The following is a 72,089-nucleotide window of genomic DNA, read 5'->3' as shown; positions in this document are numbered from 1 at the left end:
AACATTTAGTAAAAAATGAGATAAATGCGAGGCTAGAAACGCATGAACCACCATGACTATTCTAACAACTACGAATTTTATCATTTAAGACGTTCAAAATTTTCAAAAACTCAAAGTAGAGAGTTGAAATATTTATGATGAAGGTTCAATTAAAAAGTCATTTTAATAATAAAAGTTGCATTAATTAATGGAAAATTTTTAATTTAAAAATAGAAATTAAATTTAGAGAATACATAATTTATTTTAGTAAAAATAAAGTTTATAATAATTGAATCTTAATAATTAAGATTTACAAAGTGGAAAATAAGTTGTGAAAATCATCATAATATTGAGAAAAACAAGTGGTAATAAATATTTATAATTTTAAAGTTGAGGATAAGGATTTAAATGTACTTAGAAATTCATAGTTTGAGGATATGAATATAGTTAAGAAAATATAATTTAAATAATATTTTAATGGATATGAGTTAGTATAAGATTTCTTGTTCGGTGTATTTTAGTTTTGTCGAGGTTGACGGTCGTTCGGATCGGTTAATGGCATACAGTAGCAACTCCTTGTTGATTCTAGTAGTCGAACGGCGATCGTGAGAAGCAAGTGAACGGCGTTGATTACGATAATTTCCTAGGGAAGACATTCTACGAGAACCAAGGATGAAATTTTAATGAAATGATGGGTAAGTTGTGTGAATAAGTTGATATGAGATAATGGGGATGCGTATGTATGTGTATTAGTATTAGTGAAGACTCGAGGACGAATCAAGAATTAAAATAATATGTATAAGTTTGAAGCATTTAAGTAAATAATGTTTTATAAAATTTTCCAAACATTAAAATAACCAAGCATATCAAACGAGTTGACCTCCCATGAGCTTTCCATGGCAATTTGAATGGTCCAACTAAATAAACAACATAAGTTTGTGAATTGGCCTCCCATGAGCGTTCCATGGCAATTTGTTTGCCCAATTCAAATAATAAGTAATAAACAATTGAGTTGGTCAGCCCATGAGCGTGTACATGGCATTTAACTGACCCAACTAATTAACGAATTATCGAATCAATGGAGTTGTTCGGACCATGAGCGTTACATGGCATTTAACCGACTCAACTAAATATCGAATCAACAAATCAAATATAAATAGTTGGTATATCTCGGGAACCACCCCTGACGATACGTTCCAACCCAAAATCAAATCGAAAATGATTTAAGAAATGAATAGTTGGAGTGCCCATGGATTTCCATGGATTTTTCACCCAACTAAGCATTTAAAATAATTTAAAAACATAATTTGGAAGTATAACCGTTTAGCCGGTTATCTTTACCACGTAACCGTTTAGCCGATTACGGGTACCACTTGAAGTTATGTGGTTGTACGAGATTTGCCATACCCCCATGCTTCAAGGTGAAGGAGCAAAACACGGGAATTCTTAAGGAATTTCCCACAATAAAATATAATCTACCAAAAATTAAGAGGATTTAAAAATATTTTGAAAATTGAGGCATAACCTCAGAATTTGGGTGTGTGCAACAAATAAACAAGATAAATACAATTTAAATAATTAATCTAAGCAAGTTGTAAACAATTTATTAAATAGCACATAAGGCGGTTCAGATAAGCACGTATAGGGTTCCTAACATATGTCTAGGACAATTTCTAACGACCTATCTTATAACTTTCGGCTCTGATACCAATCTGTCACACCCCAACCTAAGGCGGAAATGTTGGGGCGTTATCCGATTGCTCACAGCTCGAAGATACTATCATATATGAAATGTGACACTATCTAATTAATTATTTTATTCAAATGTGCGCACAATAATCAATATAATGAGAAACAGAAGTCAAAGATCCTAAAGCAAGCAAAGTGAACGAACAAGTCTTGAATCTTTAACGATCATGTAAAAACCGAAGGGTTTACCAGCTGAGCAGAAGGTAGGACGGATGGAGGATGTTCTTTAGGGTTTGATTAAAGTTTACAGCAGATGAATGGGACTTGTTTACATAAGAATAGCTAAAACGAACCAAATATGGGCTTTTTGACCCGTTTAAGCAAGTATATGTGATTTAAGGAAAGAATCAACGATTTATACATAAAGATCTGGTCTTGGTTAGTACAAACGATTTGGGATTCATATTTTAGTTATAGGATGTTTACTTGGCCCTTAATTCTCTCTAATATGCCTAAAATAAGCGATTTAATACCTTAAACGAACTAGAAAACGATCTAAAGTTAAACGATCTGTGCAGGGGTCTCCATGCGCCGCGCGACGGGTATGATGGTGGTGGCCACGCGGCGCTCCGGCCTTCATTGGGTGGACTTTTCATTTTTGGCAACATAGGTCCTTGTAGTTTGAGAATTGGACAATTAACGAATCTTTTATGATTAAATTAAGAAATGAAGTACATATGAAACCTAAAGGGTATAAAATGAATATTAGAGACTTAATTACTTATAAATATTGGTTTTTGATTAATATTAAAGATCTAAAATGTTTTCGGCTCGGGTTATACGCAAACGAATACGGTTTAGAAAATCCGAAATGTTACAAATACTTTATAAATAAACAATTCAATGAATAAGAAATAACATAACATAAATGAACCATTAGACCTGAAAAAAAAAATAAAAAACACATATTAGTAAAAGATTTTGTAATATTATTACAAACTAAATTTACAAATACATACCAGCTTTAAACTGTATCACATTAAGTTTCCGAAAATCTCTTTGTAAACAGCTTAATTTTTTTTAAATGTTCCTAATTGTTCTAAAGAACGTTTTTTTTCTTTTATCTTTTAGAGTGTTTTTTATAAATAATTTTCAGATATATCTATATTTTTATAGCATTTTTCATTTCATTTCTTAATAAATAAATAAATAAAACTTAAAGAACATTCGGTTTGATCATCATTCAACGACTCTTCTTCTTTCCTTAAGAGTAAATTAAATCATTGACAAGGTGGTTATTAATTGAAATAAATAGATTTAATCATGGAATTAATTGCATTAATTTGAATAAATAGATTTAAATTAAACAGAAACTTAAAAAGAATTTGACAAGGTGGTTATTAATTGGAATAAATAGACTTAATCATGGAGTTAATAATTGCATTAATTTGAATAAACAGATTTAATTGAATTAAATTGGAATGCTGATTTTAATTTAGTGGATTAAAAATAATTGTGAACATGTGGAAATTATTGATATGGAAATGTGATTACATGGAATCCTATGTGGATAGGCTAGAATAATGACATGTGAAGAAAATCATCTTGCTTTAACATATTAGTAAGATATATAAACGAAACCCCTAAAATCCTACGTGTCGCAATGTGGTCGCTCTCTCTTTTTATGGAAGCCACCAGATTGTTTGATTTTTAAATGGAGACCTCTCATTGATTTAACCCAAATTAATGGGTATGGGTCTTACCAAAACCAGATAACTCTTAAACCGGTTGTAACATCTTATTAAATTAAAAATTAATCTTGCCAATTATTTGATATGAAAATCCTATAAAATAGGGATATACTAAAATTTAATATCTAATTTAAAAAGAAAAAGATATTATTTATAATTAATAAACAATTTTATAGTAAAAAACATAAGCGGGTCATGGGTCATCAAATCTAGATAGCTTTTAAACGGGTTATAACATATCCTTTATTTATGAAACCCTTTCATCATCAAGCCCTAAGTATATTATTAACTTTCTTACAATAAAGAAAATTAAAATTCAAAAAATAAATATTAAAAAACGAACAATGTAAAACAACCATTCTCTCAAGCCATCAGATTGCTTTATATGTAAATGAAGGCTTCTCAAGCATTTGACCCGAATTCACAGGTAAAGGTCTCACCAAACCCAGATAGCTCTTAAATGGGTTATAATATCTCATTATAATAAAAATTAATCTCATCAAATATTTGATATGAAAATCCTATAAAATAGGAATATACTAAAAATCAATATCCTATTTTATTTAAAAAAAAGATATTATTTATAATTAAGAAACAATTTTATAATAAAGAAAATTTTAGTTTAGGTGGAGAATAAATAAAGATAAAGTAGAAAAATGATTTATGCAATCAATAGTGTATTGAATCCATATATAATAAGTCGAATAACGAACTTCGATTCCTTGTTTCTTACATTGTATTAGAGTTCGAATGAAAACTGCAGGTAATGTCAGAATTTTCTATATTTGTAAGGATCCACCAAATAAGGTTTACTTAGAAAAAGATTCTATAAAAGCAATGATAAATAGATACGAAGACTTTTTATGAATGTCAACTAAGTCTCGTAAGTAAATTGCTCCTGGTTGTTCAATCATTTGATAACCAGAGTCATTCTTTGATAAATGATCACTATGAGTCAGACTCAATAAAAGGGTAATGGGTATCACCAAACCCAGATAGCTTTTAAACCGGATTATAACATATCATTATTTGCGAAACCATTTCATCATCAAACCTCAAGTATATTAATTATTAACTTTCTTATAATAAATAAAATTAAAATCCAAATATACATATATAAATATTAAAAACAAATAATGTAAAACAACCCCCGTAATACGAGAGATAAAATCTAGTATATTAATATACTAGACGGGCGCTCACGTGAAGCGGCGGCGGAACAAAAATCTTAGTAATCATGTAACAATTATGGATGCTTAAAGTTCGTTTGAAACATTGAAAACATTTAAACCAATCATCACTTTTGGTCACCTAGTTTCTGAATATTCAAGCTATAGCAAACGATATGGTTTACGGTTTATACAAAAAATCAGCCATATAAAATCGGATCGGACGGTAAACTTATTATTGAATTTCAATGCGTGAAACCAAACTATTAGTAATGATTCAGTTTAAATTTTAAACGGCTCAGTTTCAATGACAAAAAATTGAACCAACGTTTAGCTCATGACTTAACTTAGAAATCGTTACAACCAAATTGTGAACACCCTGCGTAACATGCTAATTTTTTTAATTGAAAAAAGCTATTGTAATACCATACTCAAACTAAAGACAATAAAATGCTCATTTTATGGTGCAACTTTTTTTTAAGAAAAATATTAACATATGAAAAAATTACAGTCGTTGAAAAATCATTGATGAGAAGTTGGTTTACAATTAAAACTAAAATGAATATATGGGTAAAGATGAATATCCAAAGTTGTAACTATTTTTAAAATTTACAAGAGTTGAGGGGCAATGTTACAATAACTATTTCTAGGCATATTTTCTAATGAACAAATTTGCCCCTATTTTACATGTTATATAAGGTGTGACTTATGTATTACAAGTTGTAAATTATTTAAAAAGTAGGTGTTTTAATTTGTTTATCAATGGTGTATTATATATATAACCAGCTTTTATCCCCCGTATTATGAAGGTTTTTTTACATTCTTTGTTTCTTATATTTATATATTTTTTTGGGTTTTAATTTTATTTATTGTAAGGAACAGTTAATAATATATTTAAGGTTTGATGATGAAAGAGTTTCACAAATAAATGAGATGTTATAACCCTTTTTAAAGCTATCTGGGTTTGGTGAAACCCATGACACACTTATTTTCTTTTACTATAATATTTTTTCTTAGTTATAAATAATATATTTTAAAAAAAAATCATATACTAATTTTTAGTATATCTCTGTTTTATAGGATTTTCATATAAAATATTTGATAAGATTAATTTTTAATTTAATGAGATGTTATGACTCGTTTAAGTGTTATATGGGTTTGATGAGACCCATGCCCGTGAACTTGTGTCAAATACATAAGAATGATCAATTTACAAATAAAGCAATCTGATAGTTTAAGAGGAGGTGAGGAGCAACCAGCGAGCTTTTAAAGGTTTCGTTTATATATATTTGAGATAAGATTAAGATAATAGATATATTTTTTAAAACCCTTTTATAAATTTCTTTGAGTTACACTTGCCACTCTTGCTAAGACACGTCAAGTAAAAAGCTATTTGTATTTTCCGACCAAAAAGGATATTCCATATATGAATTGACATCAATTATTAACTATATTATTATACAAATAATAAAAACATCAGTTCAATCTTAAAATAAATATATAACCTTTCATTTTAGTCTGTCACGACAATGCCTACTTCCAAACTAACATCTTACACTTTCTTAGTGTTTCTTTTGTAATCGATCACTAAATTACATACATAGTAAAATTAATCTTTTTTACTACTTAAATATTCATCCACTGCACAATTTTAATCATGTGTCTTTTAGCCAGTAAACACTTTTTTTTAGATGTAAAAGTAACTTATAAGAAATTTACATTACAAACTCACAAATTAAAATCATTCTAAGAAGAAAGTGCCAAGGCATACCCAACCCAACTATAGGAACACAAATAGAACCCCAATGTTACACCAATTATTTCCGAATTGATTTGACGATAATATGTACTACTTGTTTTATTCTAAAATACTATATTGAGCACGACGCATAAAACATGTCACATCAGTGATAACTCATTAACTAAATTTCTTTGCTCTTTTGGCATCACATGACCCCTCATTTTCATTTTAGTTTGAGTTTTAAAAATACTTATTGGTTTATTGGTGTTTTTCAAAAATCCAATAAATTAAAATATGTTTGACAATCACAAAAATCTTTTTTGTTTTAGTTTTTTGAAAGGGTTAAAAAACAGTTTTCCAAAAACCTCAAATCCTAGTTTTTTCAAAAAAAATGGCTTTTTGAAAAAACCAATAAACTAATAAGCATTTTTCAAACTCAATCCTAAACATACTCTATCTAAGATTTTTCTAGCATGTTTATAAAAGATATATCTTTGATTTGTGTGATGCATATAGCAGGCAAGTATGAGAAGGAATTTATGATCATCAACCTTTGAATTTTCATTTTATCAAGTTATATTATTCTTGTTGTTCAAAAAGAAATTTCTACTTTGGTTTTAATTGCACAAGATAGCCACAAATCTATTACTATGTGTATACTTTCATTTTATAATCGTCATAAATATCATATTTTCATGCAATCAAGGGTGTAAACGAGTCAAGCTAATCCCGAGTTCTGCTCATTTCAAGCTCTATTTTTAAAGCCTCAGCTTAGAGACGTTGTTGCACGTATTTAAATGACTGGTTGCGCGTCAGTGTTGCGTTACTCGCGCACCGACATCGGTTACGTGTGTGACGCCTGTAACGAAACTAGTTGCATGTGTACCCGCACGACCGCATTGGTTGCACGTCCAATGCCACGTTGCGCGTGCACTAACACTAATTATGCACCTGTTGCTGCATTTGGCGTGTACTAGCGTCTGGTGGGGCATATCAGTAAAAGAATAAGCGTTAATATCCTATTAGTGGGACCTCAAGCCCATAATGATATGAACTGCATAAAAGAGAGAAAACTTGGGTTATGATCTCCCTTTTTTGGTTACGCATAATAGTATTTCTTATTATTAACCCGTTTTGACCCATACACATTCTGCTCTAAACCAAAATAACATTTTTTAAGCTGGCGTGTGCTGACCTGACCCGCTCCCATTCTAACTCACACCCGTTCTTACCCAATATACCTTTCGAACTTTTCAGTTTTCACTAGTTGACCTCAAATTGACTTGTTTACGACCAAAAAGATATGAACATTTACGACCAAAAAGATATGAACTTGGAGTAGGGATGAGCGTTTTCGGTATCGGTACCGAATTCAATACCAAGTTTTGAGTTTTCGGTAGCGGTACGGTTTGATACGGTACCGGTATTTTTCGAATTTTGTATGAATGCCGGCACTATATGATATCAAACCGAATATTTCGGTACCGATAACAAATATTTTTAATTTTCGGAATCGGTACCAGTACTATCCCGAGCTGATTCCAAAGTTGGAGGACCCATTTAGAAACAAAAGAGAAAAGAAAAAAAAGGGCAAAATGGTAAAAATGTGGGAGGATGGAGGAACGAAGATGCGTGGTGGAGGACCACTCTTTTTATATAAATACCACTTACTACTACTAATATTATTATTATTATTATTATAATTATAATTATTATTCATTCCGCACCCCATCACCATCTTTTCATTTCATTTGATTTCTTTGTAACAATAACAATGGCCGATCAACTCACAGACGATCAGATCTCCGAATTCAAGGAGGCTTTCAGCCTGTTTGATAAGGATGGAGATGGTTAGCTTAGCTTAGCTTCCCCTATTTTGCCTTTTTTATTTCATTTTCACGCGTTATAAATTGTTAGATCCATGTATTGCATATGATCATGTTATTATTCTTACTATTATTTCAGATCTGCTTTCTGATTGTTTGATTTTTTATGTTGACTTTTCAATTTGTTGACCTAATTTTCATTGGTGATTAGATTATCCCTAATTTTTGTGTTTGTTGGGGATAATAATAATATTGTATTGTAGATTTGAAGGAGAAAACCCTAGGTTATTATCGGTTTATTGTCAGATCTGTTTGCTTTGCAATTGTTTTAGGGCTTGTGTAGCTTGTAGAAGATTAGTTTAACAAGTAGTTGCTCGCCAGCTGCTCGAGATTGGATCGATTAAAACGAGCCCTAGCTCGAGTCTTGTATGTGTTGCTTGTTCAGGCTTCTCGAGCGTTAACAAGCCTTATGTATTTTCTAGCTTTGGCTTGTTTACGGTTTTCTTCAAAGTTTATAAACGTAATTAAATATGTAAAATTATTAATTAATAAATTATAAACGAGCCGGGCTTTAGCTTGAAAAAATGACTCACAGCCCGAGCTTGAGCTTTAAGAAAAGAGTACGAAACGAGCCGAGTTCAAGCCTAGTCGAGCGCAGGCTCGGCTTTTTTGCACTCCTAAGTGTACCCTAGTTGCTTATTATGGTTTGAATGATTGTATTAGGGCTTTTTGTAGGCGATTAAAGATCGGTTTAATCTAGTTGCTTGTTGCGATTTGGATGATTGTCTTGGGTCTTGTTTAAGATAAAAAACAATTCATTTGTATGCAGGCTGTATTACCACCAAGGAACTTGGAACAGTGATGAGATCTCTTGGACAAAATCCAACAGAAGCTGAGCTTCAAGACATGATCAACGAGGTTGATGCTGATGGCAACGGGACCATTGATTTCCCGGAGTTTCTTAATCTGATGGCTCGCAAGATGAAGGACACTGATTCTGAGGAAGAACTGAAGGAAGCTTTTAGGGTTTTCGACAAGGACCAAAATGGTTTCATTTCTGCAGCTGAGTTGCGCCATGTGATGACTAATCTTGGCGAGAAGCTGACTGATGAAGAAGTCGACGAGATGATTCGTGAGGCTGATGTGGACGGCGATGGCCAGATCAACTACGAGGAGTTTGTGAAAGTCATGATGGCCAAGTAAGAATCTTGAAAAAGTTGGAAGATAAATATGTTCGCGGTTATGATTCGTTTTCTGGTGTTTTAGTGTTTGTTGGGTGTTTTCAGTTGAAGTATTTATTATTAACTACTTGTTTTCGCTGTATTTTGTTGGGTAGCTTGCATTAGTTTCTTGTTATTTGTTATAAACCTAGAACAATTTGGAGTCTTTTTGTTTCTACTCTTCTATCAATCTGAGTTGTCTTTCATTATTGTTCTTAATTTGTTAATATTATGGATGCATATTATTGGTTGTGACCCTACTTGGCATGTTGTGATAGTCTGGCTTAGTTTGCTGGAAGTGAGCCAAATTGAACTGGCGAGGCTCGAGCATAACCCGAGGACTTTATGTTAAGGTTTCATTCAACTTGGTAACCCAAGAAATGTTGATGATTTATGCTTGAATTTGGTTTAAGAGGCTTGATAGATGCGATGAGTCAAATATTCATGGATTGGGTATACTTGGAGATGCGTTTAGATCCATGAGTTTGTGATCACTACTGGGGGCGGTTTAACAGTTTTGAGGGACTAAAGTGAAGTAAAAAAAAGGCTCTTTTCCAAATGTCATTGTTATAAACAGTGACGGATCTAAGATATTTTGAGAGGCCAAATTGGTTCGTTAAAACAGTTCAAAATGGGGTCGGTTAAACGAGTCGTTGAAAACAGGTTGATAATAGCACAATCCTACTTTTTGTAAAACTTAACCATAAATAAGAATAAAATTCTTGATCTTTGAAGAAAACTCACACAGACCAAGTATACATGGTGAAGAAACACTAAGTGACCCGGTACAGATTATGGATAATCTGGGGGTTAAGTAATGTTTCCCACGGATGAGATCTAGCTGAGAAGGCTGTTCTTCAGGAGACCTGCAAAACAAACACCGTAAGCTCGTCACTGAGAAGGGGGGGGGTTCCTCCTTGTGACCACCCTCCGGCTTGAGAATCAGACTAGGTTGCTCTGAATATAAGTGTATATTAAGAGATTGCTAGATAACTGGATAGCAGATGATCTTACCATTCCAAGATGTTGGAGTATTTATAGCCGAAGGTAGGTTTCCTAGAAGGTACAGCCGGCTGAATAGTATTCCTGTTCTACCAACAGTGGACTATGCACAGGCCATACTGGTTGGTGGGTAGGTTACGGCCAACAGTAACAAAGTCGGCTGCACTATTCCACCAACTGTAGATTATGCACGTCCCACCTACTGTGGATTGTACGCAGGCCATGCTGGTTGGTGAATAGGTTACGGCCAACAGTAACACTATTCCACCAACTGTAGGCTGCGCATGCCCCACAGTAAGGGTTGGTGAGTAGGCAGCGGCTAATAGTGACAAACAGTACTAGAGGGTGCTCCTCCTCGCACTGTTGTCGGTGAGCTGTCACCCTGTGATTGGCTCATGGGCTGTTCTGGTCAGATCGTCTGTCCTATCCATACCTTGGTAGGTATAGTACAAAAGATCTTTCAGAATCATACAGACTGGCTCAGTTAGGCGGGATTGTTCCCGCCTTGCTCATTCCTTCATGTGACTACTGAAGTAGCTAGTGTCTTGTGCGTGTAGGCCTGATGTCTGCGGGTTGCCTTCCCTGATGGCTTGTATCCGCAACTGCGGGAACAGGCGGGGTACTTCACCATTGGGAGGCTTTCCCTGCGTGTACAACTTGCGTACCGCGCGTAAGATTCTCTGAGCATGGTGGATCCTGCGGGAGCAGATGGCCTTTGCGCAGACGTCCCTGTTCTAGGTGAGTCCTGCGGGACCAACTGGGCTCTGCTGGGACCTACCTCTTCAAGTCCCCCCAGTCCAATGTTCTTCTCATGAATGTTTAATAAAGTGAGGTGAACATTTTGACTTTAAGCAAGGGGTTTTGAAAAGGGGTTTTTAGTTTTAAGGTTCTCCGTGGGGATTCTTCCCGCGTGTTTCCTAATGTCACTTGCAAAAATTCCCGATTTTTTTGCTTGATCTTTGGGTATGATGCGGGTAGGTATGTAACCTTCTCGCAAGTCAGGAGCGTTGAGTCTCACTTGTGTGGATTCTCCTTGAGGTTTTAGTGGTTTTGAACATAGTGATCAATTATGTTTAAACCACCAATTCCATCCTGGAGCCTCAAACAATGTAGTTCTCGACGTTCCCGCTATGCGGGGATGTTATTTCCGTTTCCGCAAGCATTGCCCAGAAGATCCTTCTTGGTTTCAATTCCCTGCGGAGCGCTAGGTATGTGAAGGGTTTTGCCTTAACACTGTACCCGCGCTCGTCTTACGGTTACTTTACTTTCAAGGTACCCCTGGCGTCGATTCCCTGCGGGTGCTAGGTATGTGAAGGGTTTTGCTTTAACACTGTACCCGCACCCGTCTTATAGTTACTTTGTTGCCGGGGTATTCTTGGCTTCAATTCCCTGCGGGTGCTAGGTATGTGAAGGGTTTTGCCTTAACACTGTACCCGCATCCGTCTTATGGTTACTTGGTTGCCAAGGTAAGGGGTATTTTCTCGCTTACTTTTGAATCTTTTTGAATTTTGAATTTTGAAATTCGAAAGGTTGGTAAGGATAAGAACAGTCCAAACATCTGAAACGTCGTGCGACGGTTTCTTCTGACTGTGTCAGGACGTGCTGGAAGTTATGGTGACGTGACAGTACATGGTCATTCCAGACGCTTTTTCAGGCGCGTGGGCGCGATTTTTCGGGCGCGTGGCCGCGAAATTACTGGCACGCGTCCTTTTGACAGCTGTTGCCAGGTTGCTTTTTGCCACGCGTCATAGTTTCATTGCACCTTCAATTTCTCTCTCCTCCGCATTAAATTCACCGCATTAATTGCGATTAGTATATAAAGGGGGTGGAGGATCCTTTCCAATTCATACTTTCACATTTTCTCTTCATCTTTACAGCGATTTCCGGTGAATACTCTAATTAGTCGAGCATTCCCCTGAAATCGTTTTCTTCTTCCCTTTGCAAGATGTCTTCACATGATTTCGAGCCTACGACCGATGATAGGAGTACTGCTGGCGAGTGCCAGTGTGCTCTGCCCGGCGATCAGTACCGGTATGTTGTTAGGAAGTTCATGCTCGATCCTCTCGAGCCTGAGTTTCCTGAATCCCACCAGACCGTGTACGATGCCCCCAGAGGCAAGATCGGGGTTTATGCAGCATTCTTTGTCTATGGGAATCTTAGGTTCCCATTGACAAAGTTTGTTTACCGTGTCCTTGAGAGGCACGGTGTTCATTTGACCGAGCTGCACCCTATGGCGGTCGCCAAGATTCGCCACTTCGAGTGGGTGTGCCGGATTCTGGGCATCGAGCCCCATGTGGACCGCCTGATGACCTTCTATACTTGGAGGTGCATCCAGGGGTGGTACACCCTGACAACCCGTATTAAGGGTTTAAAGATTTGTGCGACCGAGCGCAGTCTCCGATCGTGGAAGCGGGAGTTCTTCTACATATCCGCCCGCGCCGTCCCCCTTGCCATGAAGTTTAAAAATGGCCAAGCAATTCCGAGCCTTCACGCCCCCAACTACCAGGAGGCGGAATGGTTCTCGAAGATATCCCTGGTCCAATCTCCGGTTTACCGGTTTGCGGAGTCCGGGATGGTGATGTTGGGGATGAGCCGGGTGTGGAAGGAGGCGTCTCAGGTTCCCATCCTTCTCGAATACGGTTTGAACTCTATTCCTTATGGTATGTCTTGTCTTTTTTACTGATACGAGTTTGTCTTCTAACTGTTTCTTTTCTTTCAGAGGGGAACGATTTGGAGTCGCTCCTGTACCCGCGGGAAGCTGACGGTCCCGCGCGGATGGGTACTCGTGCTCTAGACGAGGGCGAGTTGCCCATCCTGGAACAGACGACGGATCGGTTTGTGGAGGTCTATCCGCTGGGCCACGAGATCCTGAGCCACCGGCGGCCAGGTAAGGCGTTATTCTCTCCTCCACCCCTCAGTGCTGTACCCGCTGCTGGAATTCCTTATATCCTGTCTTCTTCTGAGGAATCCGCAGATGGTCCTCCGTTAGTGCGGAAGAAGAGGGTTGCCGGCGGGAAAGGGAAGGAAAAGGCGGCCTCCACAGCCGATCCAGTGCTCCTATCTGACACTGAGTCAGATAGTGAAGAGGTGGCGGGGAACCTCGGTGGTGAGAAGACCACTGTTCCGGAGGCTACGACTGTTACCTCCGGAGAACCAATGACGACGACGGTGACCGGCATCAAGAGACCGGCTCCATCGGGTTCGTCCCCGCCCGTCCGTACGTTCAAGCTCAAGAAAACCCGTAAGTACAACTCTCTTGGCTTTTATCTTCGTAGTTTAATCTTCAAGTCTTTTAACACTTTTCTTCTTTACGCAGGTGTGGATGTTGGCGCATTCCAGGGTGAGGGGCCGAGTACTACCTCTCCGCCAATGACGGTAGGCTTGGTCAGCCTACCTGAGGCGTCGACCCAGGCGCCTGCGCCTGCTTCCGCTGGTTCAGTTGCTCATTCTGAGCCGACTGTTCCAGCCGAGATGACGTCACCGCCGGCTGTGAGTGCGATTTTTACAGCATCCTTCACAGAGCCGGCGGTTACTTTTGCCGCGGATTCTGCGGCAGCGACCGCGGCGGCGACTACGGCGGCTGCTACCATGCCCCCGTCATCGGCAACGACGGCCGGTCCTTCAGGTACGCGTGGGGCTTCTCGCATCTTTCCGCCACCTTCCCATCTGCCTGACCTCTTGGATGGATTTCCATTGGGTTCAGGTGATGGGTTCGGCGGCTATCGGCCTGTAATTGACCCTACAGGTGCGTAGGGTTCCTTTGGCCCTTTTTTACTTATATATTTTATCATTTTTTCCTAACTGCTTTTTGTTTTCTGCAGTTTCGGATTCCAATGAAGTGTATGTTCCTCGATGGAACATACGCCGAGGAACAACCCTTCGTACCCCTGTGGAGTGCGTGGAATGGGCTCGCCACGCTGCTCCCCATGGTGCGTTGGGGGAAGCCATGGCTAGCTACCAGGAGGGTAGGCTAACCAACGAGCTTCGAGTTCTCCAAGCCCGGATGCAGCCGCGCGTCGAGCTGCTTTGTCGTGAAAATGACAAGTTGAAAGCAGCTCGCGCCAAGGAAGTATCCCAAGCGCGGGCTCTTCGGGAGGAGAACCAAAAGCTGTCCGCAGCTGCTGCGGAGAAGGAGAAGGCCTTCAAGGCCCTCGAGGTTGAGGTTCAAGCGCGACTCGAGGCCCGCTCCAAGGCTGCCCAAGCTGTTAACGAACAGCTTCGGCTAGCTAAGGAGACTGCGAGGAACGCGACCGAGAGGGCCACCAAGTCTGAAGCCGTTGCTGAGCCTTTACGCGTGGAGAACGAGGAGCTCAAGGCCAAATTAGAGGCTCTCCAACGCGCTCATGATGCCTTGGCGATGGAAGATGCCAAGAAGCTCCAGGGCTACCTATCCTTAAGGCTTATCTTGAACAGCCACGCTCTACTGACGGCGCTGGTCCAAGTGGAAGTGGCCCTGAAGCCTGATCCTGAAGATCCCTTCCCGCTACTAGGATAGATTTAGTTTGTATAGATTTACTTTCTTGTAGGCGGGTAGTTACCCGGCCATTCTTGTAACGAATATTTATGAAATGTAAATCTTTGCGCGGCTACGACCGCTTGATTCATTGGATTCCTTGCTTTATAAACGTTATATGACTTACATAAGTTTAAATTAGCAATTTTCCAAGTGTTTAGAATAAGTTAACCTTTGAACGTGGTAGATAGGTGTGAAGTTTTGCTTCCTTTTCCGTGATTGTGCGGGTAGGACCGTCACTTGCACGTAGTAGGATGGCTAAACTTTACCATCTGACCTGTGTGTAGGTTTACCTTATTTGAGGATAAGTTAACCTTTGAACGTGGTAGATAATAGGTGTGAAGTTTTGCTTCCTCTTTCGTGATTGTGCGGGTATGACCGTCACTTGCACTTGGTAGGATGGCTAAACTTTACCCATATCTGACCTGTGTGTAGGTTTACCTTATTTGAGGATAAGTTAACCTTTGAACGTGGTAGATAATAGGTGTGAAGTTTTGCTTCCTCTTTCGTGATTGTGCGGGTATGACCGTCACTTGCACTTGGTAGGATGGCTAAACTTTACCCATATCTGACCTGCGTGTAGGTTTTCCTCATCTTTTTTTTTTTTTTTTTTTTTTTTTTTTTTTTTTTTTTTAGGATAACCTTTGAACGTGGTAGATGATAGGTTGAAGTTTTGCTTCTTTGTTCGTGATTGTGCGGGTAGGACCGTCACTTGCACTTACAAGGATGGCTAAACTTCACTTACATCATACCTGCGTGTAGGTTTCCCTTATTAACGTTGTGTTTACGCGGGTTTTCTCCGCCTTCCACACGTAACGACTTACTTCTTCCCGTTTATGCGGTGAATAGCGGTATCAGTGGGAAGTTCATAAGTATAAAGGTAAACACATTATGAAAGGAGAATCATTTCCATTAGAAGTGGCTCTAGGCCTTTTCTTTACAAGTTTTGGAATTGATCTACATATAACATTTGCGTAATTGAGCTCCATTCCATGTTCTTGGTATGGGAGTGCCATCGAGCCTTTCGAGCCGGTATGCGCCCTTTCCCAGGACTTCTTTGATAATGTATGGCCCTTCCCAAACCGGGGCCAGCTTTCCCGGGCGCTCTTGGTTTGAAGCCTCGTTGTTACGCAGTATGTAGTCTCCTTCCTTGAAGTTGCAGAGTTTTACCCGCGTGTTGTAGTACTTTTGCATTTGTCGTTTGTAATTCTCTTCACGCACTGCGGCTAAGTCTCTGCGTTCCTCGGCTAGCATAAGGTCTAACCGTCTTTCCGCATCATTGTCTTCTGGCTGGATCAAGACCCTTGGTGAGGGTAAACCAATTTCGACTGGGACCATGGCTTCAGTGCCATAAGTGAGACTGAACGGGGTTTATCCCGTACTGGCCTTCTTCAGCTTTCTGTTTGCCCAAAGGACGTGCGGAAGCTCGTCCACCCAGCCGGATCTGTGTTTCAAGAGTCTTTTCTTTATGCCATCGACGATGCCCTTGTTTGCTCTTTCCACCTCACCATTACCTTGCGGGTGTGCCACTGAGGTAAAGGTGTGGGTGATTTGAAGTTCTTTTAGCCACTGTTGTAGCTTCTTGTCAGCAAAGTTGGTGCCGTTATCGCTCACCAAATTCTGTGGAAGTCCAAAACGACAAATAATAAATTCCCAAATAAATTTTTTGATATGTTTTGCGGTTGTTTGGGCTAAAGGTTTTGCTTCTATCCACTTGGTGAAGTAGTCGATGGCTACCACTAGGAACTGAACATTTCCTGCTGCCGTGGGAAATGGGCCTGTCACATCGATGGCCCATTTCTGAAATGGCCATGAAGAAGTGACTGGAACAAGTTCATTCTTCGGGCGGTGCGTGTTGGGTGCGTAAAGCTGGCAAGACCTGCATTTTCTGATGTATGCCAGTGCATCCGTATGCATCCCCGGCCAAAAGTATCCTGCGTTGTTTAGCTTGGCTACAACAGCGTGGGGACCTGCGTGTACCCCACAGATGCCTTCGTGTACTTCCCTTAGGAGGTAATCAGCATCTTGGTTGTCCACGCATCTTAAGAGTAGGCCAAGAAAGTTACGTCTATAAAGGATGTCATTGACAAGTTGATAATTTAGTGCTTTACAGCGTAGTTTTCTTGCCTGTGTTTTTGACTCTGGTAGTGTTCCTGCTGCAAGGGAATTTATTATCGGTGTCATCCACGTTTCTGTACCGGTTTGGATGACACAAATTTCCTTGTGCAGGACTGATGGTGCTTCGAGGAGTTCAATGCGGATGTCCTTTCCCAAGTGGGTGAAGGCTAGTGACGCAAGCTTGCTTAACGCATCCGCAGATTTGTTTTCGCTGCGCTTGACGTGTATGACTTTACAATCATTAAAATCACGCATGAGGGTTTTTGCCTGGGCGAGGTACAGGGCCATTGTGTCGTTCACAGCCGTGTACATCCCATTTATTTGGTTGGCCACCAGCATGGAATCCACGTGGGCTTCCAAGTTTTTCACTCCCATCTTACGCGCAATTCTCAAACCGGCAAAAAATGCTTCGTATTCGGCTTCGTTATTCGTACTTGGAAAATCCAACCGAATAGCGTAAGTATATTCTTGGCCTGCTAGGTTGGTTAATTTTAACCCTGCGCCTGAACCCTCGTTATTGACTGCTCCATCAGTGTAGAGTCGCCAGACATCATTGATGTCCTGTGCTGGGGAGGGTTGAGCCTCCTCCTGGCACTCTTTTTCCCGCGAAGCGGGGACTTCTGCAATAAAATCGGCCAGGACCTGGCCTTTTATGGCTGGTCTTGGCTTGTACTTAATTGCATATTCTCCCAATTCAATTGCCCATTTGGCTAGACGTCCCGATAATTCGGGTTTGCCTAGAACGTTTGAGAGTTTGAAGTTGGTGAGAATGGTGATTGGGTGGCCCTGGAAATATCGTCTTAACCTGCGTGAAGCGTGTATAAGTGCTAAGACCAATTTTTCGAGGGTAGAGTACCGGGTTTCTACGTCTGTTAGTACACGGCTAACATAATAGATTGGCATCTGGATGCCCTTTCGTTCTACTAGCAGGACTGCCCCGGTTGCTCTATCTGTTGCGGAAAGGTATAGGATTAACTCCTCTCCTGCTTGTGGTGCTGTAAGTTTTGGAAGTTCGATCAAGCGTGACCGAATCTCCTGAAAAGCTGCTTCCGCTTCTGGTGTCCAGCGGAAGTGCGTTTTCTTCAAGCAGTTTCTCAAATTTGACACGAAAGGAAACGACTTATCCGCATGGTTTGCCAAGAAGCGATTAAGTGCGACTAGTCGTCCATTCAGTGTCTGAGCCTGTTTGATGGTGGTAGGTGATTCCATTTTAACAATGGCTTCGACCTTTTCAGGGTTCGCTCTGAAGCCATCTTTAGTAACAATGACTCCCAAGAACTTCCCTTCTTCCATCCCAAATGAACACTTGCTCGGGTTGAGCTTCATGTTTATCTTTCGGAGCGTGTTGAAAGTTTCTTCAATGTCTTTCAACATCGCTTCTGGCTCGAGGCTTTTGATGACCAAATCATCCATATAGACTTCCAAGTTTCTCCCGATTTGGGCATGAAACTCTTTGTCCATTAGTCGTTGGTACGTGGACCCTGCATTCTTAAGTCCGAATGGCATCATTTTATAACAAAATGTACCATCGGGCGTCCGAAATGCGGTTTTGTCCTGGTCATCTATGGCCATGTGGATTTGGTGGTACCTCTTATACGCATCCAAGAAGCATTTAAGGCTAAATGGTGCCAACGAATCCACCTTGAGATCAATTTCTGGTAACGGATAACAATCTTTGGGGCATGCTTTGTTCAAATCTTTGAAATCTATGCACATGCGCCATTGTTTGTCATTCTTCGGTACCATTACGGGATTTGCAACCCATGTTTGATATCTACTAACGCGTACGATGCCTGCGTCAAGGAGTTCCTTGACTTGGGTTCTACACGCGTTAGTTTGTTCAGGCCCCATTACTCTGCGCTTTTGTACGACTGGCGTAACAGCCGGATCGCACTTGAGCTTATGCTCCGCCTTACTTCGGGGTACACCAGTCATGTCAGCTGGTGCCCACGCAAAGATGTCAGCGTTTTTCTGCAGTAAGCGTTTGAGTAATGTGCGGGTGGGATCAACGATTGTTGGTCCAATGGTAACGGCCTGGTCGGGGTATTTGCCATTGAAGGCCCATTTTTCCGGTTCAGTGATGGTTGGTTTAGCCTTTTTCGGTTTGGGTTTAGATGAGACAGATGCGATGCATACCTGGGGAATGCCAGAGATCATCGCTACACCCTCAGCTGTTGGCCATCCCATCATGCCGTGGACTGAAGATACCACGGCGTTGAATCTTGCCATCCCTTCTCTTCCGAATAGGATGTCGTATGTGTGGTGTGGCTTTTTCATCACGACAAAATCCACGTCTTCTGTGCGTGAATGATTCCCATCAGTAAGAGTAACGGGGAAAGATAGGATACCCAGGGGGGTTTCTGTACTGCCGTCAAACCCTTCCATTGAAGCGTAGACCGTTTCCAAGCGTTCTTTATCTTCATCATCCAGCTTATCAAAGAACTGCCTGTACATCACTGTCGACGAAGCGCCGTTGTCAGCAAGAGTGCGGGAAGTGATGTAATGCCCCAGCTGGCTTCTGATGACGATGGGGCCTTCTTTGCTGGGGCCTCCTGGCACTCACGGGAAGCGCACCTCAGCTTCCTTCCACGCGCATGGTTCTGTCACTTGCCTTTTTCTTCCTCTGACCTTGCCATGAACCATGTTGATGCTGATGTCGACGGGCTTTCGTCCGTTACCTCTGTACCGGTTGTCATTCCTTCCTCCCTTCCTGATTGATGCCACGAGATGTGCAAGTTTTCCATCCTTGACAAATGTCTCAATAATATCCTTCAAGGATGTGCACTCTTCAGTACCATGACCCTTTGTCCCGTGGAAATCACAGGATTTGCTTTGATCCGCATTAGGTTTCTGCCGGATCAATGGGGCTTTTGGCCATGGCAATTTTTCCGTGGCAAATATCTCCGTGACGCTCTTCGTGAGTGGCGTCCACCGGTGTTTTCGGTTTGAAGGGTGTGTGTTATCCCTTCCGCCAACAAGAGGGCGAGAGCTGGATGAGGTGTCAAAGTTTACCCTTGACTGCCAAATACCTAGCCTCCTCTTTTTGTTCTGCCGGGCGATCCGGACATTATTCTCTCTTGTCCTCTGCGTGTAGAGGTGTGTACTCTGGGGAAGATCCCTTCCCAGTTGCTTTTCCGTCTCGGCAAAGCGCTTTGCCGCCGTCATGATGGCATCCCAAGTTGATGGCATGCCATCCTTACCCGTCAATGTGCGGATAAGTTTTGGGTATTCGGCGCCTTGGATGAAGGCGGCGCGAACCAGATCCTCACTTATGTTGCCGAGACTAAGCTTTTTGGAGTTGAAGCGAGTGATGAAGTCCAGTAAAGATTCATCCTCCTCTCTCACGCAGTTGAGGATCGTCCACTGCTCTTCAGTGTACTTCCTCTGTTGGCTGAAGTGCTGGCTGAACTTGTTCTGAAAGTCCGCCCAGTCATATATGTGGTGGATCGGTAAACGATCGAACCATGCCCTGGCCGCTCCGACCAGAGTCATCTGGAACATGTAGCACCACGTGGGTTCCGTCCAGTTGCTGACGGTAGCCCCCGCAATGAACCTGTTCAAATGGTCGTCTGGGTCGGATAGACCATCATAAGTGCCAATGTTGGACATTTGTTTGGCACTTCTCGGGGCGATTGCTTCTGCAATGTCCCTTGCGAATTTTGACTTTCCTGCATTTGTAGCAGTTGGTCTAAAGGTTTTGGAGAAGTCACGCGGGTTTCTCTCCGCGATTGGTTTAAAAGCTTCCCCAAAATTCCTTTTTGGTTGGACGTCCGTTTCCTTACGCTTCCCTTTCGCCTTATGGCGAGGGTTCGCGTCGGTATCGGACTCCAACTCGTCGTCTGAGTACTCGCAGTCACTGCTCATATTGAGGTGTTGGCGAGTACTGCCGAATTCGTCGGCCTGTTGAGCTGAACGCAAGCGTTCATCCAATTCGGCTTGGAATTCTCTTTGCCGTGCTTCGGCCCACGCCTTCACTTGATCTAGTGTTTGGCGAGGGACCCTCGTTCGTTTTTCCAGCTGGGTATCGGTGAACCCCAGTGGAATATTTACTGCACTTGCCCCGGCTTGGGTAGTCGGGGTAGTGTTCGTAAGGATTGTATAACCGCCGGTGTTCCCCCCAGTTGCTGGGGTTGTTATCGGGGTTTCTTGGTCGGTTACAGGCCTTTGGACCGGAGTAACGTTAACCATTTCTTCAGAAATTGTGAAAAAACTAAAATAGTTCTAGCTTTTATGCACGGATGGCGCCAATGAAGAAACACTAAGTGACCCGGTACAGATTATGGATAATCTGGGGGTTAAGTAATGTTTCCCACGGATGAGATCTAGCTGAGAAGGCTGTTCTTCAGGAGACCTGCAAAACAAACACCGTAAGCTCGTCACTGAGAAGGGGGGGGGTTCCTCCTTGTGACCACCCTCCGGCGTGAGAATCAGACTAGGTTGCTCTGAATATAAGTGTATATTAAGAGATTGCTAGATAACTGGATAGCAGATGATCTTACCATTCCAAGATGTTGGAGTATTTATAGCCGAAGGTAGGTTTCCTAGAAGGTACAGCCGGCTGAATAGTATTCCTGTTCTACCAACAGTGGACTATGCACAGGCCATACTGGTTGGTGGGTAGGTTACGGCCAACAGTAACAAAGTCGGCTGCACTATTCCACCAACTGTAGATTATGCACGTCCCACCTACTGTGGATTGTACGCAGGCCATGCTGGTTGGTGAATAGGTTACGGCCAACAGTAACACTATTCCACCAACTGTAGGCTGCGCATGCCCCACAGTAAGGGTTGGTGAGTAGGCAGCGGCTAATAGTGACAAACAGTACTAGAGGGTGCTCCTCCTCGCACTGTTGTCGGTGAGCTGTCACCCTGTGATTGGCTCATGGGCTGTTCTGGTCAGATCGTCTGTCCTATCCATACCTTGGTAGGTATAGTACAAAAGATCTTTCAGAATCATACAGACTGGCTCACTTAGGCGGGATTGTTCCCGCCTTGCTCATTCCTTCATGTGACTACTGAAGTAGCTAGTGTCTTGTGCGTGTAGCCCTGCTGTCTGCGGGTAGCCTTCCCTGATGGCTTGTATCCGCAACTGCGGGAACAGGCGGGGTACTTCACCATTGGGAGGCTTTCCCTGCGTGTACAGCTTGCGTACTGCGCGTAAGATTCTCTGAGCATGGTGGATCCTGCGGGAGCAGATGGCCTTTGCGCAGACGTCCCTGTTCTAGGTGAGTCCTGCGGGACCAACTGGGCTCTGCTGGGACCTACCTCTTCACATGGGGAGTAGAATTGTTTGACAAATAAAAATGGGGCTTTTGTGTATATGCACATCAAGTGGACACAATATGATATAGTCAGTAAGCCAGAAATAAGAAGTGCAAATTTAAGAACTTATATTTGAGAAGTGTGTAAACAACTAACGAAAAGCCTAAAGTTTCCTTAAAGTGGTGACTACTACTTATCTCTGGGAAGGGTGTTAGCAATTAATGAAAAGCGTATATAAGAAGTGCTTGCATTTCTCGGCATCGTATTGGGTGGACTTCGAGCCCATTCTCCAGTTAAGTCCAGCAAAAATGGGATATGCATTTGAAATGGGTGTACGAGTTATTATATATATATCATGAGCGATACGGAAATAGATCGAAGGCAATACAAAACTAGTGAGCTTCAAATATATAACCGAAACAAATAGATGGTCCTTGTGGATTCAAGGACGTTGCATGACGTTCATAACTCAAGTCCGTAACAAGTGACATCAAAGAAATTTTGACCCTTGGTTTGGGAATGCTATGTGGGTTGACACGATGTTGTGGGAATCGCCTGACTCATAATAATTCGAGACATATTCCACAACTAGCATACTATAAAGTTAAAAATGAGTTAAGCCCTTAAGCGTTCGCGATCGGCACATTATGCTGTTGCCTATAATAAATGAGTTCTTGAGTCCACATGTTCCCATCTTACTTTAAATTTGGATGTCATCAAACAAGCCACAACAACATTGTTTCCAGTTTTTACTTAAGTTAATCACTACATCAGAAACCTTACCCAACTCACCTACATAACAAGTGTGAATGGGTAAATATTATACACAGCTTCATTATTAAAATCATAACTAAAACCTGCATATCACCACCACCTTTGCCGCCTTCGTTTTACCGTATAACAGAACCATTTCAACAAACTAAAAGAAAACAATCAAGTTCTCTGTCTTACCCTCCTGCTACTATTTGCATCTCCGCCATCTGAAAGCTGAGCACAAACGCTCATTGTTTTACTACCACTGCTATAGCCGTCTTCACAACCAGCCACTGTCTTCAGAATCTCTGATTGCAATGCTGGATGGTTGCTTTCAGATACTCGAACCCATCTGATCGCATAACACCTGCCATTTGTACCAGAAATAAGAAAGTAGCAACATAGATGATTATCAAATGTATATCAATAAGATCATATGCACGTGTCATAGAAATATCAATGGATGCATTGCTGATAACGTCATGCAATGAGTATGCAGCTTATGGTTGTCCTTGCCAGTCTGGTCATGCAAAGTCAACTCAAACGAGGTCCTGACATCGGAAGCCTCACTCGTAAGGGCGATAAACAAGGAGACATAGGTGGAGTTATCTTCCCGTCCAGGCAAAAGTAGACCGCCCATTGGTACCCTCCAACAATAATAATGTTGGGGTTATGATATCATTGAGTGCAAATACTTTCTAGTTGCTTTAATGCATGAGATTGGGTACAAATAATTACGAAAATAAAAGAAATTGATAATGCTATATTTACAATTTAGGTACTAAGGTTGTATTAATGTATTATAATTTATAGAACTTTTATAAAATTGACAAGAAATAAAGTCATTGTCCAACAACTCAACTGCGCAAAGCTTGACGCGTCTCGACCTGAATGAGAAAATGGCCCATACTCTTTTTACCAAATTCGATTACATACGGATCGTGATTTTATCAAATAAATCCTTATCCCAGTGAACAAACACATCAACATGAAGACCCAATGGAATTTGATACAAACAAAATTCCTATTGTCTGCATTATGTAGGTACAATCTTAACAAATTGTTCAATTTGAACAAACATGTTTCATCCGGACTGGCCTGTAACAACCCAATAGCAATGTAAGCTGTCATAGATTGCTCTCACTCAAGCATACTTAACAGTGTAATTCTCTTCTAGCCCACAATCAAGGTGTCCAAAACATGCTAGTGATACTTGAGACGGGACATTCCTTGTGAATTGAGTCTCTCATGTGAACTGAACGAAGCGATGTAAGATTCGAGTAATGCAACTTCTTTGACTAAAATTTTCCATTCACCCTCACAAATTCCCAAATTAGCAAAATTAGAATAACTAAAACTAAACAAAAGAAACAACACAAGCATATTCATATAGTGAGAATTCTGCAAAACTAGTCACTAGATAGTCTTAGAAAAAGATTCAGTTTTCCTAAATCCTCAATTCGTATAATTTTATAGAATATCAGTAACACCTTAGTCGAATCACATATCGATTGTAGACTGGACAGATGTTAGGTTTATAAGAAACGTCTTGTCTGAAATACCATATTTGGTGTGGTGGGAGCATGACATGACCGCATACGAAGTCTCCACTACGAAGAACTCTCAGAGTGCATAATATTAATCGACATGAGAGGTCAGGTGTTACAAAATCAATTAATACCAGAACACCAAATTATACAGCTCCCATATCATGTGCAACATGCAAACTTGTTAAACCATCATCGGTCCCAATCCAACTTGAACCGGTTTCTTTCAACACGTCTCTCGCCTTCATAACTTCCCTTATATCAACAACCCGATCCCATCTCCCGGCATCCGCTAAAGTATTTGATAATGCAACATACGCACCGGGCCTACTATCACCACTCAACTTAAACAACTCAATAGCAGCAATACTTGCCATCTCCACATCACCATGCAGCCTACATGCACTAAGCAATGCTGCCCAAACATCCGAATTGGGCTTTTCGGGCATCGACATTACAAACCCTAATGCTTGATTCAACCGTCCTGCTCGGCCTAATAAATCAACCATACACGCATAATGTTCCATGTGCGGTTTCATGGAGTAATCTTTCTCCATAATACTAAAGATTTCAAGTCCTTTCGACACGAGCCCGGCATGCCCGCAAGCCGAAAGCGCACCAAGAAACGTGATGTGATTTGGTTTGACCCGATACACGGTTTGCATTTGACCAAACAGATCGAGTGCTTCACTCGGATCACCATTCTTTCCATACCCATCAATCATTGAAGTCCAAGAAAACACATTCTTCACAGGCATTTCATTAAACACTTTCCGCGCATCTTCAATCCTCCCACATTTCGAATACATGTCAATAACCGCACTCCCCGTTTTGACATCAGTTGCAAACTCGGTCTTCGTGAGTTGACCGTGCACCTGTTGACCAACCTCAAAAGCCGATAATAACGAGCAAGCTCCGATTATACTAGCGAATGTAGACATGTTAGGCTTAAAATCCAACCTTTGCATGGTTATGTAAACCTCAACCGCCTTCTTAGCTGTCTCAACCGATTTACTATAACCTTCAATCATCGCGTTAAACACCACCACATCTTTTAAATTTAAACCCGTCTTGTCGAATATCCGTTGGGCATCTTCCACAAGGCCTTGTTTCATATATCCAGAAATCAATGATGTTGAACAAATCACATTTTTTTCCATCATGAAATCGAACACATTTCTCGCATAATCAATCCTGCCACTTTTCACATATGAATCCACCAAAGCAGTAGAAAGCACATCATCCACGGCAACATAAGATTTCATAATCTGGGCATGAACCTGTCTGCCAATCCGACTTCCGGTTCGCAACATATTCTCACTAACAGAGGCCTTCAATATCATGGACAACGTATACCCGTCGGGCTTGTCATGTAAAACAAGCCTCCTGGCCAAGTTCAGACTCTCGCCCGCGTCCTCGCCTTGTTTGATATACCCGGATATCATGTAATTGTAGGCGGTGAGAGTTGGTTGAGGCATTTCGTCGAACAACTGGCGTGCGTACAGCAAACAAGAGGATTTTAAATGCAGGATCAGTAGCTTAATGAGTATGTTGGTGTTGGGTTTGAATCCGGTTTTGATAATACGGGTGTGGACCTTTTGGCCGTGGCAAGGGGTGTCTGAATTGATGTAGGATTGGAGGGTTAACGAGAGGGAGGTTGAGGTCAACGGAGAGAGTTGACCATGGCTGGGATTCTGGGTTGGAACTCTCAGTTGATATAGTTTGTTCATTTGTACCATCTTTATTATTCGTGTTCAACATGTTTTTGATTCCTAAAGTTGGGACCTCTGTTGTTATCTTCGTGAAGCTAACATATTGAGTAATGAATATGAATGTGTAGCTAGCATATTCAGGAGAATCAACCTGCAGTGTTCAAGGACATATCAAAGTAGTCAGCAAAGCCGTTGCAAACTTGCAATAACCTAAAAATTCATTCCAAAATTTTTTTTCCCCCAGTTTTAGGGGTGGTTATGATAGGGATGAGACCGGTCCCGGTTTTGAAAATTTCGGTCCCGAAAATTGTAAATTTTTGGTACCGATACCAAAGGCAAAATTCGGAAAATACCAGAAACTAAAAACTTTGGCACCGATTTGGTACTGACGGCCGGTACCAAATCGGTCCCAATTTCCGTACCGGTACCGTACCGACTTTGCTCATCCCTAGTTTAGGATTCCTTATTGACTCAAACACCCCCTTAGACCAAACGTAGTGAATGAAGCCCCTTAGACCAAACGTAGTGAATGAAGCCTCTATGAGGGTGTTAAGTGTCATGCGATGCCATATCACCATAGAGGCTATATGGCTAAAATGGGTGTAGTGGATGAAGCTCTTTCAAATCATTTCATCATTATTATTTTATTGTTACTTTTTATAATAAAACGGAAAAAAAACATAAAGCAGCCAATCAGATTCCTCTTCTCCTCTCCCTTCCGACGCTGGTATCAGAGCCTTGTGTGCATTTCTGGTATCAGAGCCTTGTGCTCAGCTTTTTAAAAATTAATGTCAGAGCCTTGTGCTCAGCTATAATTAAACACTAAGCCTTAGGCTCAGTTAAAATGGAAAATAAAAATTTTCTAATTGAAGATGATTCTAAAGAATCATACAAACAAAATACTGAAGTTATCAACTTTAGTGAAAATGAAAGAGGTTTTCAGTCAGATTACATGATTAATTTTGACCAATTAACAAAAATAAGCAAGCTTAAGTTCAAGCTTGATAATAGACAGGTTTTTAATCAACCTAATAGTTTGCAAAGCCTAGTTTCAAAGGCTTTTTCAAGAAAAAATAAAATCCTTTACTGCTTTAATACTGAAGAATTTCAGTAGACATAAATGATACATCGGGAAAAGTATTTTTGCTACTCTTAACTAAAGGAGAAATAGCAAAAAGACTTTTGACTATTAAACCTGAATTAAGAAAAACAATGAACATGGTGCATATAGGAGCGGTAAAAATCTTACTAAAAGCACAGTTCAGAGATGGAATTAATTTTCCTATAAAAATGGTTGTTGTTGATAATAGAATCATTAACAGACAAGATGCTCTCTTAGGGGCAGTACAAGGAAATTTAGCTTATGGTAAATTTATGTTTACCGTATACCCTAAATTTGCTTTACATCGAGATTCAAGAGATTTCGACAAAACTCTTAGTTTCATACATCAGTGCGAAAGAACTGATCTAATGGAACCAGGAAATAAAGTATTTACGATTAATTATCTAATATCGTATCTATTACCAACAGTACTCATTCAATAGAGTATAAAGAAAAAGAGAGTATAACAATTGAAGATATATTCTCAGATATAGGAACAGTAGAAGAAAGTAAATTCACTGAACATTCACAACTTCAAGAAAACTGGGCAATAAACATAGCTCGAGATAAACAAATTTCAGAGTCTAGACCTAGACACAGCTTTTCTGGACACACTCTAAGAACTAGAGAACCAACTTCCACCTCTACAGAAATACAATTAATACGATCTATGTCAGAAAGAATAGATAAGTATGGAGAAATTCTTAAAGAGGTTATAGGAATATAATGCCTTTAACGCCAATCATAGAAGCAGTTAAAGCTCTAGATGATGCAATTAACTTTGAAAAAAGTGAAATTCTGAGATACGAAGGCCAAATAAACCAAACTAGATATAACTTTATGTTACAGGAGAACATAAAAGCTTAGAATATAAGATTCTTCAAACAAAAATTAGCTGTTGCTAAAAAGAAACTCTCTAAGCTTAAAGCGAGAAGAACTCTAATAACCACAACATGAGTTCTCTTCTAAAGTTAGAAGAATTAATTAGAGATTTAATTAATAAAGTAGAAAAATTATCTACCAATGAAAATCTAGAGACTATAGCTGCAAAGATCATTAAGGATGTCTCAGAAAAGATTGATAAAATAGAGGAAGCTAAACCTCAAAAGATAGAACAACACACAAAAATCTTCAACGAACAAGGAAGATTTCAAAAATACTCTTTTCCTAACTTTAATGTAGGAAATCCGTCATTAGGAAGTTCTAAATGTCCAAATGCATTAAAATGGCCTTTTGGTACGAAAGAGTCATAGAATATTAAAAAATACAATTTTTTAAAAAACTGACATGAAAGGACAACGCCCATGTGATAATCTTTTAAAAGAACGTTCATGTGATAACCTTTTAAAAGAGAAAAGAAGCCCATGTGAGATGTCTAAATTATTAAAGATTGAGCTACAAAAGTGTCACATAATTCAAAAATTCAGCATAATTCAGGATGACTGGAGTATGCACCCAGGTGACAAATTAGAAACTCTATCCGAGTTATTAAAGCAAAAGTTAAAACTTGAAAGAGAAATTCAAGAGCTTAACAAAACAAAAAAATGAGTTCTATCTCTCAAAAGCTAGAACAAATATTTGACAATTAGCTAGAGACAGGCTCAGCTGAACAAATACATGAACTAGTTCAACTAATGTCACTAAGTGATAAAGAATGCGAACAAAAATTTGCGGAAAATAAAAGCCTTAGAGACAAATATTTTCCAGAAAAGGTTTTTATATTAAAAGAACCTAAAATTGAAAAAGATATAACACCAGAACCTATAACTGAAGATGAAAGTTCTTCTGAAGAATACACTCCTATGTACAATAGTAGAACAAATAGGGCCAGTACTAGCTATACTAGCCACAAAAAGAAAAATGTAGAATTTTCTATGCCTTATAACAAAGGTATACCAAACTCTAATAATGGAAGTTCAACCACAATTGACACTATTAAAATAGACTGTATCTTCGATCTTGAAAAAAGAAAAGAAGTTATAGACAAATGGAATACTGAGATTAGTCTCATTATCCAATCTAATCCAGAAGAGTTCTCTAATGCTAAAGCAGTTTTATTATTAATAGAACATAAATCTTCCGGAATTATTCAAGATTTCATTAAAGGTACAACCTGGAATGAAAATATGAATGGTATAGACCTCTTTGACGAACTAATAAACGCCATGTATAGGATGTTTTTAGGTCTTGATTTTCTTACAAATAAAGATCAAGAAAATCAAAAATTGTTGGAAAAAGCAAGACAGAATCTTACGAAAGCACAATTATGTGATATATGTCTTTTAGACGATTTCACTAGCTTATTTGAGCAAAACTTGTACAAATTAAGTACGAGTGAATATCATTCCTGGATAGAAGCCTACTTAATGAAAATCCCCATAGTAGGAGAAAAAGCCAAAGAAAGATGGAATAAAGAAAAGAATTCTTTTACTATGCATTCCCTCGGATTTGCTACAAGAATTGTTAAAGAAGAAATAACAGTCTATTGTGATTTCTCCAATAAACAAAAACAGTTAAAAAGATTTAACAAAAAATGTTGCAGTACTTTAATTGAAATACCTCAATTATCCTTTGGATGCGACTCACCCAAAGATAAAAAATACTTCAAAAAGAAATATAAAAGAAAATATACAAAAAGAAGGTTCTGGAAAACCAAGAAGAAAAAATTTACGCCAGGAAAATATTTTTCAAAAGAAAAACCAAAAATCTGTCCGCAAGGAAAGAAAAAATGCAGATGTTGGATATGTTATGAAGAAGGACATTATGCCAACGAATGTCCTAACCGACAAAAATTCCCAGAAAAAACAAAGCTCATTTTAGAAGCTGAAGAAGAAGGATATTTTCCTTCTGAAAACATTTACGATGGGTATACTCAGGTATATTCATTAACAGTCAAATACGACTCTTCTGACGATTCTACTGACTCAGAATGACTACAACGCATAAGCGGGAAGAAAATGAATTAGGCAAATTACATTTTTGTCAAAATATTTTAAAACAAGAAGAATTGGTTTATGCTAATATAACCAATCCCAACTCTATTTATATCAAAGGAAAATTTTTTCTAAAAGTATATAAAACGATAACTTTACATTGCTATGTTGATACCGGAGCAAGCCTCTGTCTAGCAAGTAAGCACGTTATCCCTGAAGAACTTTGGGAAAACACACCCAAGGACATTAAAGTAACTATAGCTAATGAAGAAACAATCAAACTAAATAAGGTTTGTAGAAATCTTATAGTTTACTTTTCAGGAGAACCTTTTCCTATTCCTACCATTTATCAGCAGGAATCAGGAATAGATTTACTCATTGGAAATAATTTTTGTCAGCTTTATGGACCCTTTACACAATGGTTAGACAGAATATCTTTTCACCTTAATCAAGAAATGATTCTGATTAAGAAAATAACCAAAGCACTTCGCGTTGGGAACCCCGATTTTCTTGAGTCAATGAAAAAAGATTCAAAAACAAAGCAAATACCTGGTACTAATATAACTCAAGAAGTTATAAAACCAGAAGAAAAATATTTCATAGAAATACAAAAATATCAAAAAATAGAAACGCTACTTGAAAAAGTATGCTCAGAAAATCCCATTGACCCAGAAAAATCCAAAAACTGGATGAAAGCGTCAATAAAATTAATAGATCCTAAGACTGTAATCAGGGTAAAACCAATGAAATACAGTCCACGAGATAGAGAAGAGTTTAGCAAACAAATTAAAGAGTTACTTTAGCTAAAATTAATTGTTCCAAGTAAGTCACCTCATATGTCACCAGCGTTTCTAGTTGAAAATGAAGCTGAAAAAAGAAGAGGAAAAAAGCGAATGGTAGTAAATTATAAAGCGGTTAATTCAGCAACAATAGGAGATAGTCATAATCTTCCGTGTATGCAAGAATTACTAACCCTCTTAAGAGGAAAAACCATATTTTCTAGTTTCGACTGCAAAAGTGGTTTCTGGCAGGTACTATTAGATGAAGAATCTCAGTTACTAACTGCATTGACATGTCCTGATGGTCATTATCAATGGAAGGTAGTTCCTTTCGGATTAAAACAAGCACCTAGTATATTTCAAAGACATGCAGAATGCTTTAAGAGGATTAGAAGATTATTGTACCGTCTATGTAGACGATATCATAATATTTTCTAACTCTGAGGAACAGCACTATTTTCATGTTTTATCTGTTTTAAAAACAATTGAAAAATATGGAATCATTTTGTCAAAAAAGAAAGCAAATCTTTTTAAAACAAATATAAACTTTTTAGGTCTTGAAATAGATCAAGGAACTCATTGTCCACAAAAACATATTTTGGAAAATTTACATAAATTTCCAAATACTTTAGAAGACAAAAAACATCTGCAAAGATTTCTTGGTGTTTTAACTTATGCCGAAAGCTACATCCCGAAGCTTGCAGAGCTCAGAAAGCCGCTACAGGTAAAATTAAAAAAGGAATATGTATGGGATTGGAAGGAAGCCGATACAGATTATATTAAAAAGATAAAGAAAAACTTAAAAAGTTTTCCTAGACTTTATCTTCCAAAAGAAGAAGATTTTCTTATAATTGAAACCGATGCCTCAAATGATTTTTGGGGTGGGGTCTTAAAGGCAAAAACAGCTGACAGAGAGGAAATTTGTAAATACACATCTGGAAGTTTTAAACCAGCTGAAAGAAACTACCACAGTAATGAAAAAGAATTACTGGCGGTAAAAAACACCATTTCAAAGTTTTCTATTTATCTAACCCCTGTAAAATTCCTAGTCAGGACAGATAATAAAAACTTCACTTATTTCCTAAAAACAAAAATTTCAGGAGATATAATCATAATCTTCCCTGTATGCAAGAATTACTAACTCTCTTAAGAGGAAAAACCATATTTTTAAACATATTTTTGGCATGGTTTTTCCTCTTAAGAGAGTTAGTAATTCTTACATCTAATAGTACCTGCCAAAAATATGATTTTTGAAAATAATTTCAAAGATTATAGTTTTTTGATTTAAGGGAAAACGAGTAAAATCATTGAAGTATAACAGTTATGAGACAGATATACCTTAGATCTCCATTGTCTCTGAACCTTTGTGATGAGTGATCAATCCAATCATTATCTTCCTATGGCCTTCTGCCTTGACGGAAATAAAAATGACTCCAGGACTCCAGATTTCATAACAAAATTCAGAGATGTTGATAAAAAGGAATATTTTATTTCATAACTGTTTTTCCCGGAGGAAAAACTTCTAGATATTTACATCATTTTCCCCTAAAGGGGAGCTTACTCACACATAGCTAAGATTACAAGGAAATTAAATTTTTCGGGAGAGTATTCGATGCCTCTATCCCTTACAATTCTTACATTATATAGGAAAAACAATGAACTTAAAGTTCTTTTTGTTTACGTAAGTGCTTACGTAATTATCTTCATAATTGAACCCGTGTGGGGTCTTAATTACGTGTCCCCCTTTATTTGACCGAGAGGTTGTCGCTTTGCCTGCGTTATTCACATGCTTGCTTTTAATCAATGAACCCATGTGTAGGGTCCAATTCACGTGTATCCTTCATCATTTCGTCTGAGAGGATGTCACTTTCTCTGCACTCTTCACATGCATGATTTTCTATTATGCGTGCCAGTTCTTGACACAATAATTTTTTAGTGGCTGGACCTACATCAAGTTGATTGAGAACGATTCGTTGCTCAATGGTCTCTATTGCATTTTTTTCATGAATAGGTAGGGGGTTCCACTGTAACTAGTAATTATGCAGTTTTGGCTGCAGTAATTAATTTTTTAAAAACTTCCAACTTTAATCTGCTGAAGAGTCTTTAAGATTTTTAGATACCCATTAACTCTAATGGAGACCCAATTGCTGACATCTTCTTTTTCTTCCATGACTTTGGAAGGTTGGACATTTCTTGTTTTAGCTAAGCCAACCTCTAATAAATGTAAGGCGGGAAAGCTTTTTCCTTGATACCAATCTGGTATCGCAGAGATGCATTCAATATAAATGTTAGCATCTTTGGCAGCTGCAATCTTCTTTCTGAAGGTTTTTATAGCCTTCTTCATGCTTTCTGTGAACAAGTTAATTTCTTGTAAATTAGCAGAGGGATATATACATTTAATTAGTCCAGCAGAAAATGCAAGAGAAACTAAATGAGGATCAGATCCTGGACAGAAGTTGTATAGACTTTTTGATGTCTTGTCTTCTGTGTATATATTTTCGACTTCAAAGTCTTCTGGGCTAAGAGCCCTAGCTTTAGACCAGACTGATCGGAATTCCTCCAAACTTATTAGGTCGATTTCTTCATTCTGAATCTCTATTCTTTTTTCTGATTTTCTTTCAAATGGTGAGTTTGAAAAGTTAACCGGTGATGTTCTTGCTGTCTTTACTACAGGTGTATGAAAGATAGAAATTCTTAATGGAATTTCTTTTTTCCCAAATTCTGCAGAAAATCTTGTGGCTTCATGTTGGGCTTGTAACAAGGAGCTGAATTTTTTGTAAGGAGCTGATGTATTCTGGACATATTTTGTGACAATAGCCCAGTCTGCATAAATTCCTCTGTGGTCCCCGTAGAATCTTGAATTTTGAATTCCTGGAGCTGTCACCTTTTGAGCATAGGTGGTTTTAATAGTTTTTGGCAAACTATCAGCCATAAACGGATTTGAGTTGTCTTTACCGGAGCCGTTTGCTTCCGGACTAGAAGATGATTGTGGCTCATCTTTTGCCTCATGTATGCTTTTTCCCAAAGTATCAGGGATCAATGGACTTGATTTTTCTTTACCTTTAGCCGTTTATAAAGGAATAGATTCTGTTTTTAGACTTTCGTCTTCTTGTATAGAATTTACAGTTTTGGTGTTAAGCAATTCATTGTATAACACAATTTGCTGTTGCACAGCTCGTAATTCTATTAAAAGAATTTTTTCTTTTAGGCGTAGGGCCTTGAAAGTCACGCGTCAAGCTATCAGCTAACACGTTTTTTGGTCGTTCAAGATGTTCAATATTAAAGGAATATCTTGAAAACCACATTTGCCATCGGACTAGGCATCCTTGCTTATTATCTCCTGAAATTTTTGTTTTTAGGAAATAAGTGAAGTTTTTATTATCTGTCCTGACTAGGAATTTTACAGGGGTTAGATAAATAGAATACTTTGAAATGGTGTTTTTTACCGCCAGTAATTCTTTTTCATTACTGTGGTAGTTTCTTTCAGCTGGTTTAAAACTTCCAGAGGTGTATTTACAAATTTCCTCTCTATCAGCTGTTTTTGCCTTTAAGACCCCACCCCAAAAATCATTTGAGGCATCGGTTTCAATTATAAGAAAATCTTCTTCTTTTGGAAGATAAAGACTAGGAAAACTTTTTAAGTTTTTCTTTATCTTTTTAATATAATCTGTATCGGCTTCCTTCCAATCCCATACATATTCCTTTTTTAATTTTACCTGTAGCGGCTTTCTGAGCTCTGCAAGCTTCGGGATGTAGCTTTCGGCATAAGTTAAAACACCAAGAAATCTTTGCAGATGTTTTTTGTCTTCTAAAGTATTTGGAAATTTATGTAAATTTTCCAAAATATGTTTTTGTGGACAATGAGTTCCTTGATCTATTTCAAGACCTAAAAAGTTTATCTTTGTTTTAAAAAGATTTGCTTTCTTTTTTGACAAAATGATTCCATATTTTTCAATTGTTTTTAAAACAGATAAAACATGAAAATAGTGCTGTTCCTCAGAGTTAGAAAATATTATGATATCGTCTACATAGACGGTACAATAATATTCTAATCCTCTTAAAGCATTCTGCATATGTCTTTGAAATATACTAGGTGCTTGTTTTAATCCGAAAGGAACTACCTTCCATTGATAATGACCATCAGGACATGTCAATGCAGTTAGTAACTGAGATTCTTCATCTAATAGTACCTGCCAGAAACCACTTTTGCAGTCGAAACTAGAAAATATGGTTTTTCCTCTTAAGAGGGTTAGTAATTCTTGCATACACGGAAGATTATGACTATCTCCTATTGTTGCTGAATTAACCGCTTAATAATTTACTACCATTCGCTTTTTTCCTCTTCTTTTTTCAGCTTCATTTTCAACTAGAAACGCTGGTGACATATGAGGTGACTTACTTGGAACAATTAATTTTAGCTAAAGTAACTCTTTAATTTGTTTGCTAAACTCTTCTCTATCTCGTGGACTGTATTTCATTGGTTTTACCCTGATTACAGTCTTAGGATCTATTAATTTTATTGACGCTTTCATCCAGTTTTTGGATTTTTCTGGGTCAATGGGATTTTCTGAGCATACTTTTCAAGTAGCGTTTCTATTTTTTGATATTTTTGTATTTCTATGAAATATTTTTCTTCTGGTTTTATAACTTCTTGAGTTATATTAGTACCAGGTATTTGCTTTGTTTTTGAATCTTTTTTCATTGACTCAAGAAAATCGGGGTTCCCAACGCGAAGTGCTTTGGTTATTTTCTTAATCAGAATCATTTCTTGATTAAGGTGAAAAGATATTCTGTCTAACCATTGTGTAAAGGGTCCATAAAGCTGACAAAAATTATTTCCAATGAGTAAATCTATTCCTGATTCCTGCTGATAAATGGTAGGAATAGGAAAAGGTTCTCCTGAAAAGTAAACTATAAGATTTCTACAAACCTTATTTAGTTTGATTGTTTCTTCATTAGCTATAGTTACTTTAATGTCCTTGGGTGTGTTTTCCCAAAGTTCTTCAGGGATAACGTGCTTACTTGCTAGACAGAGGCTTGCTCCGGTATCAACATAGCAATGTAAAGTTATCGTTTTATATACTTTTAGAAAAAATTTTCCTTTGATATAAATAGAGTTGGGATTGGTTATATTAGCATAAACCAATTCTTCTTGTTTTAAAATATTTTGACAAAAATGTAATTTGCCTAATTCATTTTCTTCCCGCTTATGCGTTGTAGTCATTCTGAGTCAGTAGAATCGTCAGAAGAGTCGTATTTGACTGTTAATGAATATACCTGAGTATACCCATCGTAAATGTTTTCAGAAGGAAAATATCCTTCTTCTTCAGCTTCTAAAATGAGCTTTGTTTTTTCTGGGAATTTTTGTCGGTTAGGACATTCGTTGGCATAATGTCCTTCTTCATAACATATCCAACATCTGCATTTTTTCTTTCCTTGCGGACAGATTTTTGGTTTTTCTTTTGAAAAATATTTTCCTGGCGTAAATTTTTTCTTCTTGGTTTTCCAGAACCTTCTTTTTGTATATTTTCTTTTATATTTCTTTTTGAAGTATTTTTTATCTTTGGGTGAGTCGCATCCAAAGGATAATTGAGGTATTTCAATTAAAGTACTGCAACATTTTTTGTTAAATCTTTTTAACTGTTTTTGTTTATTGGAGAAATCACAATAGACTGTTATTTCTTCTTTAACAATTCTTGTAGCAAATCCGAGGGAATGCATAGTAAAAGAATTCTTTTCTTTATTCCATCTTTCTTTGGCTTTTTCTCCTACTATGGGGATTTTCATTAAGTAGGCTTCTATCCAGGAATGATATTCACCCGTACTTAATTTGTACAAGTTTTGCTCAAATAAGCTAGTGAAATCGTCTAAAAGACATATATCACATAATTGTGCTTTCGTAAGATTCTGTCTTGCTTTTTCCAACAATTTTTGATTTTCTTGATCTTTATTTGTAAGAAAATCAAGACCTAAAAACATCCTATACATGGCGTTTATTAGTTCGTCAAAGAGGTCTATACGATTCATATTTTCATTCCAGGTTGTTCCTTTAATGAAATCTTGAATAATTCCGGAAGATTTATGTTCTATTAATAATAAAACTGCTTTAGCATTAGAGAACTCTTCTGGATTAGATTGGATAATGAGACTAATCTCAGTATTCCATTTGTCTATAACTTCTTTTCTTTTTTCAAGATCGAAGATACAGTCTATTTTAATAGTGTCAATTGTGGTTGAACTTCCATTATTAGAGTTTGGTATACCTTTGTGATAAGGCATAGAAAATTCTACATTTTTCTTTTTGTGGCTAGTATAGCTAGTACTGGCCCTATTTGTTCTACTATTGTACATAGGAGTGTATTCTTCAGAAGAACTTTCATCTTCAGTTATAGGTTCTGGTGTTATATCTTTTTCAATTTTAGGTTCTTTTAATATAAAAACCTTTTCTGGAAAATATTTGTCTCTAAGGCTTTTATTTTCCGCAAATTTTTGTTCGCATTCTTTATCACTTAGTGACATTAGTTGAACTAGTTCATGTATTTGTTCAGCTAAGCCTGTCTCTAGCTGATTGTCAAATATTTGTTCTAGCTTTTGAGAGATAGAACTCATTTTTTTGTTTTGTTAAGCTCTTGAATTTCTCTTTCAAGTTTTAACTTTTGCTTTAATAACTCGGATAGAGTTTCTAATTTGTCACCTGGGTGCATACTCCAGTCATCCTGAATTATGCTGAATTTTTGAATTATGTGACACTTTTGTAGCTCAATCTTTAATAATTTAGACATCTCACATGGGCTTCTTTTCTCTTTTAAAAGGTTATCACATGAACGTTCTTTTAAAAGATTATCACATGGGCGTTGTCCTTTCATGTCAGTTTTTTAAAGAATTGTATTTTTTAATATTCTATGGCTCTTTCGTATCAAAAAGCCATTTTAATGCATTCGGACATTTAGAACTTCCTAATGACGGATTTCCTACAATAAAGTTAGGAAAAGAGTATTTTTGAAATCTTCCTTGTTCGTTGAAGATTTTTGTGTGTTGTTCTATCTTTTGAGGTTTAGCTTCCTCTATTTTATCAATCTTTTCTGAGACATCCTTAATGATCTTTACAGCTATAGTCTCTAGATTTTCATTGGTAGATAATTTTTCTACTTTATTAATTAAATCTCTAATTAATTCTTCTAACTTTAGAAGAGAACTCATGTTGTGGTTATTAGAGTTCTTCTCGCTTTAAGCTTAGAGAGTTTCTTTTTAGCAACAGCTAATTCTTGTTTGAAGAATCTTATATTCTGAGCTTTTATGTTCTCCTGTAACATAAAGTTATATCTAGTTTGGTTTATTTGGCCTTCGTATCTCAGAATTTCACTTTTTTCAAAGTTAATTGCATCATCTAGAGCTTTAACTGCTTCTATGATTGGCGTTAAAGGCATTATATTCCTATAACCTCTTTAAGAATTTCTCCATACTTATCTATTCTTTCTGACATAGATCGTATTAATTGTATTTCTGTAGAGGTGGAAGTTGGTTCTCTAGTTCTTAGAGTGTGTCCAGAAAAACTGTGTCTAGGTCTAGACTCTGAAATTTGTTTATCTCGAGCTATGTTTATTGCCCAATTTTCTTGAAGTTGTGAAGGTTCAGTGAATTTACTTTCTTCTACTGTTCCTATATCTGAGAATATATCTTCGATTGTTATACTCTCTTTTTCTTTATACTCTATTGAATGAGTACTGTTGGTAATAGCATACGATATTAGATAATTAATCGTAAATACTTTATTTCCTGGTTCCATTAGATCAGTTCTTTCGCACTGATGTATGAAACTAAGAGTTTTGTCAAAATCTCTTGAATCTCGATGTAAAGCAAATTTAGGGTATACAGTAAACATAAATTTACCATAAGCTAAATTTTCTTGTACTGCCCCTAAGAGAGCATCTTGTCTGTTAATGATTCTATTATCAACAACAACCATTTTTATAGGAAAATTAATTCCATCTCTGAACTCTGCTTTTAGTAAGATTTTTACCGCTCCTATATGCACCATGTTCATTGTTTTTCTTAATTCGGGTTTAATAGTCAAAAGTCTTTTTGCTATTTCTCCTTTAGTTAAGAGTAGCAAAAATACATTTCCCGATGTATCCTTTATGTCTACTGAAAATTCTTCAGTATTAAAGCAGTAAAGGATTTTATTTTTTCTTGAAAAAGCCTTTGAAACTAGGCTTTGCAAACTATTAGGTTGATTAAAAACCTGTCTATTATCAAGCTTGAACTTAAGCTTGCTTATTTTTGTTAATTGGTCAAAATTAATCATGCAATCTGACTGAAAACCTCTTTCATTTTCACTAAAGTTGATAACTTCAGTATTTTGTTTGTATGATTCTTTAGAATCATCTTCAATTAGAAAATTTTTATTTTCCATTTTAACTGAGCCTAAGGCTTAGTGTTTAATTATAGCTGAGCACAAGGCTCTGACATTAATTTTTAAAAAGCTGAGCACAAAATACTGAAGTTATCAACTTTAAAAAGCCAATCAGATTCCTCTTCTCCTCTCCCTTCCGACGCTGTGTGGGAAGCCCCCCCCCCCCCAATGGCGCCCATGGCGTCCCAGGGATGGTGTTCCCGACATCATGGTTGGGGATGGCGCCTCATTATATGTGGCCTTATCCCTTCATAAAATAAGCAATTCCAAACACCTTCAAATTTTTTAAAAAGTTAATAAGTTATAAGTTAGCTAAATAACATGAATGTATTGTTCCCAATTGTAGCAAAAGCCAAGACCATTTCAAGTTTAGAAGATTCAAATTCATCGTTATATTAGTGTTATTTCTCAAAATTAGGATGATATACGAACATTATACATGTAAATGCTCGTGTGTTGTACATTGTCACAGCCCCGACCCCTATACCCCGGGAGGGGAGCCGTGAACGTTGAGTGGTGATATCGATGTTTATTAAAATAATTTGTAGCGGAATATTTCATCAGAACCGTAGTTAGGAAAATTAATTAGAGTTATAAAAACACCATAATTCTTATTTCATAAACTGGGATAAAAACCCATTTTTTATACAAACATAAGTTTTATAGGGATAAACCATAATTTACAAAACACGTTTCTTTATTCTGGTGACAAGCCACTTATTTAAGCTGGAAGCTCGCAGACATCATTCCTTTGTCTCTAACAAGTCACCTGAAACATGTTTAAAAATATTTGATCAGCAGGAAATACTGATGAGTACATTCATTTATAAATGACACATTTTACAGTTACAGCATTAAGATGTTTTTACATCTGTCTGCTTACAAATTACCGAAAGGTACTTGTCACTCGACCGTATCTGTGACTGTTGTGACATCCCTCGATTTCGGGTCAAATTGTATTTATTTTTATGTTGTAAATTGACCCGATTTATATCCCGAACATTTCAAATATATAAAATATTGGATTTTATGTTACTAAAACATTCCCACTTGTCTAATTTGAAAAACCCTTTTACGGATTCGAAAACGGACTTAAAACGCTCAAGATACATAAAAAACGAACTTCCGGACGCGAACCGACGTGCAGACCAGCCCTATCTTTTTTTTGTTATTTTGTGACTTGTCTTGACCCCTCTTGCATGCAAACCTTGATATCACACCCCATGCTTGACCCTTTCAACCCACCCTATATATACACCCCTATCCCCTTCATTAATCCTTGCTCATTCATCTCTTTCTCTTCCAATTCTCAAGCATTCAAAGGTGTTCTTCATATTTTTTTGGCAGGTTGACTTTCCAAAGTCAAACTGACCATAGTCTTACATTATAATCAACTTGTTAACACTTATTTATACTTGAAGATTGTTATACAATATATATATAATAGCACCCTTTGTACCTTCGGTGGGCATTTCTCCGGTCTCGGTCGGTTAAGTGTCCGGCCCATAAGACAAAGCTACATGGAGGACTCGTAGTAGTCCTTGATTATATATATTTTCCGCATCTAACCATCAAACTTGTTATACTTGTTTAACTTCTGCTTATCTTAGTTCTATTTTACATTTTGAGTTCCATGGTTATGGGTTTGTAGAGACTAGCCTCGGTTATTTCGTAAATAGCTCCAAACCGGAAGCCGAACTCTTGTTTACTAGTTTGTTTAAATAGTTGTATAAACATGTTTTATGTAAGATTTGAGTTTCTAAAAACTATTTTAATTAGTCCCATGGTTATGGGTTTGTAGAATCTAACCTCAGTCTTATCCCGAAACAAGATCCGAACCGGAAACCAAACTTTCGTTTAAAGACTTTGTTGTTGACTTTTTGTATGTAAGACTTTGGTATTATTATTTATAAATTATTTTACAAGTTCTATGATGTTTGGACATGTGGTAACCATTCTTGGCCTTATTCCAAGATAAAAACCGAACCAAACCGAATTAAACCAAGTCTACTCGCTTAAGACACACAAGTGTGTTTTTAACCATTAAAGCTTATATATTTCTTTAAAAATACTTTATAAACTGATTTTAATTATTTTCACAAAGTACTCGGAATGTTGAATCCAACTTGATCCTATAACAAAGTTTGGACCGACTAAACCGAACACTCGCTTAACGGACGTTGTTAGTTCTAAAACAATAGAACTACATACTTGGTTAAGTCTCTTTAAGATTTATTGAGTTATCTCATACATTTATTATTTTGGGAAAGTTGACTTTGGGTTTGGTCAAGTCACCAAGACCCGAACCGACCACCCGAACACTTGTTAAAATTCGTTTTAGTATCTATATTATAAAGGGACTTGCTTTCTTGCATTTTTACCCACCTTATTACTTAACATAGGTTGAGTAAAATTAAGGGCTAGATACTTTAACCCGGTTTCGAGCAAACTTACATTTTTAAAGGACTATTTTATAATTTCTTAAATATTTACATTTTAAACCTTAAACTTTAAATTGTTTACATTTCTTATCATTTATTTTCGTTTAAAGACTTCCAAGACAACTTTTCTAATACAAGACTTCTTCTTCTTTAGGCTTCGTTCGTTAAACTCATCGTTCCGGTTAATCTCCAAATCATCAAATCTTTCAAGTTTATTACTTGAACGTGAGTACTTTCATCCCCCGTTTTCACTCTTTTATATTTTGGGGGTGACATTGCAAACTTATTCAAATCCAAATGATTTATACTTGAGTCTTAAACCACAAACTTTATTGTATACTTTACTTAAATAAATGCTCGATTTGGTGTTATATGCTTATATGCTTAAGTGCTAATGTGTTTACCACTTTTGGATGGTTGATTCATAAATCCGAGTATATCTGGCATCCCCTTATAGAAAGGTGTCGTTAATGTATTCTTATTAACGATTTCATACAAAATCCGAGTATATTTGGTATCCCTTTACAGAAAGGTGTCGTTAATGTATTCTTATTAACGATTTTCATTTATCTAAATTGTTGCTATTATTTATTGTTTTGTATACAAGTTGTGGAATTTCATATTATATATCTATTGTTCAAAAACTATGAAATTGCTCACCAACCTTTGTGTTGACAAAATCTATTTATGCAATGTTACAGGTTTGACTTTAGGTTGACTCGAAGACTTGAAGAAAAAACGTTATCGAGACTATTAGGATATTAGCAAAACGAACAATATATTATTTATTATGATTTGAATTCGGTTATTGTATGAACAAGTTATGTGACTCTTTGTGTTTTTATGAATTTAAATGAGTTGATTAAATATTGTCACTTAATAGTGTCGTGTGCGATGAACAATCAGTTGCGCCAAGACGTTTCCGTCATGGTCGGGGTGTGACAACTGTGGTCATATTACTTATTGGCTAACACTTGTCCAATAAGTAACGTGTAATAGCCCAGTAGGCAAGCCTTGTATACAAAACCCCACAATACCAGTAGTAACCATCCCGTAAGTCTACAGAGACTTAATCACTGTAATGCAGTTTAAATCCTTTGAAAATATTTAAACTATCCGTCATGAGTTTGATGGTTTTGGAAAAGCATCATGACAGTGTTGGAAAATCTATTGTTTCACGCAAATGTGAGTTATGCAAAATTTCGAATGTCTCACATTGCAAGTTTATATTTAATAAGCCTTCTTGTGTTAAGCACCTAGATTAAACACAATGTAGTATATCTATATTAGTATAAACCCATAATTATAACGATAATCACGAGACATGAAACTTTACACGATGGCACAATATCATACCTTGGTTAAGTAGAGCTTTTGGATTCGTGTTATAAAAGTTCCTTTCAATCGGAGAGGTATCGTTACAATTACTTGGTATAATACTAGCCTTATATAAGGAAATTTTTGAGAGAGAAAATGAAACTGAACGATTTGTGAAGTCCAGAATTCCTCCCTATTTATACTTAAAATTGAGCATCTTCGCGTATCGCGAAGGAATCTTCGCGTATCGCGAAGCTGCAGTAGGGTTGCTGAGTCAGCCTTAGCTATGCCACGTGTCAATGTTGCGTAGCTTTCACATCACTTCTTCGCGTATTGCGAAGAAGCTTAAGCATACTCCTTCGCGTATCGCGAAGGTGCAAAAACACTAAGGCGGCCCTTAAGCGTGCAAAGTGCAAAGTGCGCCATCAAAGCGCTAATCGCCCGAGCCCGTGCGCGTCGGGTGCTTCGCATCCTTCGCTAGGGCTACTGGGTGTGATTTGGCACATAAGAATATTATCATGTAAACTCTCTTCATTATAAAGAGCTTACAAGTTTTGTAATCTAGCGATGTGGGACAGGAGTTAGAAATTCTATTTATACCATGGTGGAAGCCTTCCATTTTCTTTCCTCCACCAATGTGGGATGGAATTTTCCTTTATATTTTCCATTCTTCCTTTTACTTCTTCTCTTTTCTTTCTCATTTCTTCATTTCTTTCTTTGATTATTTTATTCTTTATTATGGTTTGTTATATACATGATGTTTTTCAATATATCCAATCAAGCTATTATAATGTCTTGTTTTAACATGTTTACATTTTGGTTGGTTTTTAAGGGGGAAAAAAAATCAAACGGTGTCAAGCTTATGTTATAAAACTAGGATAGAGCCCGTGTGATACACGGTGGTTAAAAAACAGTAAAAAGGTTAAATTTAATAATATATATGATGACATACCTTGTAAATTCAAAATGTATAAATAATGATAAACAAAATTTTACAATTCATAAATCTTTAAAAACCTCCTTGAATACAACATTGAATATTGACTTAAATGCATAATAATTTGTTAGTATTAATTACAAGTGAAGTAACAACATGTGTATTGCATTTCGGTCTCGCTCTTATACCCTAACTAAACAACCGAAACCGAGTAAGAGCAAAACCCAAAATTCGATTTGATGTGTGTTTAGGGCTAGCGTTGTGAAATGGGTAAAAACAAGTTTGGGTTGAAATGCGTCATTTCTAGTGTAGTCTAGTTGGGTCCTCTACAAACTTCAGTTTATACAACTATTATAAATAATTAACGTGTTAATTATGATCACAAATACATATTTTATTATAAGTAGATATTATGATCTTGTGGCAATTCTATTTTCAGCATCACAAGTTCACAACTAACGAAATGGGTAATGGGTTTAAACGGGTCATATTTTATACATGGTCAAAACAGGCCATGTCCGGAGTTGACCCACATTAACCTACTGAAAATAATTAATTAGTTAATTTGTTTCACCAAAACAATATTAGTACATCAAGAAATCTGAATCGCTGAATAAAAACAATTGAAAATAAACTTCGGGTTATTTTCAGCCCGTTTAGACCATTTGACCCGTTTCTCTCTTATTCTTTTTATTTGATTCATCCATATTGCTTTCGGATCGAACGGGCCGTTTTTGTGTCAACCTCACGAATATTTGTGTCGTGTTTTGGTTCACACATATGACATGACTTTCATGTTCGAGTCGTGCTTGGGTTTGGGTTTGGGTCAAGTTTTTGTGTTTGGGTCTGTCTTTGAATTTTGTAAATAGTAAATTATTTGAAACACAATTAAGAAAAACAAGATGAATACAAGAATAATGCATATTTTGATTAGTGGTCGGTTTTGGGTAAAATTGGCTGGGCTGGCCCGCAAACATTTTTGTCTTTTTCTGCCCTTGATTTTTGTAAATAATAAATCATTTAAACATGATTAAGAAAGCCTACAAGAACAATGTAAATTTTGAATTTGTCAAAGCAACTAAACATCCCAAATTTGATAGATGTGAGGGATAGGTACTTTTCTCTCATCATCAAAAGTAGTGAGTTTAAATTTTGACAACAATTTCCTATATTTTATGAGTTTCACATTTTTAGAAATAAAATAATTTACGCGGTTTTATGCATTGTCTTTTAAAAACTTTTTGACCATTTTCTCGGCTCAATCTGATTTTTGAATACATTGCATAAATCATAATCTCTTGAAGTTGTCTGAAAAAAAATCTTTTATCTTGACGATTGCAGTGATGATGATTGCCTGTGATGTAGTGTAGAGAACAAACGTTGCGTGCCTTGAGTTGTTTTGAGGTACATTTTTCATAGTGTCGGTTTTTCTTGTACTTTTTGATAATGTTTTTCTTGATCTAGTAGATCACATGCCTGTACTTCATGTTTACATGATAAAAACTCAACCTTGTTTGATAATTGATCATGAAACTGATCCAAACTCCCATAAATTGATTCCCTCAATGATCACATGATCCTTGCTTTTGTTTGCATATTCTATGAATATTGTCATTTAGGTAACTTTTGGTTTGTAGTCAGGAATATGAATCACTATGGGTATGAGTTTTTGAAAGTAGGGTGGAATGAGAATGGATATGATTACTTGTATGAATGGTTGCTTGTCTTTTATTGGCAAACGAGCTGAGCCGAGGCTCGTTTTTAGCTCTATGTCTAAAGCCGAGCTTAGCTCGTGGATAATTTTTCAAGCTAGAGTTTGACTCGTTTCTTATTTATTGGTTATATAATAGGTTTGTTCATATGCATATGTTATATATGGTTATAACTATAAATTTTATATAATGTTAAATAGGTTCTTTATCATAATTTTATATGTAAGAATAATTATTACGTACATATATATTTGATATATTAAACTAAATTATATTAATAGCATGCTCGTTAATGCGAAACTAGTCGGATTCAGTAAGTGAAGCTGGTGCTCGGGCTCGTTCATTCAATGAATTATGCATGTTTAACTCTCCTAGTCGAGTTTATTAGTATTAATAATGTATTAGTAACAAATTTATTAATACAAAAGCGAGACTAGTGATCTCTAGCTAATTGAGTCAAAGCTGGAGTCCATGTGTACAAGTATATGATTTAAGAAGTGATACAATTGTCCTTGATGTGGTGGATGACAATATGTTTGGGTGAAAACCTCACTTCCTAAATTCTCCCACTGCTAAAGAAAAGAAAAGAAAAGTTTCTGCAAAGTGTGGGAATCTCCTTTGAGACAAATACTGTAAAACTCTCTGTATTGCCAGTACCCATACATACTAATTCTTTTCTTTTATGTTTTTACATTTAGATTTAACCAACAACCTCATACAAGTTAACTTCGTGTACAACCAAACAATGCACACCTTATTCATCATATGGGAGGACTTAGGACTATGGGACATGTATATACTTTATTTCATGTGTCACGACACACTTTGTTATAAATGTATGCATACTTAGGCTCTGCAAATAAACAAACCGAACGGACACAAACCATGGTTTTTCGTGTTTGTTCGTTCAACTTTAATCAAACAAACACTAAAATGAGTGGATTTTCTTGTCCGTGTTTGTTTATTAAGACAATAAATGTGTTCGTATCCGTTCTTTAATGTCTTAGATGGACATAAATGATATAAATAAATTAAAAAACAAACGGACACCAATTAAAAGTAAACAACAATATATACATATAAGTCTTAAAATTACTGGTTATCAAATTACGGGTTATCATGTATGATTAAAAATACATCCAATGTTTTAAAAGTAAAAAACATGAGGGCCAATGACGACACAAGTGGCTGGACTCTAATTTATTATTACTTTTTTTATGCATATGTGAAAGAGCCTTAACCAACATAACTGAACAAATGAGACATATGTCCATTTTTGTTTATATATTTAACGAAACAAACAAAAAACTTTTTTTATATTAATTTGTTTATTAAATAAACAAACTTCTCACCGAAGGGTTCATTAACAGTTCGCTACACGTTCGTTTCGTTTAGTGGCCTACCAAATATTATACTTTTGAAGGAAATCTAAGGATGCATGAAAACTGATCTCACATATTATAACATGATTTTTCATGTGCATAAAATATAAAGGAATGGCTTGAGTTTCTCTTATCTTTTTCTTTATCTTGGATTGATTTGAAGGTGGTTTCAGGAATGGTTACTTTACACACAGACAAACACACAGGGTGTCTCAGAAGAGGACCATAGATTCCAAGGTAGTCCATCATGTCCACAAGTTTTCCTTTGGAAACAAGTGTAGATCGTATCCTCTTTTCTTTTCTTCTTTCTAGGACCACTCTCATCTTACTAACTTCAAATTTTTTTTACTTTCTGTTGTTTTTACCATTAGGGTAAAAAGCTTTTTAATTTTAACTATACCCTTGATCAAGACCATCTACCGACACATGATTACATGTTGTTTGAAAGTGATTAGATAATTAGTTGAATGAACCTAGAGAACGACAATTCAAGTCTGGTGTGATTCTTAATGTGTGAGTTATAAGTAGGTGTTTGCACATGTTCGAAAGTAATTATTGTAATTGAATAATCGAAATCAAATAATTAGTTGAATGAAACCAGAGAACGACAATTCGAGTGTGGTAGATCTGAATGAAACTAGAAATTGCTTTTGTAACATTGTAATTTGAAACAAAATGTATTGAATCTCATACCTATTGTAATTGTGTGTATTTATTATTTTATTTTCTGTAATTTAAAAGCAGGAAAAAATGAAGTTATTTTAACACACTTTAACCAATTATAGATATAGATCAAAACATCCTAAGTAACTCCTTGTTTTGGTTTCCAAAGAAATTTAAAGCTGTCTCCTTTTCCTTGACCCATGATTCCTAAAAACAGAACAATGTACAACCATAGCTGTACAATGTACAAGTCTCTGTAGCAGAAAAGACATACCAACAATTTAATCTCAAGTAAATTAAAAGGTATTATTGTTGGTTGATGATGCATGGTACTTTATGAATTTATGATCATCATCATTCATATCCCCTTTTATATCTCATCCCCCCCGCCCCCCAACTCACCCCCCCCCCCCCCCCCCTCATCATTTCCATCTTACTTGAATTAACATACCACCCACAATTATTATGATTTCTACCAGGCATATTAGATGCATAAACTTATATGTTTGTATATAATATCCTGACTACACTGCCACTGTTGTACCATAGTTGTGTGATCAATGCTTACATGTCAGTGTATTTTAAATCTAATCTATTGACGCTATCAATTTGTTGTTTCAGACGGTCTTGAATATCGGGCCGGTTGTTTGAATCATTAAAACATCTCTACGTGCTATTTACTAAATAGTAATGGTGTCCTCTAAGGCATGTCTTGTGTAATGGTACTATCGGGTTACCTAGAGCTTTTAGTGATGAACGCGTGAACCAAAATTGGCGGTGAGCCATTGACGGGTCACATTTGTAAAATCAGATAGACCCAAATTAAGGTTAAACAGGGTTTTGTGTAGTAAAAAACCCGATATAGAGGTGTTTATTTGGATCACTTTATTTTTGAACTTAATAATCTTGTTAAATAAACAAGTCCCACTAAGCTTAGTTAATGACTACATATATGAGTAAGCACAATCCCTCACCAACAATTTTTTAATCACGCGTTGTAGATAATTGAAAACCCGATTCATAAAACAAATCTCGTTTAAGGATGATAATTGTCATTCACCAAGACCGTGCACACTTTCCAATACATAAGAGCTTTTGATCGGAAGGAGGATCCGTTTCAATTGATGTAAACTAACCTCGAAACGATGCTTCATTTCGGGTGCTTAAACTTTCAATTAACAAAAATCAAGCTGCTTGGAGCATTGTTTTAAAGATAAATTTTACATCAACCAACTCGTATCATCCTTTCGATCAAAACCCTAAACATTATTTTTAAATTCGAAAAAAACTCAACAATGTTAAGATTATTTTTTTTAACAAGTGTACAATAAAACCAAATAGTGTGAAAGGTGACAATAAGATGTGAAATCATGAAAGGCCAACATGAGTTTAATAAATCCAGTTTTTCTAAATATAAAAAAATTTATTTGAAACAGTTGGTGGGGTATCTACTATCCGGTATAGATGAGCTCGGTACCGTATGGGTACCGAAAATCCCGATCCTGAAAATTGCAAATTCTTGGTACCGGTATTAAAATATTCGGTTTGGTATGGTATCGGTACCGGTATTGAAGGTAAAAATTCGAGAAATACCGGTACCGTACCAATCCCGAAACTCAAAACTTTGGTACTAATTCGATACCGATACCAATACTGAATCTGCTAATCCCTACTGTCCAATTACAAGGATGAGCTCGGGCACCGGTATTCGAGAAATACAGGTGCCGTACCGATACCAAAAACTCAAAACTTACTACCGAAAACGCTAATACTATAAATCATGAATTTAGTGAAACATTTGAAAATCTAAAAGGCTATAAATATACAAGTAGCCTAAACCCAAAGGGCTTAAAGAAATTTGACCTTACATGTATCATCATCACTTTATGATACATACAACCTTGAAATCTTCTTCTCTCTCATCTTCTTTCACCTTGTGCCAATTTCCCCTCAGATCTAACCAATGACGTCATCATTCCCAGAAGAGGTGTTAGAACACGTGCTGTCCTTCCTACCATCCCAAACCGACCGCAACGCGGTGTCGTTGGTGTGCAAGGCGTGGTACGAGGCGGACCGCTGGTGCCGGAAACGAATATTCGTCGGCAACTGTTACGCCGTAAACCCTAGGATCCTAATTAGGCGCTTTCCGGAGGTGAAGTCCGTGGAGTTGAAAGGCAAACCGCACTTTGCCGACTTTAATTTGGTCCCCGAAGGGTGGGGAGCCTATGCCTACCCGTGGATCCTTGAGTTGGGCCGGGCCTACCCGTCCTTGGAGGAGATTAGACTGAAGAGGATGGTGGTTACCGATGACTCTCTCAAGATGGTTGCTAACTCGTTTAATAACTTTAAGGTCTTGGTGTTGTCCTCTTGTGAGGGCTTTAGTACCCATGGACTTGCCGCCATTGCAGCTAATTGCAGGTCATAAGTCTTCTATTTATTATATCGCTCCAATTAAGTCCCAACAATTGTTACATATGCACACCTTCGTCATAAGTTACATTATTATTATTATGTGATTTTTGTGTTTGATTGGATTATTTAATTCTGTGTTTGTAGGACTATTGGTACTTATCTTCTGCAATTTAAGTTGTCAACAATGGTGGATTTATTTTGATTGCAGCATTGCTTTTTTAATATTATCCAATAAAATCTCATCTATTTCTGGGCCAAATTTAGGGTTAGTAGAAGGTTTATATGTAAAAACCAACATAAGGAATTAGGAATGCAGAAATTATGAAAGGATTGTTTGATAAATAAGTATCTCGGTTGCTGCATGTCGACAGAAGTCTAGATTTTTGTTTCCCGCCTCTCTATCCTATTAAATAATCTCAGATTTGTGCTGATAGTTTATTAAAACTTACCAATTCATAGAAGATTTCAGTTATATACTTAGGGTGTGTTTGGGATTTTGCTTATTTAAGTGAAAAATGACTTTTTGTTAAAGCAACTTATTAACTTATGAATTTTTTAAAGGAAGTTTTAAAAAAATGTTTGATTAGCTTATGTGTTGGGGAAAACCAAAATGACTAAAAAGGACACTCTTTTTTAAAAGGAGTGTAATGGGTTTTGAGGGTTATAGGGGTGTAATAGGTAAATCAAACTCATTAAGTTAATAAGTTACAAATTCCTAACTTTTCAAAACCCCTTTATTTTGCCTTCTCCATTAGTTAAAGTCCATAAGGCCTTATGGTTTGCAAACACCTTATACACCTTATTAACTTTTCAAAAAGTTTATAAGTTATAAGTTGATGAAAATAAGGAATCCCAAACACCCCCTTATTGTTAAAGCTTCATTATTTGTAATATATAATTCTTATATCTTCATTATTTTTTGTTTCTGATGTGGTTTAATAGTAATGATAGTAATATACAAGCTATCATGTGTGTATACTCTTTTATTATTGCAATGAATATGACTTGATTTTAGTTTCAATCTGTTTATACACTTTCTTTATTAATGCTTTTCATCTCATTTTCATTAACAGAAATTTGCGAGTACTCGATTTACGCGAGTGTGAAGTTGAAGACCTAAGTGGACATTGGCTGAGTCACTTCCCCGACTCATTCACCTCACTCGAATCTCTTAACATGGCTTGTTTGGGTTCTGAGGTTAGTTTCTCAGCCCTAGAAAGGTTAGTTGCCAGGTCACCCAACTTGAAAACCCTTAAACTAAGTCGCACCGTACCCCTCGAGAAGCTATCTACACTCTTGCAAAGGGCCTCACAGCTTGTTGACTTTGGAACCGGTGCTTACTCAGCTGAATTCCGACCAGATGTTTATTCAAGTCTAGCAGACGCTCTTTCAGCATGCAAGAATCTTAAAAGCTTATCGGGTTTTTGGGATGTGACTCCCGCTTATCTTCCGGTTATAAACACCGTGTGTTCTCAGCTTACGTCTTTGAATTTGAGCTATGCAACTACACAAAGTCCTGATCTTACCAAGATTGTTAGTCAGTGTTATAATCTGCAACGACTTGTGGTTAGTTATAATGCTCATCCCGTTATATATGGACGCGTAAACGAACCGAATGAACACGATCAAAGCTTGTTTATGTTTGTTTATTGAACTTTAAGTGAACAAAAGAACATGAACACTTAAATGAACAGATTTTCTATTTAGTGTCCGTTCATTAATAAAATAAACATGTTCATGTTAGATTATGTTCGTTCGTTAATATTCTAAAACGCTTCACGAACATAAATGAGCAAACATAAACAAACATGACTTAAACGTGAGTATTCAAATTAAAGTCTAAAATACCATCATAACTACATCAAACATTTCTAAACTAAACAAATATATCTAAACAAGGGTTTTAAAATATGAAAATTTCAACAAATGCAACATATGGTTCAAAAGTCAACAATATGTTAAAAGATTGTACCATATGTTTTGAATGCTGTAATTACTTATAACTCTTAAAATTATGTAAACGTATCTTTCAAACTAACAAAAAATGTACTTACAGGTGTTAGATTACATAGAAGACACGGGCCTAAAAGCAGTTTCAATATCCTGTAAAGATCTAAGAGAGCTAGTCGTATTTCCATCTGACCCGTTTATTGGTGAGGTGGATGTACAGTTAACCGAACATGGGCTCGTTGCAGTTTCACAAGGCTGTTCAAAACTCCACTCAATCCTATACTTCTGTCGCCAAATGTCCAACTCAGCACTAATCCAAATATCCAAAAACCGCCCGAACCTAACCTGCTTCCGCTTATGCATCATCGAACCGCGCGCCCCCGATTACCAAACACTCGAACCATTAGACACCGGGTTCGGTTCCATTGTTCAAAACTGCAAACACCTCACACGCCTCTCAATGTCGGGCCTTCTAACCGACCGGGTGTTCGAATACATCGGGACTTACGCGAAAAACCTCGATATGCTTTCAATAGCGTTTGCAGGGGACAGTGATTTAGGTTTACATTATGTGTTATCCGGGTGCGATCGCTTAAGGAAGTTGGAGATCCGAGATTGTCCGTTTGGTGATAAAGCTTTGTTGGCTAACGCTTCAAAGTTGGAGAGAATGCGATCTCTTTGGATGTCTTCATGTTTGGTTAGTTTCGGCGCGTGTAAACTGCTTGGTCAGAAAATGCCCGGGTTAAACGTTGAAGTTATCGATGAACGGGAAAATGTAAACTCGATACCCGAATACGCGCCTGTTGAAAGGGTTTATATTTATAGGACGGTTTCGGGTCAACGATTTGACGCCCCGGATTTTGTACGAATAATGGGTAAAGATAAAGATGACGTGTACAATCTTTCTTGAGGTATGTGTACATATTGCATTTTATATTATCTGATTTATGAATTAAATATATAAAAAATGGATTTTTTACATATAATAACAAGTTACAGTTACTTGCTAGAAATTGAAACCAACATGATCAATCCATTTAGCTTAACGGGTCGTGTTTGTGTCAGTTTGCTTGTGTTAATTTGTCTGGTTGATTTCTTTTAACTCATTTATTTTTTGAATGTGTTATATAAGTATTTTATGCCAAAATTTGAAGGTCAAAAGAGAAACGAGTAAAGTGTCAAAATCATCCCTAAGGTTTGGTCAAAAATGCGATTTTCATCCAAATAGTTTCTTTTTTGCAACTGGACCGTTGAGGTTTCTCATTTCTTGCCAATAACGTCCAAATCACCAAGCCTGTTAGTTTTTTAATGTGAAATGAAGGGTAAAACCGTCTGTTCAATATTATTGATTATTTTATTTACTTTTTTCCCACTTATATTATAAATTCTTTTTAATCCCTGTACGCGACCCTTCTTTTCCCCAAACAATTCCTTATATCCACAATTCCGGTGAGCATCAATCGATTTACATTTGGGCAAATCAGAGAAACCAAAATCCAGACGGCAGATCTGAAAGTGTTAGCATGCTTGAAGTTTGCTATCGATTGGGGCAACAACACAACGTAGATATGTGGTTGCTTGAGGTAATGAAGCAAGCTTGTTGTGAAACAAGATCGTAATCGAACTAGGGTGTTGGTGAGAATCAGTGATGAGGGCTGCCCTGGAGATACCTCCTTGTAGCAGTGATTAAGATGCAAACTCTTTCCAGGAGAGCATCAGACGGCGACAGATGGTGGTGTTGATTGTTTGTTTTGAGAGATGGTGATGGTTTAGGTGTGGGGCGAGCAGTGTTGGTGGTATCTCAGACGGATAGGCAGTGAGTGAAGGATGACGTGGGCTTGGCGGCGTGCTGGTTGTGTGGTGTCTGGTCGTGTTGGTGAGCGGATGGTGTTGACGAACTGATGATAGTGGAGGACTCAAGAATGAGATCTGATGCAATTTAAGAGTTTAATGGCATTAAAATTGTATATATATTAATTTAACATAATTTAATTGTAAATTGCATACATTAGTACCTTTTATGTTTATTTCTTTTAGTTTAAAATACTAAAATAAACTAATATGTAAAAAGACCTAAATACCCCTTAACGATAAAAAAAATTTGGACGGCATTGGCAAGAATTTGGAAACCTCAATGGCCTAGCTGCAAAAAAGAAACTATTTGGACGAAAGTCGCTTATTTGACCAAACCTCTAGGACGATTTTGGCACTTTGTGCTACAAGGAATAATAACCATAATTTGTATATAAACATTTTCTTTTGTAAAATGTCATTTTGAAGTATTAATATGCAAAAAAAAGTTTATGACTATAAGGTAATTGTTTAATGTAAAATGCAATTTAAATTATTATTATTATTTTGTAAAATGTAATTTTAATGTACTTTTTGTAAAATGAATTTATCACTATAATTTAATTGCTTTATAAATTTGTGTGTTCCGGCTTATGTAAAATTTTCTGGGTCGGACGAACACTACTGATTTGGCACCCGTAATTTCATTCGATCATTTTTTTACCTTTTCTATAAAATTTTAAAATTCAATAGATTTCACCATTTTTAGTTCAAAGTTTTATTATTATTTCTAAAACCTGAAACATTACAATGTGGTTATATTTGCCAAAAACCAAAAGTTGGCTACTATTTTTGGTAATTTTTGTCTTCGGTGTGTAATGCAAGTATATTGGTATTTATACACTACATTTGACGTTTGAATCGGTTTTATGGTACTTAGGTTCTCAAATAAAGGATTGAAGATGCTGCTGCGTTCTGATTTTGGTACATTTAGATCGTGATGCTGCATTCAGTCTTGGAGTTTGTAGAATGTATTTGTAGTTTATTTTTAATAAAAATTCTTGTAACAACATAATGTTTGTAATCAAATTTATCTCATTAAACCCAAATCACTTGAATGGGCATGCCATATATTTTATTTATATGGTGGGTGTCTTGATTGTTTTCTTGGCTTTAAAAATTTGTATTTAGGTCCAGAATGTCGAGCCGAGTGCTTGTGCTTCAGGTACATGCTACTTTAAAGCACAATCAGATAAGCTTTTTGTATAACTAAAAGCTGCGTCTTGTAAATAATATTGCTTTTTCTGATGAACATCATAAAAATTTAACATACTAACCATTTTATACTCGATTAAGTCATTTAACAATTTTTTTTTGCATGTTTAAGTCATTCTAAAAACAGAAAGTTGTGATTTTTTTTATTTCGAAACTACTCCAAACTGATACATCTAGTTGTTTTGTTTATACATTTATAGTTTTTTTTTTCTTGTATTATAGTTTTTTTAAAACAATTGGATGACCGGTTTCAAATTATTTTAAAAAAATCCATGACTTTATTTCTATAATCCTGGGAAAACAGGGGTTGAATGAGTAAAAACGGAAAGATGTATTGTGGATAAAGGTAATCAACTACAAACCAAAAGCTTTATATGTTGTATTGGATGATGATATCCACTCCTTTATGCATCCATCATCATCATCATCATCATCATGCACATCACCACTTTGGTGGGATGGTAAAGGCTTTGGCCTTTGGGTGAGAGGTCCAGGGTTCAATTCCTGGCATTGGCGGTATAATGTAAATAGTAGGAGGAAAGCTTGAACATTCAAAAAAAAAAAAAAAAATCATCATGCACATGTTTTTCATTCCTCATCATTTCCTTGTTCAGTTTTAACTTTTAATTATGATTTCCACAACCTATTCTTCAATTCTCTGGTTCAGATTTTACCATCAAGTAGATGCTCATTATAGTCAATTGTCTGAATGACTAGCTTGCTTTTTTAAAAAGTTAAGAATACAAGGTTTAATGTAGCTTACCTTTTAACAAGATGCCACCTTGAATGTTTAAGATGATCCAAGTCAAGTGTCAAGACATACTAGGGTGAATAGAGTCTATATGAACTGAACTTAGGCTTGATTCGATAGTTTGATGACTCATCTTCAAATGAATTAGTTGGTCAGTGGAATAGCCTTGTCTCATTCAAAAGCACCAAGGGGTAGTGGAGTGCGGTATTGTCGTCCTTTGTCACCCAAAATCCAAGCCATTTATCGCCCACTATGCATAGTCTAATAACTTATACACTTTTGTGTGCACACGTCACACTATAACAACTATACCGAGTTCACACAAGGACGAGTAAATATTTGAAAACATAGATGAACACATTTTTCATTAGCTTTTACGCTTTTCGATCTCAATTTTTTACAGATGTGCATCTGATACTAGGTTGCAGCAAATCAGTAAATTCATAGACAATTGTTTAGAATCAAATGACTTGCAATACAACAAACATTGGTCTTCTATGAAAAGTTTTCTTTCACTCATCAATGCATTAGAATATTCTAAGTAAATAAAACATGACATGGTTAGGGTTCTTTTTCTATATATTCAGGCACAGCATTATTTCCTTAAAAGAAAGAACTGCTTGGGAATTTCTTGACCCGGCCGACTCGTTGGAAGGAAGGTCAATACTCAAACCAACTGACATTTTGGTCTTTGAATGGCCGGCAAGGAAACACCCATGTAGATATAACAAGGGTTTCCCCTCTAGTGCGTTTGGGAGTACAGCTTTCACAGTAGGTCAGACTGCATTAAGAGCCGCTTCATGCAAAGTGGTCAAACACAAAAAAAAAATGCATTTTATAACGCCATTTGCATTTGATACTTTTGTTCTCCTCGCTTAGGCTGTAACGATATAACGCCAATATCTATGAACATAATTTTTAAACGACTTAGTATTACTATCCTGGTATCCGAAAAGGGCTAGCGACATTCCGATAAGTATTTTAGCTGTCTAAGTTTTCAACTAGATAAAAAAACAAAATAAATCAACAGATCTTATCAATGTGGCCGTTTGAGTAACAAGACAGGGCCAAAAGAGGCATGTCTAACGGGAGATCAAAATCCTTAAATTATATTACACAAGCATTAAAATTTAAGGAGAATAAATTGATTACTGTGAACTTTTAGAACCTTGAATGGTCTGCAACAGATGTTCAATCCTGTACTTCATAACGGGCTGACCCGATCTCGTTCTTTTAAGCATCTTTTCCTTCTGGGCTTTGCGCTGGGCCTGGGCCTTTTCTTTTTCTTCTCTTTTGAATTTAATCATAGCCTCTTTCTCCATTCTCGCCTTTTCATCTTCCTCCTGCTTCTGCAAGAAATTAACAAGAAATGAAGAACGCGTAACATGAAGATCTATATATATACCAAGGACGCCAAAAATTGAAGCTAGGAGATGAGTAGGGAAAGCCATTGTTGATGGGATGATGAAGCTCTATTGGTAGGTTTATTGTGTGTATGCTTGAAAGAAAGGAGCTTATGGAAGAACTTAACTAGATCAACATACTTATAGGTCTTTTGAAAGGCAAGAAAATGGAATTTGGTGTGCTTTCACATGTGTATTGTTTTACTTAATTTTAATATTTATTTTTTGGATTAACTAATTAGTATCACATTACTTGTGATTTCAATTGTAAAGTTATATGCAAAAACAAAATGAAGTAAGTTCATGATTTTGACAACTAATTTAATACAGAATGATTTTTGAGTTATTCATGTCAGCAAAAATAAGAAGTGTGAGAAGACATAATTAATTGAGATGTGTCAAGTGGGGGTTAAAGAAAAAAATATATAAAAGTAATAGCACATATTTTCTATCTTCATATGTAAGTCACATGTTAATTCCCCCATTATTTTAAAACGTCTGTAACTTTTCAAATGATATTTTTAAAAAAATTCACATAATAACAAGCGTTTTTATCTTTAATATGAGTATGATTTTATTATATAAAAATTAAAACAAAAATTACGTCATTGTGTTTTTTTTTACCATTGTGTCTTTTTCGTCATTATGTAATCCTGTTTGTCATTGTGTTTTTTTCGTCATTGTGTCTTTCAACTTATCATTGTTTTTTTTAATGCTAATAACACCCCTATGTAATAATATGTAAATATAATGAAAATACCAACAAATTATCTAATACTTAAAACACAACGATGAATACATATTATACAATAACCTGAAACGTAAAACACAATGATAAATACATATAACACAATGACCTAAAACTTAAGACACAATGACAAATACATATAACACAATAACTTGAACGTAAGACACAATGGTGAATACATATAACATAATGACTTGAAATGTAAGACACAATGGAAGCTATACATTACACAATGACTTGAACGTAATACACAATGAACATCATACTATTTTTCTCAAATTAAGTGAATGTCACATGTCAATTCTGAACAAAAGACAATGAACGCATTACACAATGATAAGTAGAAAGACAAATGTTGAGCACAAAGGCACAATGATGTAATCTTTGTTTTAATTTTTATCTTTAATGTGAGTACCAATTAAAAAAACACAATGACCAAAATCTATAATACAATGCATAGAAAAACCTAATTAAAAAACGTAATGAACAGCCAATAACACAATATAAAAAAAAAACCTACCATTTTTTATTTTATTTTTATGTAACAATATGAATTCATATTAAAGATAAAAAATGCTTGTTATTATGGTGGAATTTTTTTTTAAATGTCATATGAAAAACTTATTGACGTTTTAAAAATGATGGGAGAATTAACATTTGCCTTACATGTGGAGAGAGAAAGCCATCATAACTCATAAGTGAGTTATTACCTTAATGCTCTTCTGATCAATTTTTATTTTTAAATTAATCTCCGTCATTTAAATTTAAAATCAATGAATTGAATTCATTCTCATCCTTCTCATTTTTGTTATACTTTGTATTTTAACCTTATCCTATAGAATGATTATAGTATATTTATATATTTTTTAAAAAGAATAAATAGTCGACTTGATATACAATTTAATAGATAAAATAAATATATGTCTAAATATATATTTTAATAAAAATATTGTGAATTGTTAGTTATAAAAATATAACTATAATAATAACGTATTTATTGTTAATTTTAAGGATAGATGTTAGGTTAAATATATTGTAATTATTTTGGTCCAACAACATGAGGTTGATGGTTGAGGCTTGAGATCTTTAAGATCTCAGGTTCGAAAACTGACTCAAGGGGTTTTTTTCACAGTGGTGGATTACCATCTTGATGGTGATCTTAGGTGAGTCAAACATGAATCGTCAGAATTAGTGTAAACGATTGGCATCCGAAAAAACTCACTTAGGTATTGAGGGTAGATGCGTAAAAGTAAACTAGGGTTGTACGTTTAATTTAGTGAATTTCCCGTATATGCATAAAAATTCAAAAAATTATTTGATTGATAACTCAATTTTTAAGTGTATAGATGGTTCATAATCTTCTTATGGAAGATCATATGGAGTATGAGTTGTATTGAATGCTTTTTATCCGGTTAATTGTAACTTTAACACTACACGACATTTTACTGAATATAAGAAACGCGGTACACATGGGTTATCACAATATAAAAGTTCACATTCATTTTGTCACGGCGAACTTATTTTGGTAATTATGACTTACTCTCATCGAAACCATGATCTAAATCATTGCATTCCTATTAAAGCTACTCAAGAAACATTTTATGCTTAGGTCAGGCAATGAATATGAACATAGAATACTGAAAGAAAATACATACCGAGACACGTGAAAAACTTTCTTTTATTATCATTATAAAGGAAAGGCGAATTCGCATTTTTTTCTCACCTGAAAATTGTATTACTTTTTATTAAAATGTTTTAAAAGAATGTTTTTTTTTTGGGTTAGGTTAAGTGTATAAAAATACATTAAATTTTACATTATTTTAATGGTAAATAATATAACTGTTTCTAATAGAACCTACTCATTGTAAAGTTATTGAAAGCATCCAGGGATGATGCAATGTAAACAAACATTCTCTCTATTTCAGGAGATAGAGTGACTACATCCAGAGAGACCTCCAGATTGTAAACTCTACATTTTTGAATGATGTGATCACTCAACAGTTTAGAACGTCATAAATAATTCTAAATTACTAAGCGCAGTGGCCAGTTGTGTTCAACTATTTACCTTACTTTCTATATCCTAAGTATTTACTGGTGCTAACTACATTGGAAAAAACATTAATGAGGTTTGTAGTTCTATTATATTGTTTAGCAGGTAATTATATTAGTTCTAACACAATTGTGTTTGTTTTGTATGTTGTATTGGACCGAGATCAATTTGGACTAAACATAAGTCGGTGATGGACTGGAAGTTGGTGCTGCTCTAGTGGATTGGGATCAAGTTCTTCATGTATGTATTAAAGAGAAGAGATCAATTGACATCTTGGATATATGGAGAAACAAGTTTTCATTCAGTCGCACTTTATCATAGGGTCTCAATCGTCAGCGTTTCAATCACCATCGTTTCGATCTTGACCAGTCTTCATATTCTTTGTTTTGTCAAAGCGTCTAAGAGAAATCTACATTAGAGCTATCACGGGTGTTATCAGTTATCTAATTCTAGGGTTTTATATTCAAATTACTCTCTATTGTATTGTCTTAGTTTGTGTTAGAATATCGTTTCATTGGCAATTCATGTTTCCTTCATCAATTTGTTGTGTCTTTGATCTGATTCTCATGAGACATTTCTTTGATTTAAGTTTAATAAAGTTTTGAGGCTATATTTCTAACAGGTTGCGGTCACCGAATATTTTTAGCCGATTTTTTTGTTCGAATTGTAACTTTTATAAACAAAGAACCCTCCACAAACCGGAGAGAGCCACCAACCACCATACCCGAACAAATACATTAATATAAAACTACACCATCTATCAAATTTCTTTTGGAGCTATTCTTGTACCAAAAGAAACCTAAGGACTTGATCTCACCCTATAATCTCGTCCAAAGAACCAACTGGTTGAATCCTAGACGCCAGCTAATATGATCCCAAACCACCGTTGCCCCCATGCATCCAATAACAATATGCTCAGCCAATTTCACCCCCGAGTCACAAAGGGGGCATTGCAGGCTAGGAACCCAGATATCTCTTCTTTCAAGAGTCTTCGGAGCCGGGATCCAGTTCATCTCGGCCCTCCAAGCATGTATATTGCATTTCTTCGGGACCCATTTACACCATTTTAGGACATAATTGTCATTGTTGCCTCTACTTCTAACTATTAATTTCTTAACAGAGTTCACCGAAACCCCCCCCCCCCATCGAGTCTCCTAACCAAACATAACCATCAGACCCCTCAACCCAAACTGTAGCATTTAAAAGTTGGAAGCGTCTTTCCAGACTTTCCCACTCGGCTCTTTCCGTCGGCGGCAAAGGATTCCTAACCCAGCCACTCAACTTTTAGCCGATATTTAACGGCTTTATAGTTATAATTAAAAAATATATATATGTTTTACCTATATGTATATATACACCCCCTCCCCCCAACCCACTTCTTTCATGAGCCGATCTTTTGAGGCCTATTATGAACTGTTCGGCCAATCTTGAGCTCTGTTAAATTGAATTGCTCAGCTTGTTTACAGCTCTACGGTAAACAACCTTCTCCCACTAGTTCCCTTCAATTGTTCTCTTCGGTACCATTTCGGAGTAATGATATTTTCATGCAAACCAACCAGGGCTGGCCCATTAGCACTATAGGGCTTTAGACTCTAAAATTAAGGACCCAATTCTTTTGTTTAAACACCACCTTCAAATAATGTTTTTGCGTTTGATTGTGTTAACTTCTACCTTATGAAACGGTTTTGGTCGAGACTAAACCCAAGATTACAACAAAAAATTTTAACTAGAAAACTCGCCGCTATTTGCTTTTCAAGCTACACTGCAACTACGGCCTGGATAACACCATACTTACAGAAGCCGGAAAATTAATGATGATACTCATAAGCATCGGCCACTTTTGACCGAATACCATAGCACAACTCTTAACACTAAACATTATATCATCTATAAAACATATAACCTCAAAGACACATGTACGAAGGTTCACCGATCCATTTTGGCAAAACGGCCTCTGATTCTTGTCCTGCTTTCGGCTCGTACCTTTCGTGACTCATAGCGGATATGCTTATCATACCTGTTATGACATCAACAACAAAAGAAACTGCAATTAAGTTTGCATTACACACCTACATAATAAAATTTTCAATCGATTTCTTGACCCCACAGAAAAGTTTCAACCTTTTGTTGCAAATGAGTTGAATTTGAAACTTGAAAAGCAAATTTGTGTGAAAAAATGCTACCGGCAATCATGTTTATAAAGAAAATCATGTCAACTTCAAATCCGGAAAATAGGAGACTGAATTATAAAAATCAAGATGGACCGATCTGATAACAAGTAAAAATAGGTTTGAATCAAATGAGTCATTTTTGTAAATAGGTTGTCGCGTTGGACCCATTTATGGATTTTTTATTTTTTACGCAAACACATTTTATACATTTCCAAACTTTAGCAACACAACTGAAGATGCAAAAAGAGAGAGAGAGAGAGACCAACTTACATTTCTTAACGATTTTAACAACCGAAATACATTTTGTTAAACGAATTTTCAACCAGTATCACGAAAAAGTGTAAAGTTCAATTTTTTTTTTGTGCACGTGATTTGCCACTAAATATATAATCTTCAATAAAACGACTTAAAATGTTTTTATGCCATTGAAACAATTTTCAACCCATTTGAGTATTTGGCGCATTTCCTTTTTACTCCCTTAATTAATCACATTAAACATAAGATAGTAAAACATAATTAAAATTACCTTCTAGTTTTCTTCTTCTCTTTATATCTTGTGATTGCTGTCTCTCTCTCCTGACTATTAATATCCCGTACACCGACACCATGATTCTTAACAATATTATTATGTGATTGACCTTGATGGTCAATACTTATGTTATGAAAATTGCCATCAGGAACTAGGCAGTTTACTTCAGTGTTATTATTTCCAACCAATTGGTCACAAAATAATTCCTGGCCCGTTGTATCAGAATTATCAGGGCACCATTGGAATGTATTTATCTGCAAATACAAAAACATGGTCAAAATTGGGCTATGGGCCTAGACGACCAAACGAGCCCAAACCAAAGAAGCAAAAACGTTTGGATCGGTTTCGGGCTCAAACCGAACCAGGAACCGAAATTTCGGATTTTGAGTTTTTCAAAAGTGTTCGGTTTCGGTTTTTAGATTATGTCATTTGTAACCATACAAAACCATCGTTTAATATAGTTGGCAAAATGGACGAGCCAGATAGATTGGGGTAAGTAGGTAACGAGTCAACACAGGTCAAAATATGTAAATTTCAAGGCTTGGTTAGATTGGCCCGCAAAACTTTTGGTCCATTTATGAATATTTTATAAAGAATTAACAAATGAAGATGAGAGATCATACCTCAAATGACATATTTACATTCTCTTCCGGCTTATGTTCACCTTCGAGTTGGAAGTTTTGTGCAGGCAGAAACTCAGTCAGTGGTTTAATTATGTCTTGACTATCATCAACATTTGGTTCGGATTTCGCTAGTTCACGAAGTTGGTTAATAAGTTCAGCTTTATATGTTCCGAAAGCGGCATTTCGATTCTGATTTCAACCAAAAAAAAAGTAAAAAAAAAACTAAACAAAATTAATAAACAAAAAACCATAACAAATAGGATCTTGATAACTACTATAAAGACACATAAACATGTCTAAAAACAACAATTTTCAATATAACAATAGTAGAATTTCACACCTCATATGTGAAAATGAAAGGACAAATTATATTTCAAAAATCCAAACTATTATCTAGGATCTATAATAATTTATACCAACAATGTGACCGATAAGACCCCACTAAGGACAATCCCACTATAACAAAAAAAGTAATCGTCTGCCCTAATTTCATTTATGTCGTTTCAAAAAGATATATAACATTCTAATTTCTAATCAGGATTAAAAGCAACCAATTGTTTACTTTTTTTTTTTTGGTCAGACTGAAATTACCCTTCGCAATAAAACTAATTATTATGGCCATACGGGTTAACATATATAGGGCTGTAAAAACCGAAAGTTCAACGAGCATTTCGTGAACAGTTTGGTGGGATTTTCGTTTACATTAGTTCGTTCTTTTAATAAATGAATGAACAAGAACAAGAAATTTTGTTCGTTAAGTTAAATGAACAAACATGAACAAAGGTTGTGTTCGTGAGCGTTCGGTAATGTGTTCATTTGTGTTCGTTTGTTATGTTTGTTAGTTAAAGATTTGATTTATATTTTTATAATATCTTATGCACAATAGCCAACCTAACATTTAGATTTTATAATTTTATTGTTTATGTTCCTTTCGTTTCGTTTATGGCTTGTTTTAAAAAGTCTTGATTTAAGTAACAACAAATCCAACTCATGCTTTGTTGACATTATCAGAATAAAACTGCTGATTGGGGATGATTATGTTTATAATTATTATCATTTTAAGTGCCTAACTTTATATTTAATTAAGGTGATTATGTCTAATGTTTTGGATTAAGAATGCTTTTTTTCTTAAATAGGACATGTTTGTCTACGTTTGTGAACCGTTCATGAACAAGTTCAATCCTTAACGAACGAACACGAAGAAGATTTCTTGTTCGGCTAGCGTTCGTGAACTAGTTTTAACGCTAAACAAAATAACATGATCAAGGCTTTGTTCGATTCGTTTACAGTCCTAAACACATAGTTTGAATAATCTAAACCCAAATCACAAATGAACAAAAAAAATCAAAATATTAATAACTTGATGAACAAACAAGTTACTACCTTAGGCAATGGAGGAACACCCATAACTTGATAATTATGATCCGACCCGCTATCCACAATCAAATCATCAAGCCTTACAAAAACCGGAGTCTCCCGAACAGAATAATCCGAAAACCCATAACCCGACCCGGACCCTCCATCACCACCACCATTAATCAAAACCCCCTTTTTCTCCAAATCCTCAAACCCGAAAACAAACAACAAATCATTAACCGACGGACACCCGGTAAACACCTCAACCGGGCGTCGATCATGCGACTTGGAATAATCCTTATTATGTGTTTCCCAATCGCAATTCTGACAGTGTACGACGTTGTCGGTGGAACAGAAGATGGTTGCCGGCGATGAATCGCAAGCGTCGCAGAGTAATGAGCGAGTGTGTTTGGTGAAGAGTGGATTCGTTGAGTGTACTTGTCGGTCGCATGATAAAGAGAGCTTTGCGTTGTCGGCTCTGCAGTACAGGATTGCTGTTGATTGGTTGCAGAAGTCGCAGTCGCGGCGATGAGTGGTCGCCGGAGGAGGTGAATTAGGCATGGGTTTGGAATTTGGGTTTGAAATTGAGGACTGGGTATGGATGAATTTGGGCTTAATTGATGTTTTTCGATCAAATTGAAGTGAAATTGGTGAAACTGTGTGAAATTGAAAACTGGTTTTGGATGAATTTGGGTTTAATTTGATGTTTATCGATGATATCTAGGTGGGTGGGGTTATGGTGATGATTTGATGATGAGGGTTGTTGGCAAAAGTGTTGATTTGATATGAGATTTTGAAAGAGAAAGAAGAGGTTAGAAGAAGATTCAAGATACAGAGAGAGATATGTTTGGACTTGCTCTGTCATTCTCGATAATACTAAAATTATCCATGTCGTACAACAATAAACGCGTCATCTTTAACTAAATAATTAAACCGTATAATCCCGTTAGTTGGTCTTTAAATTGTTGTATTTATTCTCATTTATAGTTCGAGAAGTTCAATCGTGTTGGATCCTGTAACGCAATTTCGGTTGCTTAGGTTTCGTTATTGTGCCTTCGGTTTATATTACAATATTTATCTTCGATTTCAAGGTGAGTTTCTCACAACCCCGTTTTAAACGTTTTCATATTTTGGGGTAGCATATGTATCCTATAAAACTTCAAGTATTTATGATTTCGATTACAAACTACACTTCATATCATGGACTTGTGTGCTTACTTGCTTATTTGTTTTATACGTGGATTTCAAGTGGTTGCCTCAATAAGTATGATCATACGCCCCCCTTTGCACTCATGTCCATTTATATCGAGTGGAAAAGGGACCTCATATCCGAGTACGTTGGTAGCCCCAACTGGAAAGGACATTCATTTGTTCTTTACACTCAGGTCCATTGCATCGAGTGTAAAGAACCCTTTTTATGTGCTCATTTCACAAGTTCCATGGAATTGTGTAGTTTTTACGTATTATATATATCAAACTGTGGGATTCTCACCAGCTATGTTCATAGCAGACTTTATTTTATACATATGTTACAGGTGTAAAGATATAAGGATAAAAGTTAAAAGACACATAGCATGCCTATAGGATATTCAAAGAACAACTTATCATTTGTTTATTTATTTGTTACAACTTGTATTAATTGATAAACTTGTGTTACATGAAGATTTAAATGAAATAATGTTATTATGGTCACCTAATAGTGTCACGTGTGTTTGAGCAATCTGTACGTCACACTCAGGCGTTTCCGCTTTAGCCGGGGTGTTACAGCGGATGAGTTGCGATCTTGGAGGATGGCTAGCGGTCTCTTTCTTTGGTTGCCGGAAAAGAACTGTCGCCGGAGTTGGTGGAGGAGAGAATTGGGAATTTTGATTATGAATGTAAAATTGTTATATAAAAACTAATATCCACGTAGGCTGCCATGTCGTATGTTTTTGACAAGTATGATGGACACATCAGCAATGACATAACGGAGTTAGTACTCCGTTAGTCGCAGACTCGTGGAAGAAACGTATGTGAAAGTTGGGACTGTTGCCGGCCAAAATGAAAGTTGGGACCAGCGCCCACAAAAATGAAATAGTTGGGACCAATAAAAACCAATTTTCCTATTTATTAAAACTATTTACTAACATTGTCATTTGTTGGTGCCAATTAATCTTGAGTAATTGCAACTTCTGGTAGTTGCAAAACTTCTTTAGGGTCAATGTCTTCTATTAGGGGCAACTGTTGTCATTTGTTAGTGCCAGTTAATCTTGAGCAATTGCAACTTCTGGTAGTTGCAAAACTTCTTTAGGGTCAATGTCTTCTATTAGGGACAACTGTTGTTTGCAAAAGTCGATTCATTATGGTGACTTCTAACATAAGTTGTAACTCCCAACATCGGTAATTTTCGGACAATTCAAATCGTCACTATTCACCTAGTTCAACGGCGGCTATAGCTTCACAATGCCTCAATGGATACATCAAGTAGTTGAAACTTGATGTTGAGTTTCCGCTTTAGCAAGAATATCAAACATAATCATAAGATTAAAGTTCCACCATTTTCATTTTGTATCATCAGTTCTTGAGAAATAACTAACAGTTGATACTAACTGTTGATGTAGAATGAATTGTGTTAGTGAAATAATCAAATGTTTCAAGTAAATTGAAATGAAGATTGTTATCAAGTTAAAGTTTCAACTATGAGCATGTTTAGAGATAATATCCACTAACACACTTAGTGAGAGAGATTCATTTAAGTGGTTCATGTACCCACATGGTGATCGATGATCTTAGTAAATAACTAAATACTTATTTACGAAAAATAGACGTCTTGAGAGTTTTGATTTGTTGTGCTCATCATTACTTGGATACAAAGCTCATGCTCAATCTCTTTAAAATAAATGAGCTTATGCGGGGTTAAACTCAAGTTCAATCTAATTTAAACTTGGTTTTTTTGGATCCTTCATCTATACATCTATACGATCATAAATAACTCATTATTGGTTTGACTCGTTTATATACCCTACAATACACCACTATGTAACAGAATTAGTAGATTTTGTTTTTTGTTTATTCTATAGATAAGAGTTATAACATGTTCCTTAATCTTGTAGAAATTATTTACACGTTTTAATTTGGTTAAATTTGATTTTTGAAACTACATTTTAAAAATAAGCTACTTTTAACTATCAATCAAATCAACTAATAAACAATTTATATGGTCATGAAGTATGCCAGCAGGGAGGGGTAGTGTGGTTCGATGTGGCCACACCGATGCTAGAGGTAAACCTCTCTCTATCTCTCCCAATTTGAGCTTGAATCTTGAATGTGAGTTTAAAATTGGATGAAGACACATGAAATAAAAACAAAACGAGGGAGTAACGGAGATAGAGGGTGGGAGATGAAAGAGATGATGATACGAGACTCTTTTCTTTTATTATTTTTGTTTTTTTTTAATAATTTGGTTAAATATTTTAAACAAAATAAATATGTTTATGATAATATTAAATTTAATTATTAGTATTAATTTTAAATATTAATATTAGTATTTTCTTTAATTGTTACTATTAGTGTTAATTTTATTTTGTTGAAAAAGAGTCTAAATGATAAATATATATTGTATTAAAAAAATACATAAAAAAGAGAGAATGAAAAATCGTGAGCATAACATAAAAAAAAAAGACTGAAAGCAAACTTTCATTAAAAAACAGACAAAACCTTAGCAGGTGGCTATAACAGAACCTAAACAAAACAATTACAACCACAGAGTGCCTTAACTATTATGACAAAAAACATGATAGAGGGGATTTAGCCCAATCAAGCCAAACATAGGTTTAGTGACAGTGAATGGCGGAGGGGGTGCTAAGGTGACACTAAGTTGACAGGTTATGGAGAATGATATGTATAACGCATGGCCTAATGAAACGGTGTTATCTCATACTCTCTATAGCTTATTATTCTTGTCATTTAGATTATTTATTTGTGTTTTTTTGTTTTTTTTTTCAAATAAGCTACAAACAAAACTATTGTTTCAAACACAAACGCTTGCCAATGATCACTTGCGCAATCAATCTGATAAGATGCTTTTAAACCGTCTTCGTCTGTGCCAACTAGACCAGTTCAACTATCAAACCAGAACGGTTGTAGAAAAAGATTTTTAAATTTTGAATTAATTTTTTTCAAAATCTCATTACCATTTCACTTGCTAACATTGGACATATTCTTTCACAAAGAACAATAATTATATGGGCCATGGCATACTCATGTTTTATTATTTTTTTTAAAGACAAAGATAGTAGATTGAAACGGGTAGAGCCACCCATGAGCCTCGACAACATTCACGAAAAATCAAACAAAATATGTAAAAGGACAACCAAAAGGTACTATCACCTTCCCTCGACCAATATAGATTGAAGTTAGTTAGGGCCCACTTAGTTATTATCATTTTTTTTTAATTTTTTAAACATATACATCATTGTCCTTGGAAGATAATTTTTTGCAATCCCAAGGTCGTTGTCTAGTAGCAGGAAGATTTTGTTTTTAAGTGAAGATCCAAGTTTGATTTTTTTTGTGTTACTTTTGGTGGATGTTGGGATGAAGGATTTGAGCTAGGCTTTGCGAGATTGTCAGTTCGGATCTCGAGCTCATCCGGGTTTTAGTCCACAGTGTGTTACGCCAGAGAGTTACGCTCTTGTGGCGGCACAACGACTGTCAAGTGGTAGCTGGCAGTATGGTTTCCCAAAGGAATGCCCCAGCCAAAGTTTGAAGCTAATGTGGGTCTGGTTAAGACAGCATAGTCTGGTCAGAGTTGGGCAATGGGGCTCTCCAAATTAAAGAGTTTGATGGTCTAAACATAAAAATAAAGTCGTCATTCTAAAAAAAAGAATAAACTTTTACAAATTTTTCGTTCAAGCCCATAACTACTACAGAAAGAAAATCTTTGGGGAAACCTTCCTAAACACCCCGTCAAAATAGTGATGGAACCACTTAGTTATTATAATCATATTAATATATTCAATAATTAGCCTTCAAAATAAAGAAAAAGTATACATACAATGATTAATTTGGTAGTGGTGATGTCGTGACTCGTGACCAGTGAACTAATTACTTTGAACTAGGGCTGAGCACGGTTTAATTTGATTCGGTTCGGTTATTAGGCGAAACCAAATCGAAACCGAAGTTATCGGTTATTTGAATATGCAAACCGTTCGGTTTTTCGGTTAATTTCGGTTTCGGTTCGGTTATTTTTGGTTTTTTTCAATTATGTGTTGACAATGCAAAAAAAATTAAAAAATGAAAATGCATATTTTAAGCTTGTATAAGAACGTGTTAGAGTACCATAGTCCACATATATATTTAATTCAAAAAACACAAATAGGCCCGTGCTACGTGAAACTATACGAATTCAAAGTTGCTAAATAGAGTTTAAAAATTAAAAAGCATTAAAAGTTTAGTCTCAATTTTCATTTATAATCTGATTTATTTATCTTAAAAGTTTAGTGTATTCCTCATCATTTTGATAATCTTTATCATCATCAATCGGTTCGGTTCAGTTTTTTTCGGTTTTGTAAAAATGGATAACCGAATCGAAACCGAAATTTCAGTTTTTCAATAAAACATAAAAATAACCGTCGGTTAATGCTTCGGTTCGGTTTTTTCGGTGCGTTTTTTTGGTTAATTCGGTTTCAATTCGGTTTTCTGCTCACCCCCTACTTTGAACGAGTCTCTATTGTTTCTTTCAATGATTGTAATAGTTTTAGTTATTCTGCAGGTAGTTATTATTGAACAAGCTTTATTTGTTGTTGCTATAAAAACACAAGCGCGACTCAGTTAATGTAATAATGTGAGTTTTATTAATTGCAAGTTTATAACCTTGATTAAGGAGGTGTTTGGGATTCCTTATGAAAACTCTTTATATCTGTTCAATAAGTTAATAAGTTACAAAAGTGTAACTTATTAATTTTCCTTTCACATCAAAATGCATGAGCAATATACCATAGGATGGTAAATATGGTGTTCAATGAAAAGCTGGGGGACACCATGAAGGTCTATATCGATGATATGGTGGTGAAGTAAAAGAAAACTGAGGATTATTTATGGGATCTTTAAGAAGGATTCGATATCTTGAACAAATATAACATGAGGCTAAATCCTTCCAACTGTCATTCGTAGCAGGAAAGTTCTTACGATATATGGTCACTAAGAGAGGAATATTAAACACATTTTAAATAAAATTACCAATCACCGTTTTTTATAGGGTAACTTATTAGTCGGTATCCATTCAATTATTCTTTAATTCAAAGTCTTTGTTCTTTGCCTTCAATAGCTAGCAGCCAATAATATTTTGATTCAAACTTTCAAGGTAATATATATCATATATGATGATATGACCTTTCTTTAATCTGTCGTTACTAATGATTTATTTAACTTCAACAATGAGTTTTTAATAAAAATATATAAGATGTTCATGTTGCAATCTAAATTAATTTTATCGTGAAAGAAGACATACAATTATATAAACTTGTTTTGCAATTTTAAAAGTTTGCACAACCCATTTGATAAATATACGACCGAAACCAGAACTGAATGGCGAGAACCGACTTTACTGGTTATAGAACCGAACCTGTTTACTATATATAATAGGTTCCGGTTCTATTTTTCAGTCATTTTCGTTTCTGGGTTCAGCTCTGGTTCCAGTTTGGTTCTCGCGATTCTGAACCGTTACAAAGACCTAGTGACATGATTTTTTTTATCTCTGTACCGACATAAATTTTTATTGAAAATCGAGTGAGTCAAATTTATATTGAAGCTACTTTTACGCGCTCGCTTTTGAATAAAATTTATGCCGGTACGTAAATAAAAAAAGTACGTCTCAAATTCTCAATTGCGTATTCGGAATTTTTGTAAAACTTTATATTTTAAAAGTTATAAAAGAAAACTATGAATAAAACTAATTATAATAATATAATATTCAGAAAAAGACAAATATTGTAGAAAACCAATATACTTTTTGTTTTTGCCCGTAAAAGTCCCTCAACATTTTTTTTTTCACATAAAAGTACTGCACATGTTAATTTTGAACACAATCTTT

General features: G+C 36.2%; 3 protein-coding genes and 1 pseudogene across 3 annotated transcripts; 2 read left to right on the top strand and 2 right to left on the bottom strand.

Moving 5' to 3' along the window:
• Window positions 1-8,101: 8,101 nt before the first annotated feature.
• LOC143614684 (calmodulin-7) lies at window positions 8,102-9,564 on the top strand. The gene is made up of 2 exons (XM_077088047.1): window positions 8,102-8,179; window positions 8,985-9,564. Exons 1-2 carry the CDS (start codon window positions 8,104-8,106, stop codon window positions 9,356-9,358), a joined length of 450 nt encoding a protein of 149 aa, XP_076944162.1. The 5' UTR covers window positions 8,102-8,103; the 3' UTR covers window positions 9,359-9,564.
• Window positions 9,565-24,710: 15,146 nt separating this feature from the next.
• Window positions 24,711-26,309, bottom strand: LOC143614679 (pentatricopeptide repeat-containing protein At1g28690, mitochondrial pseudogene; annotated as a pseudogene).
• Window positions 26,310-49,924: 23,615 nt separating this feature from the next.
• LOC143614685 (protein TRANSPORT INHIBITOR RESPONSE 1-like) lies at window positions 49,925-55,240 on the top strand. The gene is made up of 4 exons (XM_077088048.1): window positions 49,925-50,379; window positions 51,447-51,939; window positions 52,430-53,234; window positions 55,055-55,240. Exons 1-3 carry the CDS (start codon window positions 49,925-49,927, stop codon window positions 53,231-53,233), a joined length of 1,752 nt encoding a protein of 583 aa, XP_076944163.1. The 3' UTR covers window position 53,234; window positions 55,055-55,240.
• A 7,027-nt stretch (window positions 55,241-62,267) lies between these two features.
• On the bottom strand, window positions 62,268-65,717 carry LOC143614681 (zinc finger protein CONSTANS-LIKE 13-like). Its single transcript, XM_077088045.1, has 4 exons — window positions 65,048-65,717; window positions 63,665-63,853; window positions 63,039-63,295; window positions 62,268-62,358 (listed from the first exon to the last, which is right to left on the bottom strand). The coding sequence occupies exons 1-4, from the start codon at window positions 65,579-65,581 to the stop codon at window positions 62,268-62,270; spliced, it is 1,071 nt and encodes a 356-aa protein (XP_076944160.1). The 5' UTR covers window positions 65,582-65,717.
• Between the last annotated feature and the right edge of the window lie 6,372 nt (window positions 65,718-72,089).

Source organism: Bidens hawaiensis, unplaced genomic scaffold (assembly GCF_021521415.1).
Source record: "Bidens hawaiensis isolate Kalapana, Puna unplaced genomic scaffold, B.hawaiensis_p1.1 tig00040697_1, whole genome shotgun sequence".
Lineage (NCBI taxonomy): Eukaryota > Viridiplantae > Streptophyta > Magnoliopsida > Asterales > Asteraceae > Bidens > Bidens hawaiensis.
Note: the sequence above shows the minus strand (reverse complement) of the source record. Positions and strands in the feature narration are given on the sequence as shown.

Coding starts and splice junctions, on each gene's coding strand:
- LOC143614684 (XM_077088047.1), top strand. CDS start 8,104: ATGGCCGATCAACTCACAGACGATCAGATCTCCGAATTCAAGGAGGCT. Junction 8,180..8,984: donor GTTTGATAAGGATGGAGATG/GTTAGCTTAGCT, acceptor ATTTGTATGCAG/GCTGTATTACCACCAAGGAA.
- LOC143614685 (XM_077088048.1), top strand. CDS start 49,925: ATGACGTCATCATTCCCAGAAGAGGTGTTAGAACACGTGCTGTCCTTC. Junction 50,380..51,446: donor GCCATTGCAGCTAATTGCAG/GTCATAAGTCTT, acceptor TTTCATTAACAG/AAATTTGCGAGTACTCGATT. Junction 51,940..52,429: donor ATAATCTGCAACGACTTGTG/GTTAGTTATAAT, acceptor ATGTACTTACAG/GTGTTAGATTACATAGAAGA.
- LOC143614681 (XM_077088045.1), bottom strand. CDS start 65,581: ATGCCTAATTCACCTCCTCCGGCGACCACTCATCGCCGCGACTGCGAC. Junction 63,854..65,047: donor GTGTTCCTCCATTGCCTAAG/GTAGTAACTTGT, acceptor GGTTGAAATCAG/AATCGAAATGCCGCTTTCGG. Junction 63,296..63,664: donor ATGTAAATATGTCATTTGAG/GTATGATCTCTC, acceptor TTGTATTTGCAG/ATAAATACATTCCAATGGTG.